Raw genomic sequence first — 70,500 nt, 5'->3', positions numbered from 1 at the left:
AGGAAAGTTGCCTGATCCGTATTCTCTTTTTTTTTTTAATGAGCAAGAAATAAACATTTGTTGGGGTAAGCCATAAAAACTGTCTTTGTTATTGGAGCATCGCCTCGTTGAACCTGAGAGACACATATAGTGAGAACCTGTAGGAAGGAGAATTGACTAAAAACCTCAGGAAATGGCCTAGAATGGGTCAGCATAAGCTAAGAGCAGGATGGAGCTCAGAATTGCCAGGGCTCTCCCTGCATTTTGGTATGAGGCAGAGACTGGGAGGGGGAGCAGGGCATTTTCATAACTATTCGATAATGAATTCATGATAGAATTCATGAATTACTAATACTCTCATGGGTGTTACTAATGTTGAAGGCCTTATGACAGATTCTTTGTTCCAGGACTGAAGTTTTTATCACTAATTAATTTCTAAATGTGATTACCATTTTACGCAGTTGATGTTGAGTAAAGCAGATTACACTCTACAATGTGGGCAGGCCTCCTCTGATCATTGAAGGCACAAGGGAAGAGACTGAGGTCTCCAGAGGAAGAAGGCACTCTGCCTCCAGATTGGACCCAAGACTGCAACATCCTCTCTTCTCTGGCTCTCCAGGGTGCTGACCAGCCCTGCGGATTTTGGACTTCTCAGCCCCCACCATGGTGTGAGCCATGTCCTTCAAACAAATCTCTTTCTGTGCATATACACGGCGTTCATTCTGTTTCTCCGGAGAACGCTAAAGCTACACTAGATTTTGGTGTAGGATGTTATTAATAATGTAAATATAATCAATAGTTATAAAACACATATTCTGACAGTTTGTAAATGTAAAAATTCTAACATTCACAGTTTAGCTTACATCTCTTCACCCTGAAGTTTTCTATGCCAAAGAAAGTCCCATTACTCTGTCCTAAAATTGACTCTGGGCCTAGCCGGCATGGCTCAATAGTTGAGCATCGATCTGCGAACCAAGAGGTGATGGTTTGATTCCTGGTCAGGCCACATGCCAGGGTTGCAGGTTCGATCTCCAATAAGGGGCATGCAGGAGGCAGCCAATCAATGACTCTCTCTTATCATTCATGTTTCTATATCTCTCTTCCTCTCCCTTCCTCTCTGAAATCAATAAAAAAATTATATATATATATATATATATATATATATATATATATATATATATATATATATATTTATATTCTGACTCTATCTGCCCAACCTCCAGCTGACTTCTTTCCCTCACTAGCCTTCCAGGCCCACTGTCTGAGTGTCTGACTGTGGGGGGAAGGAATGGGCTTCTTTCTAGAAGTATCCTGCAGTTACTATGCCTTTACAAGTGCTCTTTAGAGTTGCCGTCTTTTTCCCTGACAGTCAGACAGATACATCCAGCTGTTGGAAGGCGGGAGGAACAAAAAATTGCTCTTGTGTAGCCTCTGCTCTGCCCGGGCTGTCTGACCCAGGACAGGTAATTTCACTTGTCTGGGTCTTAGCTTTTTGAATTTGGGCGGGCAGGGAGAAAGAGAGAAGAAGAGAAATATTTGTTTTTCCACTTATTTATGCATTCATTGGTTGATTCTTGTATGTGCCCTGACTGGGAATTGAACCTGCAACCTTGGTGTATCAGGATGAGGCTCTAACAATGGAACTAGCTGGCCAGGGCATATAGGGTCTCAGTTTTGCTCATTTTCCTACTAAGAATTTAGATTCTAATTATTTAAGGCCTTACTTAGCATGAGTCCAGAGGCTCCCTAAAGGCTCCTGGAAGTGTGTGAGCCTCGAACACCCATTCCCACTGTACACTGGGAACCCTGGCTTCAGCTGGGGCCCTCTCCCAGCCCATCTATCTCACTCTTTCCCTCCCCTGCATTCTTCTCCATACCCAGCCCTTGGTTCCCAACTCACTGTTTTGAGTGTCCTGGGAGACTGCAGGACCCACAGCAAGCAGGAGCGACAGCAGGACGGGTACCATTGTGCTCATCGTGTCTGAGTGGAAGGCACTAGACTTCCCAGGTCCTGGTGCAGACTCCTCGGAGAGACAGCTAGATATAGTGCTGGGAACAGCTTGGCTTTGGGCCCTGCCCAGGTGAGGTGAAGGCTCAGGCCAATGGGAGTGCCAGGCTGGCTCCTCAGCTGACTGGGCGGAAGCAGGATGCACAGGCGGGCGGGCGGATGTTTCCTCAGTGTCTACAGATGGTCTGCTAATGGGGGTCTGAGGTAGGTGATCTGGGACTGGGGCTTTGTCATGGGTACACACTGTGGCATCTGTAGCCCTGGGGACACAGCATGTGTTTGCAGTACAAATCCGTTAGTAGGATTTGCCTATTCTCTTCCTGCCTAAATCTGATCTGGGTTTTCCAGTCTCTCCACTGACTCCAGAATGAATCAGCAAATAAATTTATTTTCTTCTTAAAGTCAGAACAGGAATCTGTTTCAGCAACTAATGAGATGACTGTTAACAAAATTGGAAAAGGATTATTTTAAAGTAACAGTCTCTCAGGAAAATGGAGGAAGGGGACCCAAGGGCCATATTGAGGCTGAAGCCAGTGAAAATACAGATATCTTGGGCTCGTTTTTGTAAGACCTGACAAGTAGTGGAGGGTCAATCAGCTGACTTACTCATCTTTTTTGGTCAACTGGAATAAAATGTTCCGTGAAGTCAAATTTTAGGTCCCAAGAGGCTGCTACCATAGGATAGTGTGAAGGACTTGAGAAATCCAAGGAAGAAGTCTGTGATGATCGAGTCCATAGGGCTGGGAAGCTTAAAGAAAAAGAAAATCAACTCAATAGCAGAAAGTATCAACTCAAAGCACAGTCTGAAAATCAGGTGATTTCTATGATAGTGCAGAAAGAATATATTTTTTTAAAATATATTTTATTGATTTTTTACAGAGAGGAAGGGAGAGAGATAGAGAGCTAGAAACGTCGATGAGAGAGAAACATCGACCAGCTGCCTCTCGCACACCCACTACCAGGGATGTGCCCGCAACCAATGTACATGACTTTGACCGGAATCGAACCTGGGACCTTTCATTCCACAGACCGACGCTCTACCCCTGAGCCAAACCGGTTTCAGCAGTGCAGAACGAATCTTATGGCTTTTCTAGTTTTGAGGATGAACAGACAAAAACATTAGTTGCTAATGATTTGGAGTCTAAATTTAGTTTTAAATTTTAGACCTAAGAACCAAAAATAAGTTTTAATAACTAATTATAAAAGCCAAAAAGCCTAATAGCTACGTGTGACCAAGACATTCCTGCAAGTCTTATACAATTGCAACTAAGAATGGGTGACAAGAAGAGCTTCCTCAGAGGAGGAAGTCAAGTGTAGGATGACATTGGGAAAGGCTTCCTGAGAGACCTTGTTGTTGAGGGAAAAATACCCAACAGGGACAGAATCTTGGTTGGCAGCAGGGGGCAAATTTTATGACAGTGATGATGTTTGTCATGTCCATTTTTCTGTCCCTTGTGCTTAGCCCAATGCCTGGCAGAAATGAGGCAATCAGTAAACACTTAACAAGCATAGGAGAATGGATAAATGAGCTAAGATGAAAAAGAGATGATACCAGAGCCACCTGAGGGTTCCTGAGGACAATTTAGTGGAACCAGAGTTGAGGTAGATGATTGAGAAGGAGGAACGGTGGGATGATAACATGAAAAAGGAAGTTGGAGGTAGAATCTGTAGGGCCCTCATTCAATGAGCATCCGATCAATGTCTGGGGAACATTTCACTATTGTGTCTTTTTCCCTCACACCTTCTCTGCATACCCCGCCCCTTTAGGCAGCAGTTTTTAGGTTTTTGTACATCTACTCTCTTCTCAAGATACATTTTATTAAAAAGTTTTTTTTAAAGAATTGTTTATTCATTTACTTGATTTCAAGATAATTTTAAATGCATAAATCAAAACATGTAGGACACAGAGGAAGCCAGTTATATGGAAATGCAAGTCTTTTCATGCACCCCTGCAGGCCAACAGCTGTTGGCAGCCTCTCCACCCCACCAAACAGAGCAACATGCTATTTTAAAGTCACTGTGGAATTGTTAAGAAGGAGATGACTAGTCCAGCTGGTATGGCCCAGTAGTTGAGCATTGACCTGTGAAACAGGAGGTCACTGTTTGATTCCCAGTCAAGCCACCTACTGGGTCTCCAGTAAGGGGTGTACAGCAGGCAGCTGATCCATGATTCTCTCCCATCATTGACATTTCTAACTCTCTTTCCCTCTTTCTTCCTCTCTGAAATAAGTAAAATTATATATAAAATAAGAAGGAGATAACTTGTGGCAACCAAGTTTCTGCTGGGCAGGGCATCCTGAATTGCAGTTGCAGTTGGATCTGTGGGCAGAGGAATCTGTTGGTGATTTTAGTTGGGTGGGCAAAAGTTGATTGTGTATGAATGCACATTTGGTCCTCTGGACCCCTGCATCCACCCTCACGTGACCAGTCAATGCTTATGGCCCGATTCTAAATTGAGGTCCTTTTCCTGACTATAAGCTTTGTGACCATCACCTCTCCGCTGCCTCACACCCTTCAGGTCAGCAACTATCTTTCCACCTCTTCTTAAGCTCTCTGAGCCTTTCACTCCTCTGAAATCTGAATCTCTCAAGTCATTGTTCTGCGTGTGGGAGAGCCTCTGTGTCCTCTCCTTTCCCCCACATCTGGCCAGGATGCAGGATTTCTGAGGTTTCTTCTCTCTTGTCCAATTGGGCTCCATCACTCCTGTGAGAGGCTGGGTGGGATCTCACATCCCAATACGTGTTTGCCCTGGACTTTCATATGGACTCCGGGTTTTCTCATTGATCTGAGATTTTTCTTGTCATGTGATTTACTGGTTAATATCGATTGCTACATTGTTGTCTCTTGACTATTTAAATTTTGCTCCAGCAGTCCTCCAGATGTTAAGCCAGGACATTATTTTTCCCCCAAAGCAGGGGACTGTGGATTTGTCACAAACTAAAGAAGCTGTTTTTGAGCTTTGATTTTGAAATTGAAGTATCAAAATAGAAAAGTATAGTCCTTATATTTAGGCTTTCAAGAAAGATAAAAGAGTCAGCTCAGCATTCTGAAGACTGGGAATGATTGCCTGTAGAAGCTCAGCTTGGAGGGTCGAATTTGGAATAATCAAGATAAGATGTGATTAATGTTCAAAAATCTAATTAATAAAAAGTAATACAAAACACATATTCTGACAGTTTGTAAATGTGATGAATTCTAAACTTGTGCAGGTTAGCTTACATTTATTCATTCTGAGATTTTATGTGAAAAAAAAAAAGTCTCTTTCCCAGCCTTAGAATTGACCCTGGTTCTTCCCAAGCTCTTTCCCAGGCACCTGCCTTCCACCGCTGTTGTAGACTATGGAGGGAAGGGGCCTCATCCTGGAATCATCTCCCAGTTCACCTACCTTCACATCTGCGCCTTGGGGTTGCTGCTTTCCCTGTGAGTCAGACAGGTACATCCAGCCAATAGAAGGAAGGAAAGAACAAAATGTTCTGCCTCTGTGGCCCCTGCTCTGTCCCTTTGCAGCTCTGGGTCTTGGTTTTGTTCATCTGTATACTAATATTTTTATTTTTTAAAATATATTTTATTGATTTGTTTTACGGAGAGGAAGGGAGAAGGATAGAAAGCTAGAAACATTGGCCGAAACCGGTTTGGCTCAGTGGTAGAGCGTTGGTCTGCAGACTGAAAAGTCCCGGGTTCAATTCCGGTCAAGGGCATGTTACATTGGTTGTGGGCACATCCCCGGTGGGGGATGTGCAGGAGGCAGCTGGTCGATGTTCTCTCTCATTGACATTTCTGGCTCTCTCTCTCTCTCCCTTCCTCTCTGTAAATAATCAATAAAATATATTAAAAAAAGAAAAAAAAGAAAAAGAAAGCTAGAAACATCGATCAGCTCCCTCCTGAACACCCCCTACCAGAGATGTGCCTGCAACCAACGTATAGGCCCTTGATTGGAGTCAAACCTGGGACCTTTCAGTCCGCAGGCTGACGCTCTATCCACTTAGCCAAACCAGTTTTGGCAGATTTTTAAAATTATGATTCTTTGAGGTCTGATTCCACATTGAGTCCAGAGGCTCCTTGAATGCTTCTAGGAGAGTGTGAGCTGAGTTAGTTGAGAGCCTTGAACAGCCATTCCTACTGTGCCCTGGGGATTCCAGCTTCCTCAGGGACCCTCCTCCCATCAGTCCCCCTCATCACCATGTCCCCTCCCTTCTCCTCCATGTCCAGCCCTTGCTTCCACACTCAGTGGCTTGGGTGTCCAGGGGCCTTCGGGACCCAGAAGGAGCAGTAGGGACAGCAGGATGGGCACCACTGTGCTCCTGGCTCCTGGCCTGAAGGCTCCTCAGATCCGGGAGCTTGGAGAGACCGCTTGGAACTAGAACAAGGTGTCCTTTTGGGAGCCAGGTGTCCTTTTGGGACCGGGCCAGGTGAGGTGAATGCACAGGCCAGTAACAGTGCCTGCATGGGCTCCTCTCCTGACAGTAAGAAAACAGGATGTCAGGGCAGCCCGGGCGGATGTTGTGTCCAGGGAGAGTACAGATGGTCTGCCAATGGAGAGGGAGCCAGTGATCCGGGACTGGGACCTTGTCGCTGTTCCTCACTGTGGCATCAGTTGCTTCTGTTGGCAGCAGCATGTGATCATAGGACTGCTTCCAGGGCGTGATTTGCCTTTTCTTTTCCTGCTTAATCCTGAGTCTGGGTTTTCCAATCTCTCCACTGACTCTAGAAGGAAACAGTAAATAAGTGTATTTTCTGATTAAAGTCAGAATAGGAATCCATTTTAGCAACAATGATGATGTGACTGCTACCAAAATTGGGAAAGGATTGTTTTTAAGCAATAGTTGCTCAGGGAAATGGGCACCAGGCTATATAAAGGGCCATGTTGGGACTAGAAGCAGTGAACATACAGATATGTTGGGGCCGTTCTTATAGGCCTTGACAATGTATGAAGGGTCAAAGAACTGATGTAGTTATTTATGTCTTATTGTCAACTAAATCGTAATGGTCATTGAAGATAAAATTTCACTTCCCAATAGGCTAGTACCATACAACAATGTGAAGGACTTGTGAATTCAAGGACTAAATCTGGGATGTTTGCACCTAGATTAAAGAAGAAGAGAAGCTCAAAAGCAAAAATTACTGACTGAAGCACAGCCTGAAAGCAAACAACTTTCATGGTAGTGCAGAAAGAATATTCTGTGTCTTCTACTTGGAAGGATTAATTTGATGAAATTTAATGATGCCTAATTATCAAAAAACTAAGAACAAATAAAGGTTTCATAAGTTAATCCTAAAAAATAAAGTATATTCAAGGCTTTTCTTAAATACTAATAGTATTACGAGTAATTAATGGTGGGTGTGAACAAGAGCTTCATTAGAGAAGGTTGTCAGTGTGAATGGCATTGGTAAGGCTTCATGGGAGGTGTTGAGGGTGACCAGGACATTGGACAGGGATAGAATTTCTGTTGGCACCTAAGGGGCAAATTTTATAAGAACGGAAATGGCGTGTGTTATGCTCATTTCTCTATCCTCAATACTTAGCCAATTTCTGGCAGAAAGAAGTCAATGAATAAACACTTACAAAAATAGGTCAATGGAGACATGAGCAGAACAAAGAGGATGGCACCAGACCTATCTGAGAGTCATTAGGCCAATTTGGTGGAAACGAAATTCAGGAAGAAGATTGGATTTTGTTCTTGAAGTCCTCCCGATGTTCAGACAGGATGTTATTTTGCCCAGAGGAGGGGAACGTGGGTTTTAGATAGACCAAACAAGCCATCTCTCAGCTTTGATTTTGAAATTGGATTTGAGTACCAAAATGAAGTTGAGGCTTTTGAGCAAGGTAAGAGAGCTGCCTCAGCATTCTGAAGGCTGGGAATGAATGGTTTTCTTTAGGAGCTCAGCGTGGAGGGTTGACTTTGGAGTAATCCAGAGTAGGATGTGATTAACATCCTAAATGCAATCAATAGGTTTAAAGTAACATTACACACATTCTGTCTGTGTGTAAATGTAATGAATTATAAACGTGCAAGTCTAGCGCACATCTCCTTCACCCTGAGATTTTTGTGTGCCAAAAAAAATAGCCTCGTTCCCCTGTCGGAGAATTGACTCTGGTTCCCCCCAATGGAGGCTTTCCTTCCCACTCACTAAGCTCTCAGGCTTGCTGTGGGGTGAGGGAACCGGTTTCCTTCAGGAATCATCTCTCCAGATAAACTGCCTTCATACCTGCCCGTTGGGGCTACTGTCTCTCTCCCTGATATAGGACAGGTACATCCAGCGGCTAGAAGGAGGGAACCAACAAAATGTTCTGTCTGTGTGGCCCCTGGTCTGTCCCTTTGCAGCTCTGGGTCTTGGTTTTTTCATCTGTACGATGAATTACGATTTTTAAAATTATGATTCTTTGAGGTCTGATTCCACGTTGAGTCCAGAGGCTTCTTGAATGCTTCTAGGAGAGTGTGAGCTGAGTTAGTTGAGAGCCTTGAACAGCCATTTCTACTGTGCCTTGGGGATTCCAGCTTCCTCAGGGACCCTCCTCCCATCAGTCCCCCTCATCACCATGTCCCCTCCCTTCTCCTCCATGTCCAGCCCTTGCTTCCACACTCAGTGGCTTGGGTGTCCAGGGGCCTTCGGGACCCAGAAGGAGCAGTAGGGACAGCAGGATGGGCACCACTGTGCTCCTGACTCCTGGTCTGAAGGCTCCTCAGACCTAGGAGCTTGGAGAGACTGCTTGGAGCTAGAGCCAGGTGTCCTTTTGCACAGGCCAGTGAGAGTGCCAGCACGGGCTCCTCTCCTGACAGTGAGAAAACAGGATGTCAAGGCAGCCCGGGCGGATGTTGTGTCCAGGGAGAGTACAGATGGTCTGCCAATGGAGAGGGAGCCAGTGATCCGGGACTGGGACCTTGTCGCTGTTCCTCACTGTGGCATCGGTTGCTTCTGTTGGCAGCAGCATGTGATCATAGGACTGCTTCCAGGGCGTGATTTGCCTTTTCTTTTCCTGCTTAATCCTGAGTCTGGGTTTTCCAATCTCTCCACTGACTCTAGAAGGAAACAGTAAATAAATGTATTTTCATAAGTTAATCCCAAAAGCCTAAAGCCAGAATAGGAATCCATTTTAGCAACAATGATGATGTGACTGCTACCAAAATTGGGAAAGGATTGTTTTTAAGCAATAGTTGCTCAGGGAAATGGCCACCAGGGCCATGTTGGGACTAGAAGCAGTGAACATACAGATATGTTGGGGCCGTTCCTATAGGCCTTGACACTGTATGAAGGGTCAAACAGCTGATGTAGTTATGTTTTGCTGTCAACAAAACGTAATGGTCATTGAAGGTAGAATTTCACTTCCGAATAGGCAAGTACCATACAACCATGTGAAGGACTTGCGGATTCAAGGACTAAATCTGGGATGGTTGAAGATGTAAACATTGGAAGAATTGAAGATAAAGATAAGCTCAAAAGCAGAAATGGCTTTCCGTCTGGTAGTTCCAAGATGGCTGACAGGTAAATACCTAGCTGCAGCCGCACATAACAATTTCAATAAAATACAACTAAAATATATTATAAAATGGACATTACCCAGAACTACAGGAAAGTCGACTGACTGGAAATTCTACAACGAGAAGCAAGGAGAAAACCAGAAGGAAGAGCAGAGGAGCTGTAAAAGCCTAAGGTACGGAGACACTTGGCGTGCGGAGAGGACGGAGCGGGAGAGGAGGGAGGCTGAGTGCCTGGCTGGCGTTCCCTAGCGGGAAGGAGATAAACGCTCTGACTGTGCTGGGCCCCAGTTCTGACTGCTCTGAACCCCAGTTCTAGGCCAGACCCCGGGGACGCAGGCTCATCCATAGGGAGCTGGGCTGTAAGGCGGAACCCCCGGGAGAGGGGCGAAAGGAGGTCCCGGAAGCGCACACATTGCGCTCAGAGAAGGGACGGTTGGCTGTGCTCCGGGATTGCCCTGGCGGGAAGGAGACAGGGGCTCCAGACTGCTGTGAACGCCACCTCCAATCCCACTACCAACTGAACTGAACCCCAATACCGGGCTCCTTGGGGGAGAGTATAGACTGTTTGGCAGCAGGTGAAAATCGAGGGCACCTTTCTCTCAGAGGTGCTGGCAGAGAGTACTGAAGGACCCGCATAGGGCGGGGCTGACGGAAGCCAAAGCTGCAGGCTCCACCCTGAAACCCCGCCCCATCCAAGCAGAACACAGAGACTTTTAAGGCTACCAACTCAGGAAAGCTGCGAAAATGTCGAGACGAAATAGATCACAAAAGAAAGAAATGGAGGACAAAAAGCTACTGGATATAGAGTTCAAATCTACGCTTATAAGGTTTTTCAAGAATTTCCTAGAAAAGATCGATAAGACCTATGAGGATATGAAAAGGGATCAACTAGAATTAATAAGGAATCAAAAAGAAATGATAAGGGATCAACAAGAAATAAAGAATACATTGACTGAAATAAAAAATATTATACAGAGTCCTAAAAACAGAATGGAAGATCGCAAGAATCAAGTCAAAGAGTTGGAACATAAAGAGCCAGAAGACACTCCTCCGCAGAAGCTAGAAGGCAAGAGAATCCAGAAAATTGAAGATAATGTAAGAAACCTCTGGGACAACTTCAAGCGAACCAACATCAGAATTATGGGGGTCCCAGAAGAAGAGAAAGAGCAAGATATCAAAAACATACTGAAAGAAATAGTGACAGAAAACTTCCCCCACCTGGTGAAAGAATTAGACTTACAAGTCCAGGAAGCGCACAGAACTCCAAACAAAAGGAATCCAAAAAGGACCACACCAAGACAAATCATAATTAAAATGCCAAGATCAAAAGACAAAGAGAGAATATTAAAAGCAGCAAGAGCAAAGAAGGTAGTTACCTATAAAGGAGCACCTATATGATTGTCAGCTGATTTCTCAGCAGAAACCATGCAGGCCAGACGGGAATGGCAAGAAATATTCAAGGTGATGAATAGTAAGAACCTACAGCCAAAGATAATCTATCCAGCAAAGCTATCACTCAGAATCGAAGGTCAGATAAAGAGCTTCACTAATAAAAAAAAGCTAAAGGAGTTCATCAACACCAAATCAGAATTATATGAATTGCTGAAGGGGGTTCTTTCAGAAGAGAAAGTAAATAAAGATAAAAATTATGAACAACAAATACGTAACTATCAACAAGTGAATCTAAAAACCAAGGAAATTAAAAAAAAATCTGATGAACAATATTAACTGTTGAATATAATAGAGTCAGAGGTATGGAAGAGGAGTGAACTGACGATTCTTGGGGAAAAGGGGAGAGGGGGATGTGGGAAGAGACTGAACATAAACTGTGCATCTATGGATGAGGACAATGGGGAGTGGGGAAAGGGCAGAGGGTGGGGTGGGAACCTGGTGGAGAAGAGCAATGGAGGGGGGTGGGGGGAAGAAAAAGGAACATTTGTAATAATATGAACAATAAAATTTTTTTTTTTTTTTAGAAAAAAACATAAATGATTGATTGAAAGCACATTCTGAAAAGCAGAGAGACACCACAAGACCTACCTGAGAGTCATTGAGGTCAATTTAGTGGAAATAGAGTTCAGGAAAAAGATTGAGGGGCTGGTCAGGTCTGGGGATATGTATTCAGAAGGCATACTAAAGTGAAATTCTGGAGCCTTCTTCATCCAATGAACAGCAAATGTCTCCCAATGAATGAGTCACATTTCACTATCGTTTCTTTTCCCCAACAGCCTGTAGCCTCTGTATATCTCATCTAACTAGCTCAGCAGTTTTTAGCCTTTGGTGACATCTATTCTTTTGCCAAGAGAAATTTTAATTTTTTCTAAGTTTTCTGAAATTATTTATTCATTTACTTCTTTCGTTTTAAAAAATATATATTTTATTGATTTTTTACAGAGAGGAAGGGAGAGGGATAGAGTGTTAGAAACATCGATGAGAGAGAAACATCAATCAGCTGCCTCCTGCACACTCCCCACTGGGGATGTGCCTGCAGTCAACCAAGGTACATGCCCTTGACTGGAATCAAACCTAGGACCCTTGAGTCAGCAGGCCGACACTCTATCCACTGAGCCAAACTGGTTAGGTCTACTTCTTTCTTTCAATATACTTTTCATGCATGATATAAAACATCCAATCATGAGGAAGTCATTTATATGAAAACACAGGTTTTTTTCCATGCACCCGTGGGGGCTGATGGACTGTTAGCAGAGGGGACCCCTGATACAGAGTCACATGTTATCCTGAAGTGAGTGAGGAATTGTTAAGAGGGAGATAGTTTGCCTGGCTGGTGTGGCTCAGTGGTTGAGCATTGACCCATGCAACAAGAGGTCACGGATTCGATTCCCCATCGGTAACACATGCCTGAGTTGTGAGCTCCATCACCCATGGGGGCCATGTAGGAGGTAGCTGAACAATGTTTCTACCTCTCTTTATCCCTTTCTATCTCTCTAAAAATCAATTAAAAAAACCACACATCTATATACAGTTTATTATTATTATTATTTTATTTATTTATTTATTTATTTTTTAAATCAATCTTTATTGTTCATATTATTACAAAGGTTCCTCATTTCTTCCCCCCTCCACCAGGTTCCCACCCCACCCTCTACCCCCTCCCCATCCCCCATTGTCCTCATCCATAGGTGCAGTTTATGTTCAGTCTCTTCCTCCCTCCCTTTCCCCGATAGTAAATCCCTTTTCAGATAGTAAATCAGTTACTTAGCATTTTCTCATATCAATAATGCCCAATGATACACTTCACACAAAAGACATTTCCAAATAGGTCAACCAGCCTCATCCAGGCCCCACCCAAGGCACTCACAGATCAACACCCCAGCGCTATACTAACTCAACACATCCAGATCTAAGCCTTCATCACTTGATTCAGCAGACCCTCAAGTTCCCGCAAAGGTTTCCAGCCATGTCTGAGAGGCAGCCGTGGGGCAGGGGCAGGCGAGGAGCGAGCTGTTCCAAGCCTGGCTGCTCTGGGCCTGGCCTCTGTTGCTCTGGTTCGTTCCACAACCAGCTGCTCCGGGTCTGGTCACTGCCGCTCCCGACCTTGTTGCTCTGGACTTGCCTGCTGCTGCTCCGGGCCTGGCCCCACCCGACCTGGCTGCTGCGGGCCTGGCCGCTCCCAGCCTGGCAGCCACTGCTCCAGGCCTGGCCACTCCCAGCCTGGCAGCTGCTGCTCCGGGCCTGGCCACACCAGACCCGGCTGTTCTGGGCCTGGCCGCTCCCAGCCTGGCAGCCACTGCTCCGGGCCTGGCCGCACCCGACCCGGCTGCTCCGGGCCTGGCCGCTCCCAGCCTGGCAGCCGCTGCTCAGGGCCTGGACGCACCCGACCCGGCTGCTCTGGGCCTGGCCGCTCCCGGCCTGGATGCTCCAGGCTTCGCTACTGCTGTTCTGGGCCTGGCTGCTCCCAACCCGGCTGCTCTGGGCCCGGCTGCCCCGGGCCCGGCCACTCTGGGTTTGGGTGTTCCTGGACTGGCCACCCAGGGCTTGGCCGCCTCCGCCTCAGGCCTGGCTGCCACTGCCCCAGGTCTGGCTGCTCCAGTGCTGGCTGTTGTTGCTCTGGTTCTGGCTGCTGCTGCTCTGGGGCCTGGCCGTTGCTGCTCCGGGCCCGGCTGCCACTGCCTTGTGCTTGGCCACTCTGGGCCTGGCCGCCGCTGTTGCAACATTCTGTCCTTTTTTTTTTTTTTTTTTTTTTTAACGCATTTATGTTGCAATGTTGGCTGGTGAGTTGAGTTCTGACTTAGTCTTTGATTTTTCAAGATCTTCTTTGTATTCTTTCTTAAGTAATTTTGCTATCTTTTGCTCTCACTTGATTTCTTCACATTGAGAACTTCTTTGGTTTCTTCCTCCTTGTCCTGGGAGCTCAGCAGGTTAGCCTGTGGCACCCCTTTGTTCTCCGCGGGCTCCTGAGCTGCTTCAGCCTGTTGCTGGGGTCGGCGTCGCCCAGGAAGCAGCCCCCGGCCTTGGCTCCGTTGCCCGCGCTCAGTGGTCGAAGGCTCAGGGGCACCCCCCCCCCTGGGGGCCCCGTCGCCCGGCTCCTTGCTGGTGCCCGGCTGGCCGGTGTCCGGCAGGGGCTCCTGCTCCTCGTCGCGTTCCTCCAGCCTGGAGCTTTTTTTCTCCTTCCCGCTAGGGGAGTCTAGGATCAGAGTCAACAGACTGTCCTCTGCACGCGCAGTGTGCGCGACTCCGGGGGCTCCGCTTTTCGCCGCTCTCCCAGGACTCCACCTCACAGCCCCGTCTCCCACTGCTTGAGCTTGGGTCCCCAGGGATTGGCCTAGAACTGGGGTTCAGGGCAGTCCGGACTGAGGCTCAGCGCCGCCGGAGACTTTGTTTCTTCCGGCTAGGGTAATCCAGCATCAGAGTCAACATTCAGTCCTCTGCGCGCAATGTGCGCGTGACTCCGGGGGCCCTGCTTTTCGCTGCTCCCCTGTGTTTCCGCCTCACAGCCCCGTCTCCCCCTGCCGGAGCCTGGGTCCCCAGGGTCTGGCCCATAACTGGGGCTCAGTGCTGCCGGTTCAGGGGTTCAGCCCAGGCTGGGGGTTTTATTTCCTTCCTGCTAGGGAACGCCAGGCAGCACCCAGCCCTCTCCTCCTCTCCGGCTGCGACCTCACTGTGCGCCTATTATTATTTTAAGAAGGAGATAGTTTGTGGCCAGAAGGCCGTCCTGGGATGGGGCATTCTGAATTTTCACTTCAAGTTAGTCCTGCCTAACAGCAGAGGAAGCTGTTGGTGATCTTTGTTGGATGGGCAGGAGGTGTTGGAAGTTTATGCCTGTAGCCGAGCCCCAACCTCTGGTCACCTGAGTTCTTTTCTTATCTGCCTCACACCCTCCTGGTCAGGAACTATTTTCCTATGGCTTGCCAAGCTCTTAGAGCCTTTCACTCACGTGGAAATCTGAATCCCTCCAGGAAGTTTCTCTGGGTGTGGGAGAACTTCTTTGCCTCTCCTCTCCCCTGACACCTGGCCTGGACTTGTTTTTTTTGAGGAGTCCTGGCTTTCGTCCACTTGGGCCCCATCACTCCTGTTTACAGGTGGGGTGGATCCCACATTCCACTCTGCCTTGGCCTTGGCATGTTCATGTGGACTATGGGTTTCCTTATTGACCGGACATTTTTATTCTGTCATGTGTTTTTAAAACAATTTTTCTCCCGAGTGCCACAATGTTTACTTTATCACTGCATTGTTCCCTCTACAGTATTTGTATTTTGTTCCTTGAAGTCTTCCTGGTGTTCCGAAAGGACAGTATTTCGCCCCAGAGAAGGGGAATTTGGATTTCACATGGATTTAAAGGAGAATCAGCTCAGAATTCTGCCAGGGAATTACTCCCTTACGTAGCTATGCTTAGAGGGGACTCTGGAAGAATGTGGAATGTGAGGGGTAGGATGGAAATCATACTGAATTTTTGGACTGGAACCCGGATTCTTTGTCCGCCAGAATCGAAGAATGAATCCACGGACAGAAAGTGAAATGTAGCAAAGGTGGGGATTTATCGAAGAACAAATACAGACTCCCATGTGGGAAGAAGGAAAGAGTCCCACAGAACGGACTCCCAAGTAGGGAGGGGAAAGGGCCCCACTGAGTTCCTTTTCCCAATGGCTTATAAAGGCTGCAGCTCCTGGTGCTTTGATATCCCTTCTGATTGGTCACTATTCCCTTAGACCAGTGATCGGCAAACCACGGCTCTCGAGCCACATGCTGCTCTTTGGCCCCTTGAGTGTGGCTCTTCCACAAAATACCAGGTACAGTGTGATTGAAACTTCGTGGCCAATGCGCAGAAGTCGGTTTTAGTCCTGGGCGAGTCTATTTTGAAGAAGTGGCGTTAGAACACTCAAGGGGCCAAAGAGCCATATATGGCTCTTGAGCCAAGGTTTGCGGACCACTGCCTTAGTCTGGTAACTAAGTTGTGAGTTCCTTCGCCCCTGGGGGCCCTGTAGGTGGTAGTAAGTCCTGTGCTTAAGGGACAAACCCTATTGCTACTTCCTTGTCTTCTGGAGATGTAACTGCACCTGGCTTCCTTGTGTTATGGAAATGTACCTTCTCCCAGTCTTCAGCCCCGTGTTTTTTCCATGGACACAATTCTAAAAAATCCCCAAGCCTGCCTATATCCCCCTAAAACTCCTGCTTCAGAAAGATGGAGGAAGGTCTTGTCCCACAGGAAGGAACAAATTGTCATAGGATGTTAAGGTAATACAAAGTCACGTGAGAGGTCTGCTCTGTTTTGGGTGTAAACCTGTGAGGAAAAAAAAGGAGTTCTGTAGAAAGTAGCCTCACAGGGGGAGCTGGTCTTAAATTCCTAGGTGGGAATGGTAGGTAGTCATGCTCCAGCCCCATAGATTTCTTAGTTACAGGTTTTAAGCCAGCCTTTTTTATTGTTCTTGTGCATACAGATTAATACATCTTGTAATACTTCTCCAAGTGGGTGTTAACTCTCAAGAGAGAACATAATCTTGTTAACCATTGTGTAATTCTGTTCCTGAATGGGGACTGGCCCAGGAGCTGGTTGGTCTGCCTTGGGCTGGCAGGTAGTGTGTGGGTTCTTTTTTAAAAATATATATATATTTTATTGATTTTTTTACAGAGAGGAAGGGAGAGGGATAGAGAGCTAGAAACATCGATGAGAGAGAAACATTGACCAGCTGCCTCCTGCACACTCCCCACCGGGGATGTGCCTGCAACCAATGTACATGCCCTTGACCGGAATTGAACCTGGGACCCTTCGGTCCACAGGCAGATGCTCTATCCGCTGAGCCACACTGGATTCGGCAGTGTGTGGGTTCTTGACTTAGTGCAGGAAAGATTTCATAATACCAGTCCAGGAGATTTTGAGAGCTCGTTTGTTAAAGTTGAGGACAATGAAACAAAGAAAGGCCGTAAGGTAAAAGAAGCAACAGGAGAGAGCCTAGGAGGGGCTGTGTTGGCTCACTGAGAAATAGAAGTCACAGTGAAAGGATTGAGCCAAGGCAGGGTACTGTTAGCTTACTGGGAAGTCAGAGAAAAAGGGGGCTTTGGAGACAGATTCAGGGGGTAAGCCTGGGATGAGCTGCTGCTGCCCACTGCTCTCCTGGTACCAAGTCTCTTGGTTAACATTTCAAACAGCAGTTTTTTTTTGTTTTTTTTTTTAAATAATGATAGTGTGCTTTTATTTTTATTTATTTATTTATTTTAATATATTTTATTGATTTTGTACAGAGAGGAAGGGAGAGAGATAGAGAGCTAGAAATGTCGATGAGAGAGAAACATTGACCAGCTGCCTCTTGCACACCCCCTACTGGGGATATGCCACTGACCATTGACCAGCTGCCTCTTGCACACCCCCTACTGGGGATATGCCCGCAACCAAGGTACATGCCCTTGACCGGAATAGAACCCAGGACCTTTCAGTCTGCAGGCTGACGCTCTATCCACTGAGCCAAACCGGTTTCGGCTCAAACAGCAGTTTTTATGTAAGACTTATGCTTCACTTAGAGAAACCTCCAGGTGGATAAGGGTTTTGATAACACAGGGGATAAGGGAAAGAATGAGTTGTTTTTTAAATTTTGGCTTTTCAAGTGGATTGTTTGCTGGATACCAAGAATTTTAGATGATCCAAGTGCTTGGGGGCAAGATGAATAATAATCTCTGCTGACATCTTTACAGATTTTAGCAACACAATAATCGGATTTATTTTTGCCTATAGGCTAGCTGTTTAATGTAATTAGATTTCACCGAATAGATAATGGGTTCGGATAGGAACGTGGTAGTGCATCAGCTCAGTGCCCAGCATTCCACGGGACAGTGAGGGGCTGGGCCAGGCTGCTGTGCTGCACGTGGCAGGAGTAGGGGCCTTTGTCCGAAGAGGGGATTTTCAGCAGCACCCAGGACTGGTAAGTGCCATTCTCACTGATGGGACTCTCTCCCCACGACTCAGTCTCCACCACACTGTCTGCTTGAGTCCAGTACAGACTGATTGGCTGTGGGTAGAAGTTGGAGGCCAGGCACTTGAGGGTCCTGATGTTTCCTGGGTCCACATGGCTGGTGATTGACGCAGAGGGAGGGTCTGTGGAGAGAGACAGCACAGAGGTTGAGGGTCTGAAGGAGACATTTCCCTGTTCACGTCTCTCCCACCCCTGGAGTCAGGGATGGGCAGAGCTCTCAGTTTTCTACCTGCCTCCCCAGGAAACTTCCAGAAGATCAGGGAAGCTGAGGCTTTCCACAAACCTCCCCTGTTGGATAAAGGAATGCCTGTGGCTACTTCCCTGCCTCCCAGCACCCCTGCCCACCCACTATGGATTGACTTCTGATGGCAAGAAATGCCAATGCCCCATGTTTTTATGTTTTTGGTTTATCTCCTCCCGTCCCCCAAACCTCCCAGTGGGCTTTGTGGCTCCTGCCTCCCCCAGTCTGCCTGCTGCTCTGTCTTTGTGCCAATGCCCCATGTTTTTATGTTTTTGGTTTATCTCCTCCCGTCCCCCAAACCTCCCAGTGGGCTTTGTGGCTCCTGCCTCCCCCAGTCTGCCTGCTGCTCTGCCCTATCCTCTTCCCTCCCATAAGAACTTCTTTCTGATTCATTCTTAAACCGAGGTCTCAGCTTGTGTCCACCAATCCTGCTCACACTCACTCATCTTCATCTTTCCTGGGCAGACATCTTACAACCCTGCCTTTGCCCCACAGTCAAGCCAGGAAGCATATTGCAGAGAGAAATGACTGGAGGATTTGCCTGAACTGTTCCCTTGAGGTCCCAGCCTGGGATCACCGTGGTCTTTCTCAGCTCGGTGCGGGAGAGGACATGGGGGCGGGGGTACCTTGCCGGTCCAGGAAGGGCCTGCTGTACTGCAGGTACTTGCGCAGCTTCTGGGGGCACGTTTCTTCCAGGTAGTCCCTTGTCCGGTGCACGGAGCCCTCTGTCTCCCACTTCACCTTGGTGTTCAGGGCTTCTGGTTGCAGGGGGATCCAGGCCGGGATTTCCGTGTCAAACCTGATGTAGTCACGCCCGTCATAGGCAACTGTCCAGAAGGCCCCATCGTAGCTGTTATTCCGAAGTCTGCAGCCAAGCTTTTCCTGCATGGTGTGATTCCCTGCATGGAGCCCAACCCCCGGAAATCAGTCAGCCTGGCACCAACTTCGTCTTAATAACTTACTCCTGCACAGTTTGCAATGCAGAAGAAAGGGTTTTGAAAACTAAAGATGCAACCCCTTTATCTTGGCACATGGGCTATTAGCCAGACATAGAGCGAGAAACTTAGTATGCTCTGGTGTTTCCGGCCAGTCTGAGATGAGATGCTTTCTTCCCAATCAGGGAATTTCAGATTGCTACGGCCTTGGATAGATCTAGTCTAAGGGTGTCGAACTCAATCAGAGAAGGGGCCAAAATCTAAAATCCAGCCTAAATTGAGGGCCGAATGGTTTACTGAAATGTCATAAACTGACAATGTCATAAACTGACAGCGGAGTGCAGTGATGACAGCGCGGTGCGGGCCACATTGCAAGGCCTGGCGGGCTGGATTTGGCCCGCGGGCCTTGTGTTTGACACATGTGATCTAGTCCCATGAAGCACCTTTTTATTTTTTTATTTAAAAAAATATATATTTTTATTGATTTTTTTTTTTTTTCAGAGAGGAAGGGAGAGGGATATAGTGTTAGAAACATCAATGAGAGAGAAACATTGGCCAGCTGCCTCTTGCACACCCCTAGTGGGAATGTGCCCACAACCAAGGCACATGCCCCTGATTGGAATCGAACCTGGGACCATTCAGTCTGCAGGCCGATGCTCTATCCACTGAGCCCAAACGGTTTCGGCTCCAGGTAATTAAAAAAAAAAATCTCTTCGAGGCAGGACTCAATGCTCCAATTTTGGCAGATTCAGACCAGATAATTAAGAACATGTTCCCTGTGAAACAGTTAGTGACTGGCAGAGCTAGAACCTGAAGCCTGACCAGAATGACCCGAGGTTAGCTCACTCCTCACCCAACATCCCTGGATGGGGTGAGTCTGAAGCCTTCTAACGCGGCATCCACCTCAGATGGGCAGGAGTGTGGAGCTGAAGGGACAGATGTGCCCATAAGGGCTGACACGGACAGCACTTGGTGTGAGAGCTGAGGCCTGGAAGTGAGGAGGTGGGGGAGTGATGGGGAAGGAGGAAAAGCAGCTGTGATGTAGGAGAGGGGGATGAAGAAATGTCTGTAAATCTCTGTAAATGTCCTGCTTTTTCTTTGGCATGGGGAGTAGTTCTAGCCTGCGGACCCCTTTCCACTCAAAAATTGCAAGCCTGCTTCTTGACCTAAGACCGCCCACCCCAGCAGCCCATCGTCCACTGACCTGTGCCCTTGTAGTAGCCCATGATGTCTCTCAGGTTCTTCAGGAAGAAGTCCCCCCTGGCCTTCTGAAGTTTACTTAGTTCCTCCCAGTCCTCCATTCCTTTCACCTGTTTCCACGGGCCCAGGGGCTCAGCCTTTTCACTTTTACTGTCGTAGTGGAAGAAGGCCTGGTCGTTGAGGTAGCCAGTTGCCTGAAAACTGGAGAAGCCCTCCTTGGGCTCGGAGATCCCACTGGAATGGTAGGTCAGGGAATAAGGCCCTGAAAAAGAGGAGACAAGAGTGAGCTGTGGGCCGAAACCGGTTTGGCTTAGTGGATAGAGCGTCGGTCTGCGGACTGAGGGGTCCCGGGTTCGATTCCTGTCAAGGGCATGTACATTGATTGCGGGCACATCTCCAGTGGGGGGTGTGCAGGAGGCAGCTGGTTGATGATTCTCTCTCATCGATGTTTCTAACTCTATCCCTCTCCCTTCCTCTCTGTAAAAAATCAATAAAATATATTAAAAAAAAAAGAAGAAGAAAAAAAAAAAGAGTGAGCTGTGGGATCCACGCAGGGGAGTCTCATGGGGGGGCGCCAGAGGGCCAGGAAGGGAGACCTGATCACTAGGCTTCCTCCTCCACAGCTCTCTCCACCTGCTGCCGGCGGGCACAATTGGACGCTCACTTGAGAGAAGGGGCTTTACTTCCGTTCTGGGGATGACACTTCAGAGACCATTTTGGGTTTCACTACAGTGTGTTCTCTCTTGGCACATCAAAAGATGACATTTCTTAGCCTTTTTATAGGTATACTGGGACCATGACTGAGTGCCGTCAAAAGGAAATGTGGGTGGAAGTGATTTATTTCTTCTGGTCGGAGGCCCTCTGAGCTGGTTTGAAACCTCTGTCTCTTTTATTTAGGTGACGATTGTGGAGGCCACAGGATAAAATAGAAGAGTCCCAACCTGGGAACTACCGGGGCCCTTGAGTAAAGACAAGAATGTTGTCTGTTCTGTTTTCATGTTTACATAACTTAGTTCAGGGGTCCTCAAACTTTTTAAAGTGGGGGCCAGATCACGGTCCCTCAGAGAGCTGGAGGGCCGGACTATATGAACTACTAATTCCTACTGTAACACCTCGGCTGCGCTCACTGCCCAAACAACCTGGCGGGCAGGATCAGACTCCTCTGCGGGCCGCATGTGGCCTGCGGGCCGTAGTTTGAAGACCCTTGACTTAGTTGAACCTAACAAACACTATAATTAGAAAGTGTAGGAAGGAGAATTGACTAGAAACCTCAGGAAATGACCTAGAATGGGTCAGCATAAGGTAAGAACAGGATGGAGCTCAGAAATGCCAGGGCTGTCCCTGCATTTTTGTGGGATATTTTTATAATAAATTTCAAAATGGATTTCTAATATAACTCTTATTAGAAGCCTGGTGCATAGATTCTTGCACCAGTGGGATTCCTCAGCCTGGCCTGAGGGGATTTGGCCAAAACTGGCTCTCCAACATCCCCCAAGGGGTCCCCACCTCCCGTTTGAATATATCACCCCATCTGCCATACCCTCACTCCCCTGGAATTGGGCTCTCTCCTCTCTGGTTCCAGGTGCATCACCCAAGAATCACAGGTGCCAAGTCACTGCAGCTTGGCAGCTCCTGCATTAAGCGTCTGCCCCCTGGTAGTCAGTGTGTGTCATAGCTACTGGTAAGGGTATCTGCCCCCTGGTGGTCATTGCATGTCATAGCTATCTTTCGGATGGTTGCTTAGGCTTTTATATATATAGATGGTGTTACTGATTTTAGAGGTCATATTCCAGATTTCTAGTTACAGTACTTAAGTTATTCTTTTCTTTTTTAAATTTGGGGGAAGGAAAAGCATAAGGTAAGGAAGGGTGGAGGAAGTTATAAAGAAACAGATATGAATGGAAAGATATGTACACATATAATACCTTAATAAAAAAAAAAAAAGGAAAAGAAACAGATATGACTAATAGGAAGGTGAAAGGTGCCAGTGGGGCAGGGTTGGGGGGAAGGAGAATGGATGGGAGAGAAGGGACAGTTGTAGGACATATAGGACATGAACTAGGCTCAGTGATACCAAAACTGGGCCTCAACTCTTCTTTTCACAAACTTAAACTTAGAAAACATTGAAAAGATGCTTTTGGTATAGGAAATGTGAAAAGCAGTGGGCATGCTGAAAGAGTTTCAAAATAAGAAAAAGTATCCAGCCCTAACTGGTTTGGCTCAGTGGATAGGGTGTTGGCCTGCAGACTAAAGGGTCCCAGCTAAGGGCACGTACCTTGGTTGTGGGCACATCCCCAGTGGGAGGTGTGCAGGAGGCAGCTGATTGATGTTTTTCTCTCATTGAGGTTTCTAACTCTCTATTTCTCTCCCTTCCTCTTTGTAAGAAATCAATAAAACATATTAAAAAAAAACCACATGTGGGTATATGGAAAGTTTGCTAAAATTAGGGTAAAAGGAGACGAAGAATGAAAAAAATTCAAATGCATAAAGTAACAAGGGGAAAGAAGAAAGGAAGAGATAAAGAATGTGAGGGGGGAAATATTTGTTAGTTATTCTTGCTAATTTTAAATGTGGTTGCCATTTTACTCAGCAGATGCCGAGTAAAGATTACCACACATAATGTGGATGGGCCTCCTCTGATCATTGAATTCTACAAGAGAAGAGACTGAGGTCTCCAGAGAAAGAAGGCACTCTCCCTCCAGATTGGACCCAAGACTGCAACATCCTCTCTTCTCTGGCTCTCCAGGGAGCTGACCAACCCTGCGGATTTTGGACTTCTCAGCCCCCACCATGGTGTGAGCCATGTCCTTCAAACAAATCTCTTTCTGTGCATATACACGGCGTTCATTCTGTTTCTCCGGAAAACCCTAAAGCTACACTAGATTTTGGTGTAGGATGTTATTAATAATATAAATATAATCAATAGTTATAAAACACATATTCTGACAGTTTGTAAATGTAAAAATTCTAACATTCACACTTTAGCTTACAGTTCTTCACAATGAAATTTTGTATGCCAAAGAAAGCCTCAGGACTCTGTCCTAAAACGGACTTTATCTGCCCACCCTCCAGCTGGCTTCTTCCCCTGTCACTCGCCTTCCTGGCTCACTGGCAGTGTCTAGCTGTGGGGGGAAGGAATGGGCTTGCTTCCAGAAGCATCCTCCAGTTACTATGCCTTTCCAAGTGCTTTTTTGGAGTTGCTGTCTTTCTCCTTCAGAGTCAGACAGATACCTCCAGCCGTTGGAAGGCGGGAGGAACAAAAAGTCCTACCTGTGTGGCCCCTGCTCTGTCTTGGCTGTCTGACCCAGGACAGGCCACTTCACTTGTCTGGGTCTCAGTTTTGCTCATTTTCTTACTAAGAATTTTAGATTCTAATTATTTAAGGCCTTACTTAGCATGAGTCCAGAGGCTCCCTAAAGGCTCCTGGAAGTGTGTGAGCCTCGAACACCCATTCCCACTGTACACTGGGAACCCCGGCTTCAGCTGGGGCCCTCTCCCAGCTCATTAATCTCACTCTTTCCCTCCCCTGCATTCTTCTCCATACCCAGCCCTTGGTTCCCAACTCACTGTTTTGAGTGTCCTGGGAGACTGCAGGACCCACAGCAAGCAGGAGTGACAGCAGGACAGGCACCATCATGCTCATCGTGTCTGAGTGGAAGGCACTGGACTTCCCAGGTCCTGGTGCAGACTCCTCGGAGAGACAGCTAGATATAGTGCTGGGAACAGCTTGGCTTTGGGCCCTGCCCAGGTGAGGTAAAGGCTCAGGCCAATGGGAGTGCCAGGCTGGCTCCTCAGCTGACTGGGAGGAAGCAGGATGCACAGGCTGGTCTGGGTGTGCTTTCCTTGGCGACTACAGACCATCTGCCCCGGTGCAGCTGAGCCCGGTGATCTGGGACTGGGACTGGGACTTTGATAGGGGTCCGGACTGTTGCCCTCTTGGCGGCAGCGTGTGATTGCAGAACCAGTCCCATAGTGTTATTTGGTTTGTGCTTCTCCTGCCTAATTCTTAGTTTCTACATTGATTCTAAGAACCAACTGGTAAATAAATGTATTTTCTTTGCTTAAAGTCAGAATAGGAATCTGTTTCAGTAACTAATGATGTGACTACTACTAAAACCGAAAAAGGATTCTTTTTAAGCAACAGTCACTCAGGGAAATGGAGGAAGGGGAACCAGGCTTCGTTATGGGACCAAACTGGGGTTCAAGGCACAGTCTTGCAGGCTATGATAAGGAGTGGAGGGTCAAACAGCCAACTGAGTCACCTCTTATGTCAACTGGAATAAAATGCTCAGTGAAGGCAAAATATTTGATGCCAAACAGCTTGAGAAATTCAAAGACAATGTGATGATTGAGTCCATAGGGCTGGGAAGCTTAAAAAAAATGTATTGGGTCGGCAGCTAAGTAATTGCGGGTTTCACACATATATGGCTTCAGTTGAATTTTTAGGTTTGCAGACGCAGTACAAATGTAAAACACATTTTGTTATTTGATAGTTGGCTATTCAGCTGTTAATCAGTAAAAAAAGTTTTTTGATCTGTTTTGTAGTTTTCGTTTGGCGTTCGTTGAAAAATGGAAAATCAAAAGGAACATTTTCGTCATATTTTGCTTTTTTATTTCCGCAAAGGGAAAAACGCATCGCAAGCTCATAAAAAGTTATGTGCTGTTTATGGTGACGAAGCCTTAAAAGAACGGCAGTGTCAAAATTGGTTTGCCAAATTTCGTTCTGGTGATTTTTCACTCAAAGATGAAAAACGCTCTGGTCGTCCAGTTGAAGTTGATGACGCCCTAATCAAAGCAATAATCAATTCGGACTGTCACAGTACAACACGTGAGATTGCAGAGAAGCTTCATGTATCACATACATGCATTGAAAATCACTTAAAACAACTTGGCTATGTTCAAAAACTCGATACATGGGTTCCTCACGAACTGAAAGAATCACAGTTAACGCAATGCATTAGCAGCTGCGATTTGCTAAAGAAACGTAATGAAAATGATTCATTTTTAAAACGACTGATAACTGGCGTTGAAAAATGGGTTGTTTACAACAATATCAAGTGGAAAAGATCGTGGAGCAGGCCAGGTGAACCAACTCAAACAACATCAAAAGCTGATATTCATGAAAAGAAGGTTTTGTTATCAGTTTGGTGGGATTACAAAGGAATTGTCTACTTTGAACTCTTACCACCCAACCGAACGATCAATTCTGATGTCTACATTGAACAACTAACGAAATTAAACAATGCAGTTGAAGAAAAGCGGCCCGAATTGACAAATCAAAAAGGTGTTGTATTCCATCATGACAATGCAAGGCCACACACATCTTTGGTCACTCGGCAAAAATTAATGGAGCTTGGTTGGGATGTTTTGCCACATCCACCATATAGTCCTGACCTTGCACCATCTGATTACTTTTTGTTTCGATCTTTACAAAACTCCTTGAATGGTAAAAATTTCAATAATGATGATGATGTCAAATCGTACCTGATTCAGTTTTTTGCTAATAAAAACCAGAAGTTTTTTGAACGTGGGATTATGATGCTGCCTGAAAGATGGCAAAAGATCATTGATCAAAATGGGCAATACATTACAGAATAAAGTTATTTAGTTCCATGAAAAAATTGTCTTTGATTTTCTTTAAAAAATCCGCAATTACTTAGTTGCCGACCCAATAATTAGCCGAAACTGGTTTGGCTCAGTGGATAGAGCATCGGCCTGCAGATTGAAGGGTCCCAGGTTCGATTCCTGTCAAGCGGCTGATCGGATGTTTTTCTCTCATCCATGTTTCTAACTCTATCTCTCTTCCTTCCTCTCTGTAAAAAATCAATAAAAATATATATATTTTAAAAATGTCATTAATTGAAAAGCATAAAGTATTGACTGAAAACACAGTCTGAAAATCAGGTAATATCTATGATAGCACAGAGAGGATCTTTTGGCTTTTCTAGTTTTAAAGATGAAACAGACAAAGAAGAAGAAGAAGGAGAAGAAGGAGAAGAAGAAGAAGAAGAAGAAGAAGAAGAAGAAGAAGAAGAAGAAGAAGAAGAAGAAGAATAGTGCCTAATGATTTAAAGCTAAAAACAAAAAAACCAAGTTTTCATAATCTAATTACAAGAGTCTGAAAAGTCTAATAGTCAACTGTGACCCAGACATTCCTGCAAAACTTACACAATTGCTGCTAAGGATGGTGACAACAAGAGTGTCATCAGAGGAGGAAGTCAGGTGTGGGATGGCTTTGGGAAAGGCTTTCTGAGAGACTGTGGTTGAGGGAAATACCCAACAGGGATAGACTCTCTGTTGGCAGCAGGCAGAAATTTTGTAAGAACAGGGAGGTATGTTCTGTTCATTTCTCTGTCCCTAGTACTAAGCTCAGTTCCTGGCAGAAAGAAAACAACAAATGAACACAAAAATAGATCAATCAATAAATGAGCAGGGACCAAAAGGGATGGCAGCAGATTTATCTGAGAGTCATTGAAGCCATTTGGTGGGAATGGAATTCAGGAAGGAGAGCGAGGGTATGGCAGATGGGGTGATATATTCAAAAGGGAGGTTGGTACAAAACCGGTTTGGCTCAGCGGATAGAGCGTCGGTCTGAGGACTGAAAGGTTCTATTCCGGTCAAGGTCATGTACATGGACTGCGGGCACATCCCCGGTAGGGGGTGTGCAGGAGGCAGCTGGTCGATGTATCTCTCTCATCGATGTTTCTAGCTCTCTATCCCTCTCCCTTCCTCTCTGTGAAATCAATAAAATATATCAAAAGGGAGGTTGGAGTCAGATTCTAGACAGTCCCCATACAAAGAACATCCAATGTCTTCCAGTGAGTGAGGCACATTTTACTGTGTGTCTTTTCCTTCACAGCCTATATTCTCTGCACACCCTATCCCTAGGTCACCAGTTCTTAGCCTTTTGTGCCATCTACTCACTTGCTGAGACAAATTTTATATTTTCTTTTTTTAAGAAGTTATTTATTTACTTACTAGTGGCCTGGTGCATGAAATTTGTGCACATTAAAAGGGAATTAATTAGAGGAGATATTTTAATATTGCTACTTGTCCTTTCTCTATACTAGAAGTGTCAGAGATGAAAGAAACTTAGGAAAATGTATATGAAAGTATTACTCCTATCTGAGTCTGGGGTGCCCCGCAGGACCCAGAGTCAAGTCCCGCCCACCACCTGTGCATTCCTCGAAATCATGAAAGACCCAGACCCAGCGGGCCCTACCCACATTGGACAAGATCTAGATCTGGCCTGCCCCACTCCCATTAAGCCCCGCCAGGTGGGGGGCACGGCCTCAAGTTCTTTGGCCTGGTGCCAGGTGGGGGGTGCAACCTCAGGTCCCCAGCCTGGTGCAAGGCAGGGGGAGCTGCCTCAGGTCCTCTGTCAAACCCCACCTGGTGGGGGGCATAGCCTCAGGTTCCCCAGCGCACCCTCAGGTCCCCCAGCCCGGCACCAGGGTAGGGGGCGAGGTCTGAGGTCCCCAGTAGAGCCCCACTTTTGGCTTTTGGCTTTTCTAGTTTTAAAGGTGAAACAGACAAAACTAGGTGGGAGTGTGCCTTGAGGTCCCCATCAAGTCCTGCCCAGTGGGGGACATGGCCTAACATTGCCCCATCAAGCCCTGTCGGGTGGGGGATGTGGCCTGAGATTCTCCGTCAAGCCCCGCTGGGTTGGGGGAGCAGTCTCAGGTCCCCTGGCCCAGCACCAGGAGGGGGATGCAGCCTCATGTCCCCTGGCCCAGTGCTGGGGCAGGGGGCACGGCCTGAGGTCCCCTGTCAAGCCCTTCTGGGTGAGGGGTGCAACCTCAGCTCGCCTGCCCTGGCCCAGCGCCATGCAGCCTCAGGTCCCTGCTGATTGCTCGTTAAGGCTCATCACGGGAACTCAGTCTCCGCTGTGGACGCCGCCATCTTTGTAACCATATGACGGCCAATTTTCATATTTCCTCTTTATTATATAAGATTCTTTTCAAGATAATATTTTATGCATTATAAATAAAATACAGAATAGAGCAGAAGCCAGTTACACGGAAATGCGGTCTTTCCAGGCATTTTTTGTGGTTGTTTGCAAATGGGTCTCGACCCGTACAGAACAACATGCTATCCTAAAGTGGCTCTGTCATAAATGCAGATTGCATACCTGTCAGGACCTGTCACCCTCCTCTCTCAGCTGTCTCATACCTTCCTGGGCAACAACAATCTTTCTACCTCCTTTTGGCAAGCTATGCTAGGCTTCTATAGCTTCTCTGAAATCTCAGCCCTTCCAGGAAGTTTCTGTGGGGTGTGGATGACTCTGTACCCTCTCATGTTCCCCATAGCCTATCAGGACTCCAGTCTTTGGAGGTTTCCTTCCTCTGGTCCAAGTTTGCCCTGCTTATCATAAGTGGGGTGAAATCTCCCATTGTAATCTGCCTCAGCCTTGGGCTATTCATGTGGACTTCTGGTTTCTTCATTGTTATGAAAATGTTGCTGAAACCGGTTTGGCTCAGTAGATAGAGCCTCAGCCTGCAGACTGAAAGGTTCCAGGTTCGATTCTGGTCAAGGGCATGTGCCTTGGTTGCGGGCACATCCCGAGCAGGGGGTGTGCAAGAGGCAGCTGATCGATGATTCTCTCTCATTGATGTTTCTAACTCTCTATCCCTCTCTCTTCCTCTCTGTAAAAAAATCAATAAAATATATTTTATATATAAAAAAAGAAAATGTTCTCCTGTGACATGTTTTTCATTATTTGTTCTAACTTGTGTGTGTGTGTGTGTGTGTGTGTTTAAATACCACTGGCTGGTTTATTTCCTTCTGAGTATTTGATTTTTCTTCCATTACTAAATATCAAAGACAACATTCCATATACTTCCCACCCAACATAATGTAATTAAAAATACTAATGTGAGAGAGAATTAAAGGACCACGTGCCTTATCCAGGCCACTTTCTTGTTTTCTCCCTGGGGAGCTCGAGATAAGAACATAAATTAAACTTAGGTCCCTTTCATGATACTCAGGAGTGGGCTGACAATGTCCCTCTCTGTGCCCATTCTTGTCCTGAACCCAGAGCTTTGAGAGTAGTTTTAGTGGGTTAAATAGGATTCTGAGGAATACTATTCCTCTAAACCCTTCTCTTTCAGGAGATCATCTACTTTTTTATGTCCCCTTTCCTCAAGGTGCCTTGGCCCTTCTCCTGCTCAGTGCTGGTGAGTAGAACATAAGAAGCTGTGAACACTCAGTCCTGGTAGTAGGTGATCGCTCTGAGCATCTCAGGGCACTCCTCCTCCAGACAGGCTTCAGACACTTAATCGAGATGCCTCTGCTCCCTGCTTCTGATTGGTGCTCAGGGCTGCTAGGGGAGCAGGCCTAAGCCAGCAGACGGACATTCCCCGAGGGGTCCTGGACTGGGAGAGAGCACAGGCCTGGCTGAGGGACCCCTCCCCCAGGGTGTGTGTGTGTATATATATACAATATATATATATATATACACACACACACACACACACACACACACATATATATAATATATATATGCTTATTATATATATATATATATATACTGTATATATATATATATATATATATATATGCTTATTTTTATTTTTCATTTGATAAAACACATTATCAAGAAACTTCAGGAGGTAAAATTTTTGAGAGCTTGTATATCTGAAAATGTCTTCATTATACATTCACATTTGATTGACGGTTTGGCTAGATATAGAATTTTCTTTAGAGGTTGAAGGCATCTCTCTGTTGTCTTCTAGCTTTCATTGGTACATTTGAAATGTCTAGAGACATTCTGATTTTTTTGGTTAATCCTCAGCTGAGGATAGTTTTCCCATTGATTTTCAGAAAGGGTGGTAGGGATGGAGGAGGGAGAGAAAAAAAAACAAACACAACACATCGATGTGAGAGAAACACACAGTGATTGGTTGCCCCCTGCATGCACACTGACCAAGGCCAGGGATCAAATCTGCAGCCCTTAACCAGGAGTTGAACCTATAACACTTAGGTCCATGGGCTGACATTCTAATCACTGAGCACCACTGGCCAGAGAGCCATTCTGATTTCTATTTTAAAAAAAATATATTTTATTGATTTTTTACAGAGGGGAAGGGAGAGAGAGAGAGAGAGAGCTAGAAACGTCGATGAGAGAGAAACATCGACTAGCTGCCTCTTGCACACCCCCTACCGGGGATGTGCCCGCAACCAATGTACATGCCCCTGACCGGAATCAAACCTGGGACCTTTCAGTCCGCAGACCGACGCTCTATCACTGAGCCAAACCGGTTTCGGCTGATTTCTATTTTTTAATTATTTTTTACATCTTCATTGTTGAAAGTATTACATATGTCCCTTCCCCCTGCCCCCCATTGACTTCTTCTAGCCCATCTCTGCTCCTCACCCCAGGCCTCACCACCCTATTGTCTATGTCCATGGGCCATGTATATATGCATACAGGTTCTTTGGTTGATCTCTTCCCACCCACGCACCCAACCCACCTTCCCTCTGAGATTTGACCGTTTGTCCTATGCTTCTGTCTCTGGATCTATTTTGTTCATCAGTTTATTTTGTTCAATAGATTCCACATATGAGTGAGGTCATGTGATACTTGTCTTTCTCTGACTGGCTTATTTCACTCAGCATAATACTCTCCAGGTCCCTCCATGCTGTCTCAAAGGGTAAGAGATCCTCCTTTTTTATAGCTGCAGTTGGACTATAAAAAGGACTGTAATACTATTTATTACAGCTGCATAGTATTCCATGGTGTAAATGTACCACAGCTTTTTTTAATCCACTCATCTACTGATGGACACTTGAGCTGTTTCCAAGTCTTAGCTATTGTAAATTGGGCTGCTATGAACATAGGGGTGCATACATTATTTCTGATTGCTGTTTTGAGTTCCTTAGGATATATTTCTAGAAGTGGGTCAAATGGCAGTTCCATATTAATTTTTTGAGGAAACTCCATACTGTTTTCCATAATGGCTGTACCAGTCTGCATTCCCATCAGCAGAGTATAGGGTTTTCTCATTCTGATTCTTTTGCGTATGACCTGTGTGTGTGTGTTTTTCTGTCCTATCCAAAAACGTATAAAATTTTTATTTTTTTTCTCTAGTCTTTTGAAATTTCATGACAATGTGCTTTGGTATGAGTCTATTCCTCCTCAATTCTTTCTATATGTAACTTCTATTGTATAACTGTTGGACCTTCTGGCCAGTAATTTTCTTATGTGTTTGCTCCTACCATCTCTTTTTCTTTTTACTACAGTTTCAGGGAGATTTCTTCAACTAAGGAGACCACATCCCTCTTGGCTGAAGGACCCCACAAACAAAATGACCCATCCCTCTGCTCATGTACCTAATGAAAAACCTGGATCTTTCTGGGGCTAGTGAGAGGGCTGGAGGTGATGCCCAATGGCATCCTCCTTTCCCTTGGCAGAGAGACAGAGGGAACCTAGGGAAGGGGGAGCTCTGGGCCACCCTCCAACCAATCATGGATGAGGAAGAGGAGAGCCAACAAAAAGGGCAGTCAATCCTACACGGCTGAGGCCCTGCAAGGAGAGCACTGAGTCGTGGCCTTGACCACTGTCAGTGAGGATGTTCCTCTGCCTGATTCCTTTGGAAAGTCCAGATAGGAATATTTGTGCTTCTCCCCTTCCTCCATGATTGACCTGGAGGCCACAGGAGGCAATGGTTGTGAGAAACCAGGGGGTGAAAAACACCAGCTGCCTCCCCATTGCCCTAGGGTGCTGTAGATTGGATAGGGGCACTGCACAGATTATCCCCACACCTCCAAACACACACACACGGAAGTGTAGCCCCGAATCCTGAACCTTTCCTGTGTCCCACATTCATGGGCGTTGCCGATGGTCAGTATGTTAGCACCATTCTGAGGCAATCCTGCCTCACCAGGAGGAACAATCTGCTGTGAGTCAGGGAACAACCTGGTTGATCAAGCATGGAGATGGGGGTGGAGGAAGGCATTGGGAAGGGTGCTTCTGAGAAGGGCAGTTAGCCACAGGCCTTGAAATTCCTGCACATTCATACTGAGCATGCCATGTATGCAAAACCCTGTGGGATCTTAACCACGCCCATTTCTCAGGGTAGTGTTTGCAGTGAGAATACTCAAGGGATGAGGTACTGGATCCCCATTGGAAAAAGATCAAGCTTATGACAGCTGGCTATAAAAGCGTGCATTCCTCAAACTCAGTGTTCTTTGATTGTACTGCAAGCCTACTGCCTATATAGCATCCACCTGGATTCTTTAAAGTTACTGTCTGGGAGTTAGGGGTTCAGGACAACCCTGGCCAACTTGCTGCTCATGCTGCTTGCTGTGCCATGATCAACAGTCCTTTGTCTCGCTCTCCTGTCTTCTGCCAGCATCCACAAAACAGTCATGGACTAACTTATTGGGTTGAAAGTAGGGTTAATTTACAGATTTTGACAAGTATATATATATATATATATATATATATATATATATATATATACCCTTTTTTAATCTGCATTTTATCTGCATTATCGGCCAAGGGTGAACTAAGGAGGGGCGATGAAGGAATAAAGAAAAGACAGACAAGAGAATACCGCTGGGGCTTGGTGGATCTCCTGTGCCTGGATGAGGACACAAAAGACCCAGCCTGCAAGCTGATGCTTTATTTCATAGTCTGATTAAAACAAGGGTAGATTAACATGTATACAAATGCTCTTGTTTTGGCAACACTTGCTGCACCTCCCACAGCCCATTAGCTACTTAGGAAGGAATTAGGGAGGCTACAAGGTCAGGCTTAATTATGCTAGGAGAGCTCTGCTCTCCAGGCTGAGACTTGTTTGTGGCCCTGCCACACATCAGCCCGAGGCTTGACCCTAGAGCCGCTCCCTACAAAAGGGGACTTCATTTACCAAACTGATCAACCCATCTGTTGATGTACCAGGTTGAGCAACCAGCTGTGGGGAAAACCGGATTGAGCAATGAAGACCTGCAAATGTGCTGGTGCAATTTTGGGAAAACTGATCAACTATTGCAGGGTAAACAGGATGATTCGGCCCTTGCTGACAGCTTCCTGGAACTCTGCAGCAGACACTATGCACATAATGTCCTCTCTTCAGTAAGGTCCAAGCTAGACATTTACATTTGTGTTGGTGTTTCTGGAGTCTAAGCGGTAATATCCTATTTTGCCACAAGAGGGAGGCTGGGAGAGGAAGATCACATCTGCTGACTTTTCCCGGAGTCACTTGAATAGTTTCTTTCTTTGGATATCTTGTGAATTCTGAGGAAACAGACACAACAATATTCATAGCTATTCCAAAACAAAATAAAAATGATTTGTAATCTTTATATTATTTGCAACTTTTCTTTCCATCCAATTTAAGAGTTTAAATGCCTGGTCAAGTGACTGTAGAGTGATTACGTCTGCTCCTTTATCTTGTTTTTAATATCGCCATCTCAAATTCCTGATGTCCCCATCTCCCTCACTCATCTTCAACAATTCCTCATTGTTTTCTCTTCCCTGAACAAGAAATGTCATAACTTCTGACTAAAATTTTTCTGTTCCAGCCAATGTCCTTCCTAGTCCATGTGGCTTAATCACTCCTACTTAGGCAATACAGACTATTTTCCTAATCTCTCCTCTTTGAGATTCCCGATTCTCTGCAGTTTGGGGACATTTTGTTATCTAATCTCACTCTTTATCCCTTATTCTGTGCCTTGTATCAACAGTTCCACAAGGTCTGAGCAGCTGGCCTCTGTCTTGTTCTGCCTCTTGCAGTCTGTATGATTATTATAAATTACTTGAGTCTGTTTCCTCATGTGTAAAATGGCATGGAGGACTCTTAGGGTCCCATGTAGCTGTAACAGTTTATGGAAAGAAAAAAATACACATTTAGTGAGCACCTAGCCTAGACTCTGAACTGTGGACTATATTTACTGAGCAACTTTTCAATGTTGAGCAATGCCTTTGGCAATGAGGGTACAAGGCAGATCAAGAGACACATTGCTTCTACCCTCATGAAACTTACAAAGACTAGTTTTAAACATTAAATTCTCATGACAGCCATGCGAGGACTCACCAATGCAATGTAGCATAGATGATTAAGTCACTTGATGAAGTCCCTGTAAAACAACTAGTGACTGGTGGAGCCATCTTGTGAACCCAGGTTTCACCAACCCCAACGTTGGCTCACTTTCCACCCAACATCCCTGGGCATGGTGAGTCTGTACTTTTTTAAGTGGGAAAAGCCTCAGACAAGTGCAGTTGAGGAGCTGAGAGATCAGATATGCCTGGTTAAGAGCTGACTTTGACATTATTTCCTGTGAGACTAGAGGCCTAGAAGTGAGAATGGGGAAGTGATGGGGAAGGAGAAAGCAGCTGTGCTGTGGGGAGGGGGAGGCAGAAGAATCTGTGTATTTCTATTTGTGTCTCTTAAGGGATCTGACATTTCCCTTCCTAACTTCTCTTTTTATGCCTAATTTAGTTGGGACTCCATCTTGATCTTGTGAAAACGCACATGCAGGTGGACAAAAGTAGATCATGCTGATCTCATGAGTATGCAAAACAGAGTTTATTCTTGCATTATTATTTATCTTGCATTATTTATCTTTCCATATGAACAGCTGTAAACTTACTTTTGCCCACTGCTATATGTACCTTCCATCCACAACACTCAGTCCACTGGCTTTCTCTGTCTTGGAACAGTCCATGTCCTTTAAGGTCACCAATAAGATGTCCTCCCTGGTCTTCTGCTCTTGGCTTTCCTCCTCTCCTCTGTTCCCATCACTGGGCTCTAGGGCCCCAGGGACTTACTGCCTTCACAGTCATAAAGAAAGAAGGCTTGATTGTTGGAATGGGCAGTGGCCATAGGATAGACTTTACTGGGCATGGAAAATCTGGTAAAGAAAGGCATAGGGTAAGGACCTGCAAAAATGGGAAGGACTTTGAGGAGTGGGTCAACTGTGAGTCCCACTGTGGGGCAGCAGAGGATCAAGAAGTAAGACCTGTGGTTGGGATTAATAGCTGCATCACAGTATTGCTTGCTCACATGGGCAGAAGGAATTGGATAGAAAGGGCAGGAAAGAAAAAAAAAAAAAAAAAAGGAAGTGCAGGAGGGAGAATTTTCTAGATTAAGATAATGAATTGTTCTGATTAATTAATTACCCGAGATGGGATCAGCATGGAGGAAAACCAGGATTCTGTCTCTTTACCAACAGTTCTTTGAGTTGCCATGCTGGTGAGAAATGCATTTGCTGACTATTTGTAAATGTTACAGAGTCTAAACCTACACAATCTTAAGAAGTTATCAGCTTAGTCCTAGCCGGTTTGGCTCAGTGGATAAAGCATCAGCCTGTGGACTGAAGGGTCCTGGGTTTGATTCTGGTCAAGGGCACGTACCTCAGTTGCAGGCTCCTCCCTGGGCTGAGTACTTAGGGCTCTTGCAGGAGGCAATCAATCGTGTGTTTCTCTCAGATTGATATATCTCTCTGTCTTTCCCTCTCTCTTTCAATCTCTCTAAAAACCAATGGAAAAATATCTCATGTGAGGATTAAAAAACAAACAAAAAAAAGTTATTAGCATATATATAATATATATATATTTAAATATTTTTAAATTTTATTTCAGAGTAAAAGGGAGAGGGAAAGAGAGGAGCATCAAGGACAAGAAAGAATCATTGGTCAGCTGCCTCCTGCATGCCCCACACAGGGGATTGAACCTGCAACCTGGGCATGTGCCCTGACTGAGAACAAAACTGTGACCTCAACCACTGACCCACACCTGCCAGGCTTAGCTAATATGTTTGTTTCCTCCAGATTTCCATGTGATGATGGGCCCAGGACTAGCTTAGCTCTCTTCTCTCCAGGTCACGTAGTAACCCAGGCCCCTTACCATTATATCCAATTCTCTGGGGGTGGTTTTCAATCTTGTTCTGAGTCTTTCTGCTGACCCCTCTTTAACCCTTATTCCTGGTGGAGTCTTGCTCTCCCCAAAACTAGATAGATACAGCCATCTGTGGAGAGAAGGAGGGAGGGAGAGAAGAAAGCTACTTCTCCAATCACTGTGGGGTACAGAGATGCCAGGCCTCAGCACTCCTTTCTGCTCCCTAACCTCGGGTGATCCTTGCACCCTGGGCGTCCTGCTGCTCCAGGTCTTGGCACGTGTTGCCAACATATGGCTGTGGGAGGAGGCTGCTCCCCTCTGGTGGGAAGAGGAGGGACAAAGAGGGTATTGTGTGGTGGACTAAAGAAGTGGGGGCTTCTTGTTTGGCACTAATCCTCAGAAATTTACTGTAAAAGAGAAGTTTGTCTTGGTGTTTAAGGGTCCTGTTAGAAGCTTAGAAATAATTAGGCAGAGCCCTCTCCCTCTCCCACCCCCAGCTCCAACTTTGGCCTCCACCCTTGATGCCCACCCATGCTGACTGAGGCACGGTGGACACTTATAAATGGGGCCATTGGAGAATCAGGAGAAATTCATGCAACTTTTATAAAGTATCCCTATTCCCTGGGCCCTGTGCACCCCCTCCTTACCTCCCCACTTCACATATTTAGACAAGGACTTTGGTCACTCTGCTGGACCATCTGTATAGCCCTGAATGGTGGGGTCAGAGGGAACGGTTCCGAAGGCAACGGTTAGATTTACGTGAGTTAGATTGAGAACCCATCATTGAAAGGGTTGGATCTCCGTCTGGAAGTACCCTGCAATACCCTGTGAGGTGCACGCAGTAGTGATTCCCTAGCTTCTCCCCGAAGTGACGTACAGCTATTAACTCAGATATCCGTACAGTGGGGAAGGGGGACACTGAGACCTTTTGAGGTTGCATAGGTTATCTGAGCTGGCACTGAGAACCGTGAGGGTTATCTGAGCTGGCACTGAGAACCCAGAGCGCCATCCTAGGGCTTGTGGAGGTTTGGTAAGAAATGGAGCCCTGTCCCTGCTCCCTCTCATGGTTATAGCTCACATTCACTGCCTCTACAGATCCATCTGCTGTTCGTTTCCCGTGTTCTAGAATGTACAGTTAGAATAGATGAACTTAGCAGGTGGCTGAATCCCACATAGATTCCTTGACCACTGAAGTAAAGTTATGATAGGGGCAGAAATAGAATATTGGGAACCAGCTATAACAATGGTCGGCAAACTCATTAGTCAACAGAGCCAAACATCGATGATTGAAATTTCTTTTGAGAGCCAAATTTTTTAAACTTGAATTTATTCTAATGCCAATTCTTCAAAATAGACTCGCCCAGGCCGTGGTATTTTGTGGAAGAGCCACACTCAAGGGGCCAAAGAGCCGCATGTGGCTCGCAAGCCGCAGTTTGCTGGCCAAGAGAATAAATAGAAAGCTATATTGCATCACAGGAAAAAATAGTGGCAGAAATCAGTGTCATTTTCAAATAATTAAAGGATGCATGGCAGTGGTCTCCATTATATCCCCATTTAATTCACCAGCCTGAGCCCTGCAAAACAGAATGGGTCATGGCACATGGATTCCTGAAGAATTAACCAAGTAGGAACCTCAATGCCTGTGGACTGAAAGGTCCCAGGTTGGATTCCGGTCAAGGGCATGTACCTTGGTTGCGGGCACATCCCCAGGAGGCAGCTGATCTCATAGATGTTTCTGGCTCTCTATCCCTCTCCCTTCCTCTCTGTAAAAAAATCAATAAAATATATTTAAAAACAAACAAGCAAACAAACAAACACCAGTTCTCGCTGGGCCTGGTGGAGAGGAGCTCGGCTCCTGGGGTTGCTGAGGGACATGGAGCAGATGCCCATTATGCTTGGGGGAGCTGGGGGGAAACCTGTGCTATTTCTCCCAGCCGAGAGGAGAGGACATCCTGGGATAAATAAGGAAATTATATCTGTTGTTGCCGGCAAGCCTGCATGTTGTCAATGCTCCCTTTCTGAGAATCTGAAAATTCCTGTTTCAGTTCACTTAGGACACATACCCTCGCCCTCAGCAACAGAGGGTTATTCTCTACGGCCCATTCTTTAACAGCAGGGCAGCCTGCTCCTCCAGCTGCAATTCTTTTATCCTTCACTTAGGCTGCCAGGAATGGAAGGGGGAGGGGGAGAAGTGGGCGGTGGGAGGAGGCAGGGCCAGGGGGAGAGCTGGGACCCTGTGGCCTTCAGCCTGAGGCTGTTTCTCGTGGTCACCAGTTGTGGGTGCTTTCGCTCAAAGCTGCCAGGTGAGTGCTCACGCTGGGGCAGGGGGCAGCTGGGGTGGCACAGGGCTAAGGGGCAGAGGTGGTGGGGGCTGCCTGGGCCTCTACACTGCCTTCTCCAACTCTAACGTGCACACCAATGACCTGGGGATATAATTAAACTTCAGATCTGATTTGCTAAGCTGGGGGTGTGGCCTGAGATTCTGAATACCTGGTGATGCCAGTTCTGTTTCACATGGTCCACCACTTTGATTGAAAGAATCGAGGGCCTTTTCCAGGCCAAGTGGGGTGAGATGGGAGCAGTGAGCCGGTCCAGCACTGTCCTCAGTGGACATCCTACACTCATACCTTCACTGAGATGGATTCTGCCACCAATGGGATCCTGAACATTTTCTCCAAAAGAATAGAGATGCTTAGAAAAATTCTTACCAAAATCGTGATGGCTTAAAAAAAAAAAATCCATTGCTCTAACGGTTTTGCTCAGTGGATAGAGCGTCAGCCTGTGGACTGAAAGGTCCCAGGTTCGATTCCAGTCAAGGGCATGTATCTTGGTTGCAAGTACATCCCCAGTAGGAGGTGTGCAGGAGGCAGCTGATCTATGTTTCTCTCTCATTGATGTTTCTTACTCTCTATCCCTTTCCCTTCCTCTCTGTAAAAAATCAATAAAATATATTTTTTAAAAATCCATTTACATATTTGATAATCCCCTCCAACTGGGCTTTCCTTCCTCTCCCAGCTACTGAGCTCACAGATATGGCTCCACCAACTAAAATCTTAACAGGGCTCAGAACCTACCAATTCTCTCCCAAATCTATCTGCACACAATTTCTCCAGCCCCAGAAACAGAGTAGTGCTGAGCTTTGTCAGCAATGCTCAGCCCTCAGCTCCCTGGGTCCTGAGGTTCAGCCTGGGGACGCTGGTCCTTGTGGGCAGAGCTGCAGACACGTTCATGGAAGGACGTGGGTCTCTGAGAATAAGGCAGGTGGGCTGGGGAGGACTGGAACAGGCTGGGGGAAGGGAAGGGAGTCCCAGAGTCCCAGGAGAGCAGGAGATGAGGGAGAAGGGAGGACGGTGTTAGACTCAGGTCTACAGGAAACTCCCTTTGGTCCACAGACTTTGGGAGCTGGGGCACAATTTTGTCTGAACTCGAGGCCCCAGGACGTGTGTGGAAAAGCGTTTTGGTGATAACAGCCATGGGGCAAAGAACAGAGAGGGGACTCAGAACTAGATATGGCGGCTCTAAACCAAGGGGTTCTCAGGCAAGTCCTCTTGTCCCTTTTCTGCTCTCCCTTCCATACCCCTGAAGCTCTGAGGTGAGCTCTGTAGACCCCGGTTCAGTTCCTAGAACCTCTTAGAGGACATTTGGATTCTGGCTATGGCTCTGGGGTGGGCTCAGGACAGAGAAGAACCAGAGGCAGGGCCTCTGGAAACGACTGGAATTCCCAATACTGAAAATCTCCCAGGCCTGCTTTGTGTTAAATTGCAGTTCTGCTGGGAATGTGTCGGAAGTCCTTTGAGAGGGTTGGGCCTGCTCTTGGAAATGAGAGCAAGACTTCAGAATTTACCAAATTAGAATTCAGTCTGAAACTCACGAGGAGATCCAGGGCAGAAACACTCAGAGCCCCCGCTGACTCCCCCAGGCAGGGAGGGGCTGCAGGCTTCCTCATAGATGAGGCTGGCTGAGGGAGAATTTGCAGCTAGCCTGGGAATGGGTAGACTATCATGTCCCAACCAATAAAAGCTCTTCAAAATGCTCTTGCGTTACAGAGCTGGAACTGAAGCCCAGAGTAGAGAGGTGATGGACCAGAGCTACCATAAACAGTGGTTCTTAACCAGGGTGAATTTGACCCCAGGGGACAATTAGCAATATCTGGAGACATTTGAGATGAGTAAGAGGGAAGTGTGCTGCTGGCATCTACTGGGTAAAGGCCAGGAACAGCTGCTGAATGTCTTACAACACACAGGGCAGCATTCCCCAGGCGCCCAGACAAAATTATCAGGGCCAATTGTCAATAATGCCAAGGATGAGAAACCCAGAACAGCACTGGAAGTTGACCTTCCTTTTGGTCCTCTATGGAGCTCAATATTTCTCTAAACAAAATTTCATTAAGCATTGATTGAGAAACTGTTTTTCTCCCCCGGGCACTTCACTATATACTTTTTTTTTGGGTATTTTTTTCATCCAGTAAGTAGGCTAGTGATTTTGTTTTATTGTTGTCTTGATGTTCAAGTTAGGAAACAGATTTTGTTTCTTTATTTACTTTTTATTATTTTCAATTATTCATTCTCTCCTCCTGAATTCTGAAGAATTACTCAATGTGCTTTTAGCACTGCAATTTGGTTTTCCTCAGAATCTGTCCAAAGTAGTTTTTAAAAAAAATTATTTTTATATTTTAAAAAATATATCTTTATTGATTTCAGAGAGGAAGGGAGAGAGAGAAATAGAAACATCAATGATGAGAAAGAATCATTGATTGGCCGCCTTCTGCAGATCCCCCAATGGGGATCAAGCCTGCAACCCAGGCATGTGCCCTTGACCAGAATCGAACCTGGGACCCTTCAGTTCACAGGCTGATGCTCTATCCATGAGCCAAACAAGGTAGGGCCAAAGTAATTTTTTAAAAAAGGAATACATTTATTTTTAAAATATATGTTTTTATTGATTTTGAGAGAGGAAAGTATTGTATATATATCAGTGAAGGAGAAACATTGATCTGCTGCCTCCTGAATGCCCCCTACTGGGGATAGAACCTGCAACCTGGGCATGTACCTTGCCCCATGTTGAACCAGCAACCTTTCATACATGGGACGACGCTCAACCACTGAGCTACACGGCAGGGCCAAAGTAGATTTTAGATATGCCACTGATGATCTTTCTTCCACACTTCTTGTAGTGGGTTTATACATTTAAAGATCCATTTATTCTCAATTTTTAAAAGTCTTGGGAATGAGAAAAGATAAATTTCTCTTCTCTTTGCCATCTTTATCCATGAGGACAATTTTGCTTCTTTCTAGAGACTAAAAATAGGGTTCTTCTAAAAAATTTTAACCCAATTTTACAGAAAAGAATTTTCAGTGGCCTGTTGTACTTATGAGTCTTCACAATCTATGACGGGGGTAGAAAGATAGGGCTGAGGAGCAGGCAGAGGTTCAAGCTTGATTCAAGATATGGTTCCTGCAGTTGGTGGATGGGAACATATTTCTCTGGTCAAGTGAAACTTTCGGAAGCATCTTAATTCATCCCTTTCAGTTGCACAGGAGTGACCATTCTGCCTAAATTTTGGCATATGGCCTGTCCTTATCTATAGTTTATGACACTAATGCCCATTTCAAATTGTTTTGTGCATCTTTGTGGGTATCCTAATTGGGAAGCATGTTTCATTTGCTGCCATATTAGCTTAGAAATGTAGGCTATTATTATTGTAGCTAAATGGGAGAAACCTAAGCAATTCATAGTCAGAGAGTAAATAGTGTGGTCTGATATATAGGAAAGACAATTTAGGAATCAAAAACTTGAAGAAGTCGGGAAAGAGAGACCCAAGGACACAGATTTGGAAGGGATAGTAGCCTTGGACTTCTTTCTCTAAGAACTGTACAAGGAAATGATTATGAAGAGAAGTAGTAGCTGTGAAGTCTCTATTTTCACTGTAGAATAAGAGGTTTGCGGGGTCTTCTAAGAGTGACAAGAACCAGGTGTGTAAGAGTCTGGGCTTAATAGGGATCGTTAGAAACAGTGACTTGGCATTAGGAAGGCTGCTAATTGGGCCAAAGACAAAGATGACAATCTGGGCTGATAGGGTGATGATATTTTGTCCAAGGAACTGAGGAATTGCTGAAATCTGTTCCAGACCACGGTCACTTTCACTGTGAGGGAGCTATGAACCTAAGGAACAATGGCAAGGAGAGTCAAATTAAAAATGTTTCCCAGTCAGTTCTGGTTTTGATCCCAAACTCCATTACATTTAACTGGTGTATTTTGCTATGTCTCTTAAAGAAAAAAGAAAAAAAGGAAAAAAAAAAGTTCTCCTTTTCCTAGGCCTAAAGAGCATTGAGACAAAAGCAAGCCTTGACACTCACTCTCTTCACTTGATTCCCATGGAGACTCCTAACCTAACTACATCTCAGTTTTACTTTGTAATGGGAGCAGGGGCCAGCCAGATACACCTGTGAGCACCTGAGGGCAGGGGACCGGAGAGAAGCAGACAGCATGAGAATACACATTTCCCCCAAGCTCAGCATGGATTTTGTTCAGGTGATGCTAGCAGTTGTACCAGAGCTGGCAGTATCACCTGGGGGAAATGTCAGTTTTCAGAGGACACTGGCCTCTTGCTATTTAGCCTATTTAGGGTGAGATGGAAGGAAGGAAAGAGACAAAGACAGACCCTGGTCTCAACTCAATACTGAGAGTTCCTCTCCACTGCAGGGGGGACAGAGGACAGAAGAAAGAGCCACATCCATACTTACTATTGTTTTACATAGATGATTCCATTAACTATATAAATAGGTGCAATCAGAGTCTTAGTATTTGATCAATGAGGTCCTTGGAGAGGAGCAAGGAGGCTTGCCTTACCCATCTTTGGATGAGGAGTGAAGAGGTGGCCTACAGCTCCTCCTGAAGGCCATTGAGCAACACACCTGCACTCACCATTGTTCTCTGCTCCGTAACAGAATGTGCGGCAGGTTCCTGAGGTGGCTGATGGCTGAGGAGAGCAGGCACTCCACCCCTGTGGGGCGCCTCATCCTTCCGGTGCTCCTGGGATTCCGCCTCGTACTGCTGGCTACCAGTGGGATGGGGGTCTATGGCGACGAGCAGGATGAATTTGTGTGTCACAACCAGCCGCCAGGCTGCACGGTTGCCTGCTACGATGCCTTCCACCCCCTCTCCCCACTGCGTTTCTGGGCCTTCCAGATCATGCTGGTGGCTGTGCCCAGTGTCCTCTACTTGGGTTTCACCCTGTATCATGGCATCTGGCATTGGGAAGACTCAAGAAAAGGGAAGAAAAAGGAGGAGACCCTGATCAGACAAGGACAGGGCAGCGCAGATGTCTCCGGGGCTGCAAGTCCCAGGCTGCTCTGGGCCTATGTGGTGCAGCTGGGGGTGCGACTGGCCCTTGAGGGGGCCGCCTTGGGAGGGCAGTACCATCTGTATGGGTTCAAGATGCCCAGCTCCTTTTCATGTCGTCGAGAGCCTTGCATCGGGAGTATCACCTGCCACGTGTCCCGCTCCTCGGAGAAGACCATCTTCCTAAAGACCATGTTTGGGCTCAGTGGGCTCTGTCTCTTCTTTACTCTTTTGGAGCTGGTGCTCCTGGGCCTGGGGAGATTGTGGCGGACCTGGAAGCAAAAATTTCCCTCTTCTAAGTACTTCACAACTTCAGAGGGCACCAGAAAACACAAGGAACCAAACGATAACGCCCCAGTGGTGGAATCAAAAGACCAGTTCCGAGTAGCAGGTGAGAAGGGCACCGATGTCCCTCATCCTTCTTGCCTGATGGCTCCGTGCTGAGGATCCCCTCTTGGCAGGACCCTTACATGTACAGCTCCCACAGGTTACAAAGGAAAAAAGTGAAGGGATTAAGCAAAAACAAACAAAACAAAACAAAACACCTGCCCTGTCTGGCTTGGCATAGAGTGTCAGCTTGGACTGAGGGGGTCCCAGGTTCAATTCCTGTCAAGGACATGTACCTTGGTCGTGGGCACATCCCCAGTAAGGGGTGTGCAGGAGGCAGCTGATCAATGTTTCTAACTCTCTATCCTTCTCCCTTCCTCTCTGTAAAAAGAAAAAAAATCAATAAGTTATATTTAAAAAAACAACACCTCATAGACTCAGGCAGCAGTATGGTGATTTCCAGAGGGAAAGGGGAGTTGGGGGGAGATAGAAGAGGGTATACAGAGCAGAGTAAGTGGTGATGGAAGGAGACTTGACTTGGGATGAACACACAATACAATATTCAGATGATGTTATAGAATTGTACATCTGAAACCTATATAATTTTATTAACCAATGTCACTCCAACACATTAAATCTTTTAAAAAAATATATTTTATTGATTTTTACAGAGAGAAAGGGAGAGAAATAGAGTTAGAAACATCGATGAGAGGGAAATATTGACCAGCTGCCTCCTGCACACCCCCTACTAGTGATGGATCCTGCAACCAAGGTACATGCCCTTGACCAGAATCCTACCCAGGACCTTTCAGTCCACAGGCCAATGCTCTATCCACTGAGCCAAACCAGTTAGGGCTAAATCTTTTTTTAAAAGTAGAAAACCACGCCGGGACCAGTTTGGCTCAATGGATAGAGAGTCGGCTTGGGGACTGAAAGGTCCTAGGTTCGATTCCGGTTAAGGGCATGTACAATACCTTGGTTTCGGGCATATCCCCAGTAGGGGGTGTGCAAGAGGCAGCTGATCGATGACTCTCTCTCATAAACATCTCTCAGAAACATCAGTTTCTGACTCTCTCTCTCTCTTCCTCTCTGTACAAAATCAATAAAATATAAAAAAATAAATAAAGTAGAAAACCAGGTTCTAAGTAGATGTTCTGACCACTGCTCCCAACCCAACCCTCATCCCCATCAATTTGATGACTTCTTCCGATGAACCCGGACCAGAGTGCTCAGTCAGTTGTACCTCCCTATGCTTCCATTGAGGTCTCTTCCCATTTAGAAAGTCTCAGCTTCTGCTTGATTTTCTACTTTGCAGAGTTATAAAGACGCCTGGCTCAACTCTGAAGGATACTCCATGACTGAAACTTCTCCCCAACATCCAGTGAGTGGGGATATATCTCTGTGACAAGTTAGAGGCTGTTGAAGCATCTCTAAGGGCCATGGTGGGCCATGCTGCCTAAAGCGTTTCCTTCAAGAACTCCTTCTTGTGCCTTCTTTCCAGAACCCTCTGGTGTCAGCGTCACAGTTTTCCTGGGCTTCGTTTGAATAAGCCAGCAGAAACCCCAATAAAACCAAGCCTCACCCTTGTCCTGTGTAATAAAGATTGACGACTGTTGGTGGCATTCTTGTTACTAAAGACATTTTTCTTCTTTCTCAGTGACTCTACTTATCTCTCTTCTGTGGTTCTACATTTTCTGCTTCCCCAATTTCAAAGTCCTGTAACCCTGAATACCCCCAGCCTTGCAGTATATGTTATATCCATAAATTCTGGCCTTCCAAGCATATATAACCTAGTGTCCTTTTAATATTTGGATTAGATTTATTCAAACACCTGATCATATCCCTTAGGAAGATTACTGTGAATTCAGAGGCTTATGTCCCGTGGACCATTGACTCATTGAGCATATTATGGGAAAGGCAGTGTCTGACGTTGGAACACAAGATTTAAAGACTTCATCCATAAGTAAAATAACAAAAGAGAAATATGCAAATTGACCACACCTCCACGATGACAACAAGCCAATCAGGAGTGAGGATGCAAATTAACCCAACAAAGATGGTGGGTTAATTTGCATACACAGGCACAAAACAAAGACTGAAGGCTCTGGCACGACTGAAGACGACTGAATAGGCGTGGCTTCTCCATTGCAGCTAGAGTGGAGAAGCCTCAAGGCCTGGCTTCTCCACTGTGGCCAGAACGAAGGCCTGGGTTCCAGGTGCTGGAGGGAAACTGGTGCCAGCAGCCAGGGGAAGGAAGGTCTATTATGCGAATCTTCATGCAGTGGGCCTCTGGTCTATACTCATAAAAGCCTAGATGGTGTCTCGCTCTTGTGTCATCACAAGATGGCTGCCCCATGTCATCACAAGATGGCTGCCATAAGATGGCCAGCAGGAAAGGGCAGTTGTGGGAGATCAGGCCACCAGGGGAGGGCAGTTGGGGATAACCAGGATGGCAGCGGAGGGCAGTTGGAGGTGACGGGGCCTACAGGGGAGAGCAGTTGCGGGGGACTGGGCTAGTAGGGGAGGGCAGTTGGGGGTGATCAGGTCGGCAGGGGAGCAGTTAGGCAACAATCGGACTGGCAGAGGAGCAGTTAGGGGGGTGATCAGGCAGACAGGCAAGTGGTTAGGAGCCAGCAGTTCCAGATTATGAGAGGGATGTCTGACTGCCAGTTTAGACCCTGAGGGATTGGGCCTAAACCGGCAGACAGACATCCCCTGAAGGGTCCCATATTGGAGAGAGCAGGCTGGGCCTCTAGTAATAATAATTAAAAAGCACCTCAGAAACACAAGATCAAAAATCCATTGAAAAGAAACAAATAATTCCCTGAAACAGGCAAGCATATTGTTTGTTGAAAGCCTTAATGGATGCTCCTTGGGATAGCAATATGGTTGCTGTCTTCAAGCTGGGTCCAAAAGGCAATGTATCTGTGCTTCTGAATCTTAATCACTCCTTCTTTAAAAAAAACTTATTTTTCACTCTTTCCCAGTCTTTCACAACAGCTACAGCCTCAGCTCCACTCTCTAAGCATTGCTCTCTCATCCTGGTCTTGACCTCATCAGGTAGGAAGATCAGAAACTGCTCCAGCATCAGCACCAGCACCTACAGGATTTGCTCCTTCCCAGCATCTTCGGTGACTCAGCAGACCCCCCAGAGCTGGCGCAGAGCATCACCTGGTCCTCAGACCTTCTGGGAGTTGAACTAACTAAAACACTGATGGGAAGTCAAACCTGGAGATCATCATCTAATCCGGGATTCCTTCCCCTAACTTAATCACTGGAACCCCTATTAGCATTGGGTGAGTGCACCAGGCCCGGAGAAGGGGTTTCCCTCTACCTGGGGTCTGTTTCCTAGGCTGAGGAAGCAAGCGAAGGAAACCAGGGTGACGGGACCATCAGATAGCTCCCCAAACACCCCCTTTCCTGCGCACATCACCGGAGTTTCACCAAACTCCGGAGAAGAGTGGAGGAGAGTCGGTGGGCTTTGTTGGGGACTAGGATATCCTGCTTTTTTCTATGAACTCAACCAGACCTTGGGGCTGGAGGGTGAGAAGGGGCTCCTTTCCTTGCAGAATGAGGCTGAAAAAGAGGGGGGACTTCAGGGAGAGCAAGCCTCGAGGCCCAGCGCCTTCTAAGCCCCATTCCTCAGGGTCCAGCTGCACAGACCTGTCCTTCTGGGTGCAGCTTGCCTAGGACCCGGCGCTCAAATCACGGAGCAGCCAGCGGCCCTCAGCCTCACCTCCCACACCTGACCCGCCGGCCCGGCCCGTTAGCGCCTCGGGTTCAGCTGCACCAGCCCGGGCTGCACAGGCGCAGGCGCCGCCCTCCCGGCCCGGAGATTCTCGGCATCCGCTCCGGGCTTCCGGGGGGCGGAGGGAAGGGGGTAGTGGAAGGGGAGGGGGTTCCGCATTTCTATTGTTGACCGGAAGAGCGGCCCAAGTCCTGTCCGAAGGGTGTCCAGGCCTGGGAGGCCACGCCCGCGCGCCCCCGCAGCCCCGGAAGTCGGACTGCGCTTCCCCGGCGCCCGCAGCCCCGCGTCGGTCGGTCGGCCGGGCGGAAGGGCTCGGGTCGGGGAGGCGTCATGGAGGCCGAGGAGCTCCAGGAAGAGCTGACCTGCCCCATCTGCCTGGACTTCTTCAACGACCCCGTGTCCATCGAGTGCGGCCACAACTTCTGCCGCCGCTGCCTGCGCCGCGGCTGGACGCCGGCGGACGGGCTGTTCCTGTGCCCCGAGTGCCGGCAGCCGTCGGCGCCCGGCGCCCTGCGGCCCAACTGGGCGCTGGCGCGGCTCACGGAGAAGACGCGGCGGCGGCGCCAGGGCCCCGTGCCGCCCGGGCTGTGCGGCCGCCACTGGGAGCCGCTGCGCCTCTTCTGCGAGGACGACCAGCGGCCCGTGTGCCTGGTGTGCCGGGAGTCCCAGGAGCACCAGGACCACGCCATGGCGCCCGTGGACGAGGCCTTCGAGAGCTACCGGGTGAGCCCGCCGCGGGCGCCGGCCGGCCCTGCGTTCGCCGCTCCCTCCGCGGCCCTGGAAGACGCGGGGTGGCTGCCAGGCCCCATTGGAGGCAGGAAAACCCCTTTGAGGCTCAAAGAAGTGGTGCTACGCGGAGCTCAGAGCTGAAGCTGAAACGGGGGGCGGGAGGGCGGGGCGGGGCGTGCCGGCACCCCGGATTTCCTGGGAACTGGCTAGATTCCCCTGGGGAGCTGCTAGTTTCAGGCTCACACACCGAGTGGGCGTGTGCATACCAGTGCTGTCCAATAGAAACGTAAGGCAAACCACTTGGATACGTTTTATAGTGGTCAAAGAGCAGGTGACGCTCCTTTAAAAAAAAAAAAAAAGATACATTTTTATTGATCTCAGAGAGGAAGGGAGAGGGATAGAGAGAGAGAAACATGAATGAGAATCATTGATTGGCTGCCTCCTACACGCCCCCTACTTGGTGTAACTCCAGTGGTCTCCAACCCACAACCCTGGCGTGTCCCCTTGGTCGGAATCGAACCTGGGACCCTACAGTCCGCAGGCCCTACAGTCCGCAGGCCGATGTGCTATGCATGGAGCCAAATGAGCTAGGGCACATTCATTTTTAGTAATGTATTTTATTTACCTAATTATCCAAAATACTGTTTAACATTGTTCTTAGGAAACATCAGTGAGATATCTATTTTTTTTTTTTTCATAGTAGACATTTAAAATCTGTGTACTTCTTTTACAGCACATATTAATTCCACTGTCCCCATTTCGGGTGCTCACTGCCTAATGGCTGTTGTATTGGACAGTGCACGTCTGTCCTGTGGGTGTCATAGACAAGTATTTGGGAAAAGCCTGGTTTGGAGTAATGAGGCTAGGTTTTGTTACTAGCTTCTTTAATCAGTTGGGAAATCACTTCATATTTGAATTGTATATTATTTGTCCTGTTTCACACGTTAGTTAAGAAGCTTCTGTTGAATAAATCAGTTTATCCACTCTGCTCCAGCCACACTGGCCTTCTTGCTTTTGTTTTCAAGGCTGTTCTCTTTCTCTACCCACACCTTCTGTCCTTTAGATCTTACTTGCTTTTAGCTTGAAGATCTTCCTTGATCATCTTTTCCAGAGTAGCTCTACCCCCTTCCATTACTGATGGTGTAACTGCAGTGGTCTCCAACAGAATTGGTATCTAGTAAGTACTGGTTGAATGCACTCACTTAATGACACAAGTGAAATGATTTTGTAAACTATAAAATGTACAGTTTTATCAGCTGACTACAAACAGGAAACAGCTGTAAAGCTGGACAGTGAAGTGTATAGTAATTCATTCAGCAACATTTATTGATGCTTACTGCATGCCAGGCATTGTTCTAGAATCTGGACATAAACAAATGAGAAAGACATAGGCCTTGTCTTATAAGCATGTACACCAACACTTTTAGTATCTGAAAGTTACCCAAGTTTGTACCAAGTACCCAGAAAGTCTGAGGTCAGAGTGATCAGTGATGAGCGAGGAACGGCATTACAGAAGCTTTACACCTGAGTTCAGCCTTGAAGAGTAAGTATAGCAAGAGAGGGGAGAGGATATTCGGGCCAAGGGAACAGAGTGGCAGTGTGGGACAGTGTGTGATAGGTCAGAGGACTGGAGGTTGCTTAGAACTTCTGGAGTACAGAACGTGGGCGGGAGGATGGTGGAGTTGTTGAGGTTGAAGAAAGGAAGGACGTTGTTCATAGCTTTCTCTCTGAGGCACTGGGCATTGAGGACTTAAAGGCAGGGAATGACACCATCAGATTTTTGTTTTAGGAAGATCACTTTGATATCTATGTGGTTAGAGAAGACCAATTAGACTGTCGTTGCAGCATTCCAAGCAGGAGGCAGTATGGGCCTGAGTTAGTGCAGGGCAGGGGCGATGGAGAGAGGGGATGGGTTCATTTTGAATGCTGGAGTTGAACGACGTGGTGACTAATTGGACTCGGTGGGTAAGGGAGAGAGAGGAGCGTAGGATGCCAGTTTCTAGTGCTCATTTTGGGACATGTTAAGTGGAGGCAACTGTGACAGTAAGTCCAAGGATGAGGGACAGGAGGCAGGGGGGATCAGAGGCTCAAAACACTATTTTAGAATTGTCAGCCTACTCATAGAAGAAGTAAGCAGGTGAGATTTCCCTAGGACAGTGTTTCCCAAACTTTTGACATATGTGTACCCCTTCTATAATTTTCGTAACGCTGAGTATCCCTCGTACTCATGAGAACGTAGAATTAGGCGCAGCTAAGCATGGTGCAGTGCATATCCCCACCAAACTCCGGTGCAACGCGCACCCCCACCAAACTCTTCCCGTGCCCCTGGGGGTATGCGTACCACACTTTGGGAAACACTGCCCTAGGGGAACCACATGGATGGTAAGAAAAAGGGGGCATAAAGAGAAGCTTGGGAAATACCAGTGCTTAGTAGCCAGCAAAAGAGATTGAAAGGACCCATCAGAGAAATGGAAGGGAAAATACATTTGTAGGTGAGGGCTGAGGCAAATAAAGTGGCTGGTTATGAAAGGAGAACAGGGCCCTTACATCTTAAATCAACTGCCTCCTGCACGCCCCCTACTGGGAATGGAGCCTGTAACCCAGGCATGTGTCCTAACTGAATCGAACTGACCTCCTGGTTCATGGGTTGACACTCAATCACTGAGCCACACCAGCCAGGATCAAAAGGTCTTTTAGATGAACACAAGTTGGTTTTGAAAAGTCATGGGTGGTGGAGCAGAAAAAGAGGACAAAGAAATAGCTTCATAAACTTGAGGAAACAGATTGTTTGCACAGAAAGGCTTTAAGTACTGATCTTCTTATTCTCATGCCATTCTGCTGATTCTCAAAGCTAATCCATTCATTACTATTAATTCATCTAACAAATACTTCTTGAACACTATTTTGTGTCAGACACTACTACAGCATCAGACATAGCATTGGGAATAGAATGGTGAATAAGACAAAGACTTTTTATGAAGTGCAAAGTCAGTTTGGGCTGGGGGTAGGAGGTAGACAATAGACAGACAAATAGATGAAATAATCACGGATTATGATATGCTGTGAAAGAAATAATGTGCCATGCCAGAGAAGTCGCTGTCTCCCAGCTGACATTCAGGTAAGACTTGGTAGAGGAGTAGGATCCAGCCATCTGAGGAACAGTGGGAAGAACATTCCAGATAGTGGCCAGCAAATGCAAAGACCCCGAGGCTGGGAAGAGCCCGGCACTGAAAGGAGGTCCAGGTGCCGGGAGCATCATGAGTGAGGGGGAAAGTAGCATAAGGTGACTTGGGTTAAACAGGCCATAATAAGGTGTTTGAATTTTTCTGGTGGTGAGGAAAGCCAGTAAAGAATCTTAAGCAGGATAGTGACATGCTCTGATTGGCTTTTAGAAAGATTTTTTTCAGCTACTTTGTGAATATCAGATGAGAGAAGGACAAGATTGGAAGTAGGAAACCAGTCATGGGGTTATTATACATGTCCAGACAAGAGATGATGGTGACTGAACTAGAGAGTGGCAGTGGGGACAGTAAGGGGACTGATTAGATGTTTATTTTGGAGGTACATCTACCTGCTTGATCACAGTGACAGAAATGCACAGGACCTAAGAGCTGGGGTGGTATTTAAGAGGTCATCTAATCCATTTGTCATCAGCTGTGACCCAGGAAACGTGTGAGGCTCAGATATATAACTACCGTGTTTCCCCGAAAATAAGGCATCCTCTGAAAATAAGACCTAGTGCATGGAAAGATAAGACATCCCCTGAAAATAAGACCTAGTGCAACCTTGGGAGAAAAAATTAATATGACACTGTCTTATTTTTGGGGAAACAGGGTAGTTTGGTTGAAACTCATATCTGATTTGAAGTTAAATGTTCCTTGAACATGATAAACAAGCAGCAGATATCTTCATTCTGCAAGTGTATGCACTTTTATATACACAAATTTTTCTGATGTTAAATCAAGAGAAATGGTTTTTAAAAACCAACTAGCCAGCTTTGAAATGTTTGGTGCTGCCCTCCTGCCACCTCCTGGCAGTTTCTGTTACTGCAGGGAAGGAGTTTTCTGATCTCCCCAAAGGGCTCCCAAGTTTACTCCCCGGGACCGTTTATATCCCAAGTGTGGCAAGATTCAGAAAGACTTAAGAGTCTTGGATATTAGAACCAACTATGCAGGATAATTCATGCATACTAGAATTGTTAAAAGCTTTAAAAATGGAAAAATTCTATTTAAAAAATTAATTTGTTTTCATTATCAAAAGTGAAAACTTAAAATCTTGGTCACATACATATCAGCTATTTATCTCATTACAAGCCTCATATAAACATTGAACCTGACAGTGATCACAAAGTAGCAGTTACATAACTGAATAAAATAATAAGATTATTTGAGATAATCACTTACAGAGTAGCAGGATTATATACCTACTTAAGTGAGCAACTAGGAGTAATAAGTCGATTTTGTAATGCTACAAATAAAACATTATATTAGAAAATTATACAAGTGATATTGTGATATAAAACAACTATATAAATTCCTTTATAACCTAATGTTATTCTCCCCCCCCCACACACACACACATTTACTGTACAATTTTCAAGCATACATCAAATTTGGAAGAATCTGTGTATATAAAAGGCTAAGTGACCAGCCAACTGGCTGACTGGCCAGTAGGTATGATGTGCACTAACTGCTACGGGGCAGATGCTCAACACAGGAGCTGCCCAGTGACAGCAACTTTGCAGAGTGCCCTCTTGCACTCTGGGGATGTCAGATGGGATCCCTGCCAGAGGGACCCCGCTCACTCCGCAGGCGCCCTTCAAGCCATGGTGCCATCCTAGGTGCGGCTGGCTGGGGAGGGACCATAGGAAGTTGGTTCCAATGCATGTCCGGCCCATCTTGCCCTGTCCCACTCCACCAGCCACCTTCTAATTAATTTCCTTTCAATGTGCATGAATCCGTGCACCAGGCCTGTAGTTTTATAATAATACGAGTATACCCACATCTAGGTACTACCATTAACATTTTATTCCATTTGTTAATCATCTATCTGTTCATTTGTCTATATCTTCTTTGTATCCATCAATAATTATTTCCTTTTGAAGCATTTTAAAGTTAATTGTAGGCAGTACTTCCTCCTATACTTTGCATGCTCAGCATTAACCAGAGTTAACATTTATGTTATTTTTTGAGGTAAAATTTAATATAATGAGATAGATATATTGATTATTTTGGTAGTGTTTTGTTGCATAGATTATTAGAAGTAGTATTATGTACATTTAAAATTTTATGAAATCTTGCCACTGCCCTTCTAAAGGATGCAACTTTATGCTTTCCTACTTATGACGGTGCCAGAAGCTTTTTCTGCCTTGCCAGTGCTAGGTACTTTTTAATTGTCTAACAGTGGTCAGTTTTTGCCAATTTAATAGGCAAACTCTGTATAGTTTTGTAGCGATTTAAGACCAGAATATTTCTTATTCTGAAGATAGCCTGTTTAGGTTAGGTGACTTTTTTTTTTTTTTAATTAAATTATTATCTGTGTACATATTTTAACATTGCCCCCCCCCCTCCCCCCCCCCCCCCCCCCCCGTTAGGTTACTTTTTAAAGCTCTTGAACAAGGAAGTTGCTTGGAGAGATGATTTCTGTCTAACATGTGTTTCTGCTGGCAGGAAAAACTTCTCATGACTCAGTGTAGTCTAACGGCCAAGATGAAGAAAGCCATGCACTTACAGGACATGGAAGTGAAGAATGCTGCAGCGTGGAAGGTAGGCACCAGCAGCAGTGGTTGGACATCTCTTGCCTCTGAGGCCCTTGCAGTCTGTGTCTGCTTATGTAGTTTTGCTGGGATGAGCTTTTAGGAGGCCATCAGTTGTCAGGCCCCTTGCAGATAAGGTGTTAGAACAGGAAGTATGTATCTGTCCCCAATGATCTCTGAGTTCCATATACTTCATCCCCATCTCTACGTTAAGGTAGTGCCCCTTTCTTTCCCACTTTTTCCTAAGGTTGGAATTGGTTTGGGTCCATGGCATTGTAGAAAGTAAATGGACTGTGCTTTCAGAGTTGGGAGGCATGGTGTGTGTGTGCACAAGCACATATCTAAATGTTGACCAAAACGGAAGAGTAGGTGTTCTGAGAGCTAAACTAAGTAGTAGATGTGAAAGTGCATTTTAGTTTAAAAAGTACGCAAACAAAGCATTGATAGCTATAGTAGAGACCCAGATGTTTCAAAGAATCAATGAACACTATGAAGGCTACTATAAAGATAGCAAGTAAAATAAAAAAAATAAAAAAAAAAGGGACAGAATGTTGGAACGGCGGCAGCCAGGCCTAGAATGGCCAGGCACAAGGCAGTGGCAGCCAGGCCCGGAGCAGCAGCAGCCAGGCCCCAGAGCAGCAGCAGCCGGGCCCAGAGCAGCCGGGTCGGGTGTGGCCAGGCCTGGGGCAGCAGCTGCCAGGCTGGGAGCGGCCAGGCCTGGAGCAGCCGGGTCGGGTGCGGCCAGGCCCGGAGCAGCGGCTGCCAGGCTTGGAGCGGCCAGGCCCGGAGTGGCCGGGCCCGGAGCAGCCGGGTCGGGTGTGGCCAGGCCTGGAGCAGCAGCTGCCAGGCTGGGAGCGGCCAGGCTTGGAGCAGCAGCTGCCAGGCTGGGAGCAGCCAGGCCCGGAGCAGCTGGGCCCAGAGCAGCCGGGTCGGTTGCGGCCAAGCCTGGAGCAGCAGCTGCCAGGCCCAGAGCGGCCAGGCCCAGAGCGGCCGGGCCTGGAGCAGCCAGGCCCAGAGCAGCCGGGTTGGGAGTGGCCAGGCCCGGAGCAGCAGCAGCCAAGCCCAGAGCAACCAGGTTGGGAGCGGCAGTGGCCAGACCCAGAGCAGCTGGTTGTGGAACGGACCAGAGCAACAGAGGCCAGGCCCGGAGCAGCCAGGCCCGGAACAGCTCGCTCCTTGCCTGCCCCCGCCCAAAGGCTGCCTCTCAGACATGGCTGGAAACTTTTGCAGGAACTTGAGGGTCTGCTGAATCAAGTGATGAAGGCTTAGATCTGGATATGTTGAGTTAGTATAGCGCTGGGGTGTTGATCTGTGAGTGCCTTGTGCGGGGCCTGGATGAGGTTGGTTGACCTATTTGAAGTGTCTTTTGTGTGAAGTGTATCTTTGGGCATGTGGAGGTATTATTGATATGAGAAAATGCTAAGTAACTGATTTACTATCTGAAAAGGGATTTACTATTGGGGAAAGGGAGGGAGGAAGAGACTGAACAAAAACTGTGCACCTATGGATGAGGACAATCGGGGAGAGGAAGGGGGCTGAGGGTGGGGTGGGAACCTGGTGGAGGAGGGAAGAAATGAGGAACCTTTGTAATAATATGAACAATAAAGATTGATTTTTTTTAAAAAAAAGATAGCAAGTAAGTTTAAACAGAGGAGCAGTTTTTGGAAATTTGTGGGGCGGGGTAGGCAGGAGCTTTTCTGGAGGAGGTGATTAGAATGGAAGGACCATGGGCTACTGGGGCGTCCTGTGCAAGGAGTTTAGGAGTAAGGACTGGGCAGAAACAAGGACTGAGCAAATCTCATGTGTCTCTAGGACAAGATGAAGAACCAGAAATTGAGATTCAGCGCAGAATTTACGAAGCTGCATGACTTCCTGGCCGAAGAAGAGCAACTGTTTCTTCAGAAGTTGAGCAAAGAAGAAGAAGAGACTAAGAAGAAGCGGACTGAGAACACATTACGGCTCCATCAGATAATCACTTCCCTGAAGAAGCTCATCTTAGAGGTGGAGGAGAAGAGCCAGAGCTCCATCCTGGAGTTGCTTCAGGTGAGACTGGCAGGGGAGGGGTTCGTTAACATCACTAACTGAACTCTCTTGCCTTCAGAGCTAAATGTCTTTCTTAGTGAGTGAGTTTAATAGAAGAAACATTTTCTCTCTGTTGATGATTGTATTACTACTGTCGTTATACAATTAAATAATCAAAGATTTACTATTTAAAGGAACTTAATTCAGTACACTGTAGGTATCATTCACCTGGCCCAATAATTTATCTAGGATCTGAAGCACATCTAAGACTTTTCTATTTGTCTTATTTATATGTTTGTACGGGGGGTGCAAAAGACTCTGACTGTAAACCTACTTTTGCCCCACCCTGTACAAACAGGGTATGTGTCCACCTCAGGTAACTGGGAGGCTGAGCCACTGGGCCCTATAGGACACCTGGCACACAAAGCCACTCAGTCAACTCAGGGAAGCAGCCAAAATGCAGAGACAAAGAAACAGGTCACAAATGAAAGAAATGGAGGAAAGCAAACTACCGGATATAGAATTCAAAACCCTGGATATGAGGGGTGACAGTTTTCCATAGTGTCAGTACACAAAAACATATTAGTCATTTTACTATTAACAAGCTTTGGATTGTTTCCAGTGTTTACTGAAACAAAAAGCAGTTAAGAACATCTTGTTTTGGTGCACTATGTGTACATTTTCTGTCAGTTATGTATATGTATCAATGAGAGCAATCTCTGATCACAGTAGTTGTACCAGTTTACACCATTGCTAGCAATGTGTGTAAGATCCAGTTGCTCTATATCCTTACTGATACTTAGAATGACCAGTTCTTTAATTTTAGCCATCCAAAATGATGTATGGTGTTATCTCATGCCCTCAATCAGCACCTCTTCCCTCTTTCTGAAAGGTACATGGCAGTTAATGACTAATGAGGTTGAGTACGTTTCAAATGGTAATTAATCATTTCGATACATTCCCTTTTTTAAAAAACAAACAAAACAAAACAGCTTTCTTGAGATATAATTCCTCCATTTTAAGTGTACAATTGAGTAATATAATTTTATCAAGTTGTTAAACCCTTACAAAAATCCAGCTTTACAGCATTTCCATAAGATCCGTTTTTGTTCTTACCCCCAGACTCCCACAACCTACTTTCTGATTCTGAAGATTTTACTTTTTTGAATATATCACACAATTATATTATATCATCTTTGTGTATGTATTCTTTCATCTAATATAATGTTTTTGAGTTTTATTTATGTTGTAGCATATATTAGCATTGCATTTGAATTCCTTTTTAAATTCCTGAGTAGTATTTCATTGTAGAATATAGCACATTTTGTTTATCTTTTCAGAAATTGATGGGCATTGGGTTGTTTCCTTTTGGCTGTTATGAATAATGCTGCTATGAACATTTGTCTGGCTCTCTGTGTGTGAATATATGTTTTCAAAATAGTAGGAGCAGATTTGCTAGTCATTTTGTATATTTAACTTTTTAAGAAGCTGCTAAACTGTTTTCCAAAGTGGCTGAACCATTTTACATTCTTACCACATCCTAGCCAACATTTGTTATTATCTCTGATTGAAAGAGAATAGATGGAGAAGTTGGCAAAAATCACTAGAGAGTTAATGTCATAGTGCTAAAAGAGAAAGAATAAAGTTTCAAGAAAGAGATTGATTGACTTTGTCAAATGGTACAGAGGGGTCACAGGAGGAAAAAACCTACATTGTGTCAGTTGATTGGCTTTGGCAGAAAGAGATCATATGTGACAAACAAAAGCAGCTTACAGAAAAATACTGCTCATAAAGTTGAGTACCAGCTCTCAAGAAGGAGGTACAAACTTACATCTTTCTTCCTTCTCTTCTCTTTACAGAATCCCAAAGATCTTTTGGCCAGGTATGAACTCCTTCTTTCTTATGGGGTCTGCATGGAATGGTAAAGATACCGCTTGAGTAGAAGGGGAACAAGGTCGGGCTGCATAGGTCCATCTGGTCACACCTGGAGGGGCCTGCGGAGAGGGGTGCTGTTCACTTTACAAGGAGGACTAGCAGAGAAGTTGTCTAGGCTTTGGAGAATTGTCTAGGCTTTGGAGTTGGAACCTTCATAGGAGTTGGGGGTCTTAACTCCCCTAGTTGTCTCCTAAGTTAGAAGAGCAGCCTTCTGTCCTTTTTTTAGGAGTGAGAACCAAGATGTAAACTACTCCCTTGAAGTCCTGGAGGTGAAGACTATGTGCCATATACCACTGATGAAGGAAATGCTGAAACGATTCGAAGGTGAGCAGAATTTCTAGGAGTTGGAGCTCCCTATAAGTCTTTAAAATAAGAGAATAAACAGAGAGAAGTCTGGAAAGGAAGGAGGAAATAGGATATGAAGCCAACAGGAGGATGGCGGGGGGGGGGGGGGGGGGGGGGGATGGTAATTACTTAGGAATGAATGGATATATGCTTCATTCAGGAAACATTTATTTAGCCCTAGCCAGTTTGGTCCAGTGGATAGAGCATCGGCCTGCAGACCAAAGGGTCCTGGGTTTGATTCCTGTCAAGGGCACATACCTTGGTTGCAGGCTCCTTCCCAGTCCAGGCCCTGGTCAAGGCTCATGCAGAAGGCAACCAATCAATGTATTTCTCTCACATCAATGCTTATCTCTCTCTCTCCCTTTCTCTTTTTCTCTCCCTAAAAACAATGGAAAAATATCCTGGGGCAAGGATTAACAACAATAGAAAACAAAACAAAGAAACATTTAGCACATGCTATGTATTGTTATAAGGCACTAGTGATACAGAAAAAAAAAAGACCTCTTCTAAGAATTCATAAGCAAATTGGAGGCAGACACATATCACAGTAATATTGTGGACTCGGGGTTTATCAGTGGTATGAAATATTATAGAAGTACATGGCGGGTGAAGTAGGGAAGTTTTCACAGCAGAGATGACAATTTGAGGGATGAGTAGGAGCTTGCCATGTGGAAAAAGGGAGTGTACTCTTCAAGCAGAGGCAGCAACATGAACTAAAGATGTGGAAAATGGAGGGTATCCTGTGTGACTAAACCATAAAGATGAATTGTAGGGAAAGGCGGGGACTGAGGCTGAGAAGAGGAGTGTAGGAAAGGCCAAAGATAGACTTATGGGATCTCCAGGGAAGTATGGAAGCATGTACATGTTGTAAAAGCCATATAGGCAATTCTCGTGCACATCCCTGGTTAAGAACCATGTTGCTGATATCCCCATCTGGCTAAAATGAAGTAACAGGAACTCTGCCTGAAACTGTTTTTGTTAATTAAAACAAAACAAAACAAACAAAAAAACAGTACTAGAAACAACAATTTTCAAAACACCAAGCATCAGGCAGTGATCACTTATAAAGTGAAACAGATGAGGAGATTGTTCCAGCCTATACCCTTGAGAGAGTTTTCAGTCTATCATAGGGAGGTTTAACCGAGATAATGCTAGGTAGACTTGTCTGAGTTGAGCAATGGAACTGAGAGTCTAGGGAGAACAAAAAAAAAGTGAGAGTTTGCAGAGTACTGGAGAGGAGATGGCTACACAGGGAAAGAACCCTGATGTTTTCAGCAGAGTCCTGATCAGAACAAGCATGTGAAGCACTATCTGAGGTTAAGGAAGAAAGTTTCCAAAATGATTATAAGGAACAGTTCCTGATGCTCATACAGGGCTAGGAACAATACCTGTTTCTACCAGCCAGACTGGAACACTCTTAATTCATGGTTACTGAATAGAGTTTTCAGGAAAGTTTTGCCTCATTAGTGGGGAATAATTTACCCTATACTGAGCAGTGCTTTGGACCCACCTAAAACATGAATGAAGACTCCAAACGATCAAATTATTCCCGAGTAACTGCATGCCAGGACAAGCTCAAAAGATTGATTGGGATTTTTAAAAATGAGTGCATGTTCACAATGTAAATGCACAGTGTTTGACATCCAATCAAGGATTACCAGGCATGCAAAGAAGTAGGGAAACATGACTCAATGAGAATAATTAATAGAAGTCAACCCAGGATTGACCAGGTTATTAGAATAAACATAAGACATTAATACAGTGATTATAAATGTTCTGTAAATAGGCATATAGAGACATGGAAGATATAAAAAAAACACAACCCTAGATCAAACTTGGGCCTCATCCCAAATGGGTGGAAGGAGACTTAGGATAATAAGTTCCTTTCTCAGTTATCTGTGGGGGGCCTGTGGAGATGCCCAGTGAACAACTGGAACCGGTAAAGAGAAGCCTTGTTAACGATGACATTCATAGGTACCTGTACAGAGGACCAGCCAGTCAACAGTCTTGGTCTACTTCTGACTCAATAAGTCAGAATTTGTTAACATTTCTCCAAACTTTATGCTGGTTGTGAAGTCTTACGGCCATGATCTAACGAGCTCCCCATTTTCTAGGACTTAGTCTTTTGCAGCAGAAGGGAAATGAGGATTTCAGGTTGCTAGTGACCCACCTGAGGGATAGTTGAGAGGCAATGAGGAGTCGCATGCCTGATAGCACACGTTGGGAGGAGAAAGATGGAGCTGAAGCTGGAATGACGGGCGTCTCTGGAGGAGGGCTGGTGGTGAGCTCTTGTGTTATTTACCTCAGCTCTCTTTTTCTCTGCAGTGCCTGTCAGTGCGGCTGAAGACACAGGTCATCCCCAACTTGTCTTCTCCCAGGAAGGGAAGTATGTGAAAAATGGAGCACCTGCCAATTCTAGGCCATTACTCTCTTCAGCATGGAACTACTTCACTGGATGGAGGAATCCCCAGCAGAGCACACACTTCGTAGAGAGATTTCAACACTTACCGTGCGTTTTGGGGAAAAACGTTTTCACTTCAGGGAAACATTACTGGGAAGTGGAGAACCGAGATACCCGGGAGATTGCTGTGGGGGTGTGTCAGGAGGACATCATGGGGATTGTTGATAACGCAGAAATGTCTCCTCACTTGGGCATCTGGGCTATCTGTTGGAGTCCTGCTGGCTATTGGCCCCTCACAGGCTCCCCTGTAAATCCCGCCAAGCTAGAGTCAGCTCTTCACCGGGTGGGCATTTTCCTAGATTATGGGGCTGGGGATATCTCGTTCTACAATGCTGTGGATGGAATGCACCTGCACACTTTCTCTTGTTCTTTTGTCTCATGTCTCCGGCCGTTTTTCTGGTTGAGCCCGTTAGCATCTTTAGTCATCCCACCGGTGACTGGTGGGAAGTGATGATGGCTGTTCTTCCCCGCCCCAAGAATCCCTGTCTCTGTCTCAGGGACACCATTTGTTGGCCCTCCTCTTTAACTGCATAGTGATCCTTCAAAGCACATCAGTACTGTCCACTCAGAACTCCAGTTTTGTGTTCTGTTCGTCTCCCTGTGTGTCCCGTGCATAGACAGATATGGCACATCCTGTTGCCTTTCTAGCCACTGGCCCCACTTCTCAGCTTCTCCTCTGGCACTTTCTAATGGAACTGCTTGGTGTCCGCCCTCTGTGGCTTCAGGAGAAGCAGTCCCATGGGAGGTAATTCTGGCCAATGAGACAGGTTGGCAAGTTTTCCAGGGTGGGGGAACTTCCTGGGGAATATTTTTGTAGCTTCTAAAAAGAGGTATTTGGAAAGCCACAGCTCTTTTCTATATTAGCAGCTGTTTTGGACCTGAGGAGAGTACAGTAACAGTGGAAAGGAAGAAAAAACACGGTCTTTGCTGGCATCAAACTGTTGGAATTTCCCTAATCCCAAACTACTTGTTATCTGAGATTATTGCTCCCTTTTTGTATGAGGCGATTTTAGTTGCATTTCGGTTACTTGCAGACTGAAGTGTCCCAACTGGTGCTATAGGCACATAGCGTGGACATCCCACGTTGAGGCTTATCTCATTTTTTCCTGAAACTTGACAAATGTATGGAATCCACATTCACTTCCATTGCATAATTATTCCTTCCAGTAAGTACTGGTATCCTTCACTTTTCTGGATCAGAAAACTGACTCTGCCCATGTTACTGCTCTCTTCACCTGACCAGGTCTCAGCCGTCAAGTTTGTTATCATAGATTGTATATACAAGTTTATTGACATAGTGAAAGTGTTGAAAAACATTTAAGTATTTATACTGTGCTAGCCTCTTCACATAATGGTTTCATATGACTCTAACAGCTTGATGAGATGGAGATTAAAATCCTATTTTTATAAGTGAGAAAACAAACCTTTAGAGTAATTCACTCATTATTGCTTAGCTGGCAAATGGGAGTGTTGGGATTCAATTTAGATCTGTTTGAGATGAAAGTCACATTATTTTTTTCCTACTCTGCATTTATTTGTAAGTATTTATAGAATGCAGCATAAATTTGTTTCTTATTTTCTTACATTTTATCCTATATATGTGTTTTTCTCTTTACCTTTATACTCTCAATTGTAAGCACTCAAGAGTATTGTGGAAGTTACTGGATAGTTATTTTAAAAATAACGATTATTGCTCTCATTATAAAAGTCATGCACTTCTTGTAGAAAATTTGGAATGTACAAAGTGTGTAAATAAAATTAAAGCCATCAGTGGTCCCACCATAACTAACATGTTGATGTGTTTTCTCCCAGATTTTCAATATTTTCTGGAGTGATTTAACAAGGCTTCTTTCAAAACTTCTAGCACCCTCCCTAACCCTTCCCCTGCCTGTGTCCCAGCCCATTCTGGCTTCTCTTCCTATTCAGCCAGGCCAGTGTGATTTCATCTAATGATTTCTGCTCAGTTCTCCTTCACTCTCCAAGTTACTGGAGGTTGTGAGTTGAATGTGTCCTCCAAAAAGATATGTTGAAGTCCTACCTGTGAGCATGACCTTATTGGAAATTAAATTGAGGACATTAGGGTGGGACTAACCCAACGTGACTGGTATTCTTATAATTAGAGGGAAATTTGTAAACACACACACACATACACACACACACACACACACACACACACACACACACACATGAAATGCCACGTGAAGGCTTGGAATATGGCCATAGGAGAGATTGGAATCACGCTATCACAAGCCAAGGAAAGCCTGGGGCTGCTAGAAGCTGGGAAAGGAAGGAAGAATCCTTTCTCCCCTAGAAGCTTCCCTGAGAGCAGGGCCCTGACAACACCTATGGACCCCTGGCCTCCAGCACTGAGACCATAGGTTCCTGTGGGGTAAGCCAGCCAGTGTGTGGTGCTTTTTAATGGCAGCCCCAGGAAAGGAACAGGTTCCATCAGGACTTCTAGCACCTGCCCTGTTCATTTCCAGTCTGGGAATTTTATCAGTACCTTTGCCCCTCTCCTTGTTCTGGGCTGTTGAACTAGGTTGATTGGCTCTGCTCCAAAGTCTCATCTGACTTAAAGGGGGCTCTTTGAGCTGCTTGGTAAACAAACTTCAATTTTTCATTCCTTGACTTCCTTTTATATCTCTGGTGGCAGTGATTCCAAGCTTTTTCTTCTTTTCTCAAGCTTTCATATCACTGTAGCGGGTTTAAAACTTTACTTTTACCTATCTTAGGTTTTCAGATGTATTATAATAGCTTTCAATTTTACTTGGAGTTTTCTTTGAGACTTTACTATGTTAAATGTATCAACTGCCTCATTAGGAGGGGCATTTATTATGTGGCCTTGAGAAAGCTTATTTCACCACAGACACTTTAGCTTTGGGAGCAGAAATTAACACTTCCCCCAAAACAGTTGGACAATGACTTTTTTTCTTTTTAATCCTCACTGGAGAATATTCTTTTCCATTGATTTTTAGAGAGAGTGAAAGGGAGGGAGATGGAGGGGGGAGAGAGAAACATCAGTGTGAGAAAGATACATGGACTGGTTCTAGATAGTTGCCTCCCCAATGGGGCACCCTCAACTGGGGAGGGGAGAGTAAACTCTCACTTGAGGTACATGCCCTTGATAGGGAATCTAAGCCTTCAGTCTGTAAGTTGATGTTCTGACCACTGAGCAATTTGGCCAGGGCTGACCATGACCATCCTACACTTTCTCCACTTGATCTTGACCATCTCAGATTTCAACCTAGGCTTGTGCTGCACAGCCCCCAAAGTCGGTGATACATGCCTTGTTTCTGTAAACTACTCATGCTGTGTGGTCCTGAATAGGGCTCTGTTAAAGTCTCCCCCCCCCCCCCCCCTGCCCTGGAGACTGGGCTTTTGCTATGGAAAACACCACTCTGGGCACATTTTTCAATGATTTCTAGTCCTCTTCTCACCCCCCCCCCCCCCACGCCAGAGCCATGAGGGGGATCTTTTTCACCTTTTCTCTGAGAATTTGGTGGGATTCCTGGAGGTAGAACTAATGATATATGTGCCCCCTTTCCAAAACTGCAACCAAGTTTCTCACTCAAGCCAGTGTACTCAACCTTTGTCAAATCTGCCAATTAAGCTTATGACTCTGGTGGATTTTTGTTTCAGGTAAGTGAATCTGAGCTTCAACTCTGGATCTGTCTACCCAGATTTCGGGGTGGCAATTTGCCAGGCAGCCTCAGTTCTCTGCTGGGTCCAAGAAAAGCCATTGCTTTTCAGCTCTCGCTCTCTCTCTCTCTCTCTCTCTCTCTCTCTCTCTCTCTCTCTCTCGGATATGAGTTATAACTTCCAAACTTTTTACATATTGGATCTGAAACTGGAAGTCCTCTATCATAATATTAAAAAATGTTTCTTGTAGACCTCTATAATGGTTAATTTTGACTGGGCTAATGGATATTCAGATGGTTGTAAAACATTATTTCTAGGTGTGTCTGTGAAGGTGTTTCCAGAACAAATGAACATGTGAATCAATAGACTAATTAAAGAAGATTGCTCTCACCAATGTGGGTAAATATCATCTAGTCATCTGAGAGCCTGATAGAACAAAAAGGGAGAGGGAGGACAAATTCGTTCTCTGCCTCTGCTGGGACATCCACCTTCTCCTGCCATTGGACATTGGTGCTCTTGGTTCTTAACCTTCAGATGTGGACTGACATGTACCCCATTGGTCTCTTGATTCTTTGGCCTTTGGATCCCACTGGAACTCGTACCATTAGTCCCCATGGTTCTCAGGACTTTGGACTCTAACTGAATTATACCACCATCTTTACTGGTTCTCTAGCTTGCAGACAGAGGGCTGTGGAATGTAGTCTTCATGATCATGTGAGTCAATGGCCAATAATCCATTCTATTACTTTTGTTCCCCTGATCAATACAATCTCATATAGTTGGGTCTTACTTTTTTTTTTTTTTTTTTTTAAATCCAGTCTGTCAATTTTTAACTATTCTTAAATCATTCACCTTTAAATTTATTGTATAGTGTATTAAAATATACTGTCTTGGGGTGGGGGCAGCTGGGGAGTGGTCAATGGGGGAAAATGAGTTTTATGTAGTACTTTAAACAATAAAGAATTTTTAAATAAAAAAATTGTATGATATGGATTTAAAAAATATATATATGAGCTATCTTTCTAGCAAAGGCAAGTGAATCTTTGATTGTATATCATTACACTTAATGGCACAACTAGTCTAGGATTCTGTGAGCTGCCCTGGGACACTCCTAAAAAAGTATTATTATTATTAAAAATATATACCATCTTGCTAGCTGTTCTCTATTAGTTTCATTTCTTCTATGTTTCTTTTTCCTTTTTCTGCCCTCTCTAATTTTGCTGAGCATTTTTGAAAAATCATTTTATCTCCTTATATACTTACTAAACTTCTTTTCGTCATTGCCATAGGGTTTACAATTTGAACTATGAATCTACCTTCAAATAATGTCACTTCATGTAAGGTGAAAGACTGTAACAATATGACCTTGGTTCCCAGTACTTGTTTGATTGTTACACATTTCACTTCTTCATATGCAATAAATATCAACAAATGGTTGCTATTACTACTTTAAACACTTACTAGCTTTAAACATCTTCTGGTATGTTGAAAGTATGAGGGGGGTGAAATGACAATGTGGAAAAAAAGACACAATGAAGAAACCCAGGTAACTGAGGACTTTTAAGATACTTTGGAAAGATATTTCATAGATTACCTATGCTGATGAATTAGAATCTATAGACTAGACCCATAGACATCCAAGAGAAACTCACAGGAAAGATTGAGAAAATCACTGCTCCTCTGGAGTCTGGATGCTTAGTACAGCCTTTTTTCTTATTGACTTGGTTGCTAAGAATGTAGGAGATAGGTAATTCTGAAGTGAAAAAGATTTTCAGAGTTAAAGGGATTAGGGTCCTCTGAATAAAATTGAGAGCACACTTATCTGCTCTTCCTCACAGTTTTGTCATCATTATTATATGGTGTAGACCTACAGAATGTTTCTTGACAGACCATCCTGGCTTTGTTTTTTCATTTAGCATGACACACACACTTGCAGGTCTTGCATCTTTATCCATTGTAAAAAATCTCTGTCTTAATTGAACTGTCTAATTTATTTATACTTAATGATATAATTGGTATAGTTGAGTTAAAATCTACCAACTTTTTAAACTTTTTGCAAGATTGGTTCAATATCTGCCAATTAACATGATACGCAACATAAACAAAATGAAGGATAAAAATCACATGATCATATCAATAGCTGCATAAAAGTCATTTGACAAAATTCAGCAGTTATTTATGATAAAAACTCTCAGCAAAGTGGGAATAGAGAGAACATACCTCAATGTAATAAAGGCTATATATGACAGACCCCATAGCTGACATCATATTCAACCAGGGTAAACTAAAAACGTTTGTTTCCCTTAAAATCAGGAACAAGACAAGAATATCAATTTCACCAACCTTATTCAACATAGTTCTGGAAGTTCTAGTCATAGCAACCAAGCAAAAAGAAAAGCATCTACATTGGAAAGAAATAAAATTGTCATTATTTGCAGATGACATGATATTGTTTATAGAAAACCCTAAAGTTTCCACCAAAACACTACTAGAATTGACAAATGAATTCAGTAATTTAACAAGATGCAAAGTAAATATTCAGAAATCAGTTGCTTTAAAAAAAAAAAAAAATATATATATATATATATATATAATTCATTTTTTACAGAGTGGAAGGGGTAGGGATAGAGAGTTAGAAACATTGATGAGAGAGAATCATCAATCAGCTGCCTCTTGCACAACTCCTACTTGGGGATGTACCCACAACAAAGGTACATGCCCTTGACTGGAATTGAACCCGGGACCTTTCAGTCCGCAGGCTGACACTCTATCCACTGAGCCAAACAGGTTTTGGCTGTTTTGTTTTGTTTTTATACACCAATAATGAAATATCAGGAAGGGAAACTAAGAAAACAATTCCATTTACAATTGCACCAAGAAAGGTAAAATACCTAGAAATAAATTAAACCAGGGAGGTAAAGGACTAATACTCAGAAAACTATAAGACACTGAAGAAAAAATTGAAAAAAACAACAACAAATAATTGGAAGCACATTTCATGCTCATGAAAAGGAGGAATTAACATCATTAAAATGTCCATACTACACAAATCCATAGATTCGACACAATTTCTTTAAAAATATCAATGGTGTTTTTCATTGAATTATTTTCATAGATCAAATAATTCAAAAAACGTATATGGAACCACAAAAGATTGAATAGCCAAGCAATCTTGAGAAAGAAGAACAAAGTTGAGGTATCACACTATTTGCTATCAAACTATACTACAAGGCCATAGTAATCAAAATAGCATGGTATAAGAATAAAAACAAACATATAGATTAATGGAACACAATACAGAACCCAAAGTCTTGTAGCTGAGCCTTGATTGCTGTTGATGTCACTGGGCGGAATTGACATGCAGGCCAATTGGCTGTGGTGCCCAGCTGTGACTACCGTGGGAGAGCTGCTGTGCGGGAGACACCTTATGGAGCAGGACTTGCTTCAATGGGGCTTTGGTGCTCACTGAGTCTGACCCTTAGGTGTGTCACTTTTGGATGTGTAGAGTTGTAATCTGGTATTGCCTGACACGGACTACTGGGTATACTGGCTCTTGGGTTTCCAGGGAGGTGTAAAGTAAGCCACACCTGGAGCTACAGAGAGATCTGCAGATTCCTCCTCTTTGTGTCAGGTTTGGCAGTGTCCAGATGAGGCCCCAGCTGTGAAGCAAGGGAGGCTGGTGCCTGGTCTTGGGCCTTTTATTGTTAGGTTTATGGCTTCCTGACCCAGCCGCAGCTTGTTTGACAGGTTTTAGCCCAAGGAGAGGTCATTCGTATGAAAAACCTGCTGCACTCAGCTGGTTGGGGTTATAAATTGGATGGGGCGGGGTCTCAGGGAATCACCAGGGTGGAGTAAACAGAAATGGCTGCCCGTAAGCCCTGCAACCGGGGAGGTCCAAACGTAGGAACAATGACAGTTGTGAGCACCTCCGTCTGGAAGAGAGCCACCCCTGAGTTCCTGCCCGGATGCCAGGTAGTTCAGTTTCTCCTTATATGGGTCGAGGTCATCCAGAGCCTTGCCCTGGTGCTGGATTTCAGAGGAAGCTTATAAATTCAGTTGGTGTGCTGGCCTTTTAAGAGAAGCAGTTGTGTATCTAGTAGCCGCTGTGCCACTTGAGCCCCAATCAGCACTGGTTTTTATAGCCTGTCGTTCTTACTACCTATGGGGACTTCTTTTCCCAGCTCTGGGACCCTGGGCTGGGGGTCTGGTGTGGGGCTGAGACCCCTTCCTCCTCCCGTGGCCTCTGCAGAGACTGTCTCCCTCCTGGTTAAAAAGCAGCACAAGTGAGTGCCTGACCAGCCCGTTCCTTGCCTCCACACCTCCTACCAGTCTCAGTCTCAGTCTCAGTGTACTGCCTTCTTTACTTCTCTAATTGTAGACTTCCATTAAGCTAGCTTTCTGGTGGTTCTGGATGACGATGGTTCTGTATTTTAGTTGTAATTCTGATGTGGTTGTGGGAGGGAGCATGTATAGGAGCTTGGCTATGCCACTGCCTTGGTTCTCCTCCTATTCTTAATTTTTTGAGGAATTGCCATGCCAGACTGTTTTCCATAATGGCTGTACCAGTCTACATTCCCACCAGCAGTCAATAAGGGTTTTCTTTCCTCCACAACATCTCCAAACCTTGTTATTACTTGTCTTGATGATAATAGCCATTTTAACAGGTGTAAAGTGATATCTCATTGTAGTTTTGATTTGTATTTTCCTAATAGTTAATGAAGTTGAACGTCTTTTCATCTATCTGTTGCTCATTTGTATGTCTTCTTAGGAGAGGTGTCTGTTCAGGTCCTCTGCCCATATTTTTTGTTTTGTTAATCCTCACCTGAGGATATTTTTCCCATTGATTTTTTTTTTTTTTTTTTTTTTTTAGAGAGAATGGAAGGGAAGGTGAGAGAGAAACATTGATATGAAAGAGACACATCAATTGGTTGCCTCCCGCACCTGCCCTGAGTAGGGGCAGGGACTGAACCTGTAACTGAGATATGTACCCCTTGACCAGAATCTAACCTGAGACCCTTCAGTCCATAGGCCAACACTCCAACCACTGAACCAAACCAGTTAGGGCTGCCCGTTTTTAAACTGGATTGTCTCTTTGTTTGGTGTTGAGTTACATGAGTTCTTTATACTGTATTTTGGATATTAACCCCTTATCAGAGCTATTGTTTGCAAATATCTACTCCCTTTCTGTTGGCTGCCCTTTTATTTTTTGTTGGTTTCTTTTGCTATGTAGAAGCTTTTATGTTTTATATAGTCTCATTTACTTATTTCTGCCTTTCCTTCCCTTTCTGTTGGGGTCAAGTTCATAAAATGTTCTCCACGACCAAGGTCCATATATTTAATACCTATGTTTTCTTCTGTTATTTATTATTTTAGATTTTATATAAGGTCTTTGATCCATTTTGAATTACATTTTCTACATGAGGACAAACTGTAATCTAGTTTGAGTATGACAAACAGCCAGGGTGGGATATACTACCCTGTTTCCCCAAAAATAAGACAGTGCCTTATATTAATTTTTTCTCCCAAAGTTGCACTAGGTCTTATTTTCAGGGGATGTCTTATCTTTCCATGCGCTAGGTCTTATTTTTGGAGGATGTCTTATTTTTGGGGAAACACGGTAGTAGTAAGTGCCTGCCTCCATTCTTTGACTTCTTTTTTATGGATATGGCACATGGGAAAACCCTCAGAAGGGCATTCTAGACTAGATCTTCCTCATGCTGTATTCTCAAAAGGTTTGGATGAAAAGAGGCTAGAGAAATGTGGATTTCAAGATAGAAAATAAGCCAGAAGACACAAGGGATTGTTTCTGTCTACACAGTTAATTGGCCCTGGGAGATAATACGCTCATGTTATCTTTAAAGACACGCTCTTCAAAATATCTGATTCCCCTGATCCCTGCAAACCAACCCCAAACAAAGGCCTTTGGGAACGCTTATCTCATTGCACACAGCGCAGCCTAATTGGCATTTTAAGAAATGGTTTCCAGCAGAGAATCGGGATGTCCTCTGGGTTGGCATCCCCGATGACATATATGTAATGCCCTTAATTTGCCCCAGCTGACATCTTAGGTTCTCAGGGGTAGGCTTACAAATG

General features: G+C 45.3%; 4 protein-coding genes across 5 annotated transcripts in view; 2 read left to right on the top strand and 2 right to left on the bottom strand.

Annotated features, from left to right (window-relative positions):
* LOC311621420 (zinc-alpha-2-glycoprotein-like) overlaps positions 1–2,133 on the bottom strand; it is a 5,768-nt gene extending 3,635 nt beyond the window's left edge. Inside the window, exon 1 of the mRNA XM_084881442.1 lies at positions 1,880–2,133. Within this exon, the coding sequence (XP_084737568.1) occupies positions 1,880–1,955 (76 nt within the window). The 5' untranslated portion in view covers positions 1,956–2,133. The remainder of the gene's footprint in view (positions 1–1,879) is intronic.
* Positions 2,134–17,611: 15,478 nt separating this feature from the next.
* Positions 17,612–24,274, bottom strand: AZGP1 (alpha-2-glycoprotein 1, zinc-binding). The gene is made up of 4 exons (XM_084881441.1): positions 23,832–24,274; positions 20,269–20,526; positions 18,756–19,028; positions 17,612–18,010 (listed from the first exon to the last, which is right to left on the bottom strand). Exons 1-4 carry the CDS (start codon positions 23,905–23,907, stop codon positions 17,724–17,726), a joined length of 894 nt encoding a protein of 297 aa, XP_084737567.1. The 5' UTR covers positions 23,908–24,274; the 3' UTR covers positions 17,612–17,723.
* A 9,961-nt stretch (positions 24,275–34,235) lies between these two features.
* Positions 34,236–46,288, top strand: GJC3 (gap junction protein gamma 3). Of its 2 annotated transcripts, XM_084881449.1 has the most exons (3): positions 34,236–34,442; positions 43,053–43,837; positions 45,089–46,288. In XM_084881449.1, the coding sequence occupies exons 2-3, from the start codon at positions 43,054–43,056 to the stop codon at positions 45,094–45,096; spliced, it is 792 nt and encodes a 263-aa protein (XP_084737575.1). In that variant the 5' UTR covers positions 34,236–34,442; position 43,053; the 3' UTR covers positions 45,097–46,288. The 2 variants fall into 2 exon arrangements, with proteins under 2 accessions (XP_084737575.1, XP_084737574.1); XM_084881448.1 differs by lacking the exon at positions 34,236–34,442 and having other exon boundaries at positions 42,902–43,837.
* A 1,340-nt stretch (positions 46,289–47,628) lies between these two features.
* TRIM4 (tripartite motif containing 4) lies at positions 47,629–65,200 on the top strand. The gene is made up of 6 exons (XM_084881430.1): positions 47,629–48,244; positions 53,920–54,015; positions 55,818–56,048; positions 57,887–57,909; positions 58,189–58,286; positions 60,633–65,200. Exons 1-6 carry the CDS (start codon positions 47,852–47,854, stop codon positions 61,217–61,219), a joined length of 1,428 nt encoding a protein of 475 aa, XP_084737556.1. The 5' UTR covers positions 47,629–47,851; the 3' UTR covers positions 61,220–65,200.
* Positions 65,201–70,500: the final 5,300 nt, after the last annotated feature.

This window comes from Pipistrellus hanaki, assembly GCF_964339955.1.
Source record: "Pipistrellus hanaki genome assembly, chromosome: 4".
Lineage (NCBI taxonomy): Eukaryota > Metazoa > Chordata > Mammalia > Chiroptera > Vespertilionidae > Pipistrellus > Pipistrellus hanaki.
This window is presented reverse-complemented; position numbering and strand designations above follow the sequence as displayed.

What these genes read in the sequence shown, in the direction of transcription:
- TRIM4 (XM_084881430.1), top strand. Translation starts at nt 47,852, where the DNA reads ATGGAGGCCGAGGAGCTCCAGGAAGAGCTGACCTGCCCCATCTGCCTG. An exon ending in AGGCCTTCGAGAGCTACCGG is followed by an intron (nt 48,245 to 53,919) that starts GTGAGCCCGCCG and finishes TTCTGCTGGCAG; the next exon opens with GAAAAACTTCTCATGACTCA. An exon ending in CCCAAAGATCTTTTGGCCAG is followed by an intron (nt 57,910 to 58,188) that starts GTATGAACTCCT and finishes TCCTTTTTTTAG; the next exon opens with GAGTGAGAACCAAGATGTAA.
- AZGP1 (XM_084881441.1), bottom strand. Translation starts at nt 23,907, where the DNA reads ATGAGCATGATGGTGCCTGTCCTGCTGTCACTCCTGCTTGCTGTGGGT. An exon ending in GGGCTACTACAAGGGCACAG is followed by an intron (nt 19,029 to 20,268) that starts GTCAGTGGACGA and finishes GGCTCCATGCAG; the next exon opens with GGAATCACACCATGCAGGAA. An exon ending in GCCCTTCCTGGACCGGCAAG is followed by an intron (nt 18,011 to 18,755) that starts GTACCCCCGCCC and finishes CTCTCTCCACAG; the next exon opens with ACCCTCCCTCTGCGTCAATC.
- GJC3 (XM_084881449.1), top strand. Translation starts at nt 43,054, where the DNA reads ATGTGCGGCAGGTTCCTGAGGTGGCTGATGGCTGAGGAGAGCAGGCAC.